General features: G+C 53.1%; 4 protein-coding genes and 3 non-coding genes across 7 annotated transcripts; 3 read left to right on the top strand and 4 right to left on the bottom strand.

Moving 5' to 3' along the window:
- The first annotated feature begins 3,925 nt into the window (after positions 1-3,925).
- Positions 3,926-22,397, top strand: LOC130034488 (acetyl-CoA acetyltransferase, cytosolic-like). Its single transcript, XM_056126047.1, has 9 exons — positions 3,926-4,017; positions 4,496-4,630; positions 12,664-12,845; positions 15,111-15,228; positions 15,553-15,696; positions 16,397-16,519; positions 20,258-20,412; positions 21,445-21,555; positions 21,940-22,397. The coding sequence occupies exons 1-9, from the start codon at positions 3,963-3,965 to the stop codon at positions 22,108-22,110; spliced, it is 1,194 nt and encodes a 397-aa protein (XP_055982022.1). The 5' UTR covers positions 3,926-3,962; the 3' UTR covers positions 22,111-22,397.
- A 3,940-nt stretch (positions 22,398-26,337) lies between these two features.
- Positions 26,338-36,130, top strand: ACAT2 (acetyl-CoA acetyltransferase 2). The gene is made up of 9 exons (XM_056126046.1): positions 26,338-26,504; positions 26,975-27,109; positions 28,529-28,710; positions 30,845-30,962; positions 33,012-33,155; positions 33,854-33,976; positions 34,453-34,607; positions 35,279-35,389; positions 35,783-36,130. The coding sequence occupies exons 1-9, from the start codon at positions 26,450-26,452 to the stop codon at positions 35,951-35,953; spliced, it is 1,194 nt and encodes a 397-aa protein (XP_055982021.1). The 5' UTR covers positions 26,338-26,449; the 3' UTR covers positions 35,954-36,130.
- Positions 36,038-46,617, bottom strand: TCP1 (t-complex 1). The gene is made up of 12 exons (XM_056126044.1): positions 46,476-46,617; positions 45,444-45,529; positions 45,069-45,197; positions 43,604-43,701; positions 42,772-42,882; positions 42,333-42,514; positions 41,370-41,496; positions 38,125-38,300; positions 37,606-37,729; positions 37,115-37,307; positions 36,849-37,012; positions 36,038-36,333 (listed from the first exon to the last, which is right to left on the bottom strand). The coding sequence occupies exons 1-12, from the start codon at positions 46,537-46,539 to the stop codon at positions 36,117-36,119; spliced, it is 1,671 nt and encodes a 556-aa protein (XP_055982019.1). The 5' UTR covers positions 46,540-46,617; the 3' UTR covers positions 36,038-36,116.
- LOC130034850 (small nucleolar RNA SNORA20) lies at positions 37,425-37,554 on the bottom strand. Its single transcript, XR_008794172.1, has one exon. It is a non-coding gene; the product is annotated as a small nucleolar RNA SNORA20 (small nucleolar RNA).
- LOC130034855 (small nucleolar RNA SNORA29) lies at positions 42,973-43,112 on the bottom strand. Its single transcript, XR_008794177.1, has one exon. It is a non-coding gene; the product is annotated as a small nucleolar RNA SNORA29 (small nucleolar RNA).
- On the bottom strand, positions 43,930-44,069 carry LOC130034854 (small nucleolar RNA SNORA29). The gene has a single exon (XR_008794176.1). It is a non-coding gene; the product is annotated as a small nucleolar RNA SNORA29 (small nucleolar RNA).
- Positions 46,618-47,394: 777 nt separating the features above from the next.
- Positions 47,395-50,130, top strand: MRPL18 (mitochondrial ribosomal protein L18). Its single transcript, XM_056126051.1, has 4 exons — positions 47,395-47,555; positions 47,771-47,957; positions 48,680-48,911; positions 49,799-50,130. The coding sequence occupies exons 1-4, from the start codon at positions 47,504-47,506 to the stop codon at positions 49,868-49,870; spliced, it is 543 nt and encodes a 180-aa protein (XP_055982026.1). The 5' UTR covers positions 47,395-47,503; the 3' UTR covers positions 49,871-50,130.
- Positions 50,131-52,813: the final 2,683 nt, after the last annotated feature.

Genomic DNA, 52,813 nt, shown 5'->3' with positions numbered 1-52,813 from the left:
CATTGTTCAGAGCACTGAAGCTGCAGCACTGAGGTTCTGCTGGCTTTTGCCCCTGCTGCCACCATCTGGGGACTGTCCACTCTCAGTCTTAAAATGGTAGTTCTTTCTGGGGCTGGAGTGATAGCACAGCGGGTAGGACATTTACCTTGCATGCGACCGACCCGGGTTTGATTCCCAGCATCCCATGTCCCCTGAACACCGCCAGGAGTAATTCCTGAGTGTAGAGCCAGGAGGAACCCCTGTGCGTCACTGGGTGTGACCCCAAAAAACAAAACAAAAAAGAAGGTAGTTTTTTCTTCATCCAGTCTTAAGAGCCAAACCATTTATTTCGGCACTTTACAGTCAAACCATTTCAGGAAATCAACAAATACTTGTTTTGTCCCTTACCTGGTTAAAGGCAGACAATCGTGTTTGTTCAGCTGGATCAACGCCTCTTGTATGGGGAGCAGAAACAATGTCTTCTAATAGAAGAATACATGAAACAAGATTATTTGGATTTTTATTTTTTTCCAAAACTGGTTTTCTCGGGACTTACTCCTGCCTCTGCACTGCGATATCACTCCTGGCCATGTGGGATGGGGAGACGGGAGCAACCCTGTGGGGTGCCAGGGATCAAACCTGAGTCAGCTGCCTCAAGGCAAGGACCCTTCCCACTGTGCTGTCTCGCCAGCCCCAAAGCGAGATAGTTTTTATTGAACCAAATTTACTCAGCGAGAGAGGCACCAAATATACTTAAATTGTGAGGGGAGAGAAAGAAAGGAGAGACTAAACAGACAGAGACACAGGCCTGGAAGAGCAAGTCAGACCGACCTTTTATATGTATTACACTGGCATTATGTGGTACCAGGCAGCAAACCTGATCTCACACCTGCCTTCCAGCCCTTTGAGAGATTTCCCAGGCCCCCTACAATGGTCAATGTTGTCCATGCGAGGTCGCCCAGGAAATGAGCTCCAACAGCTTCTCTAGAGCAATGGTTCTGGCCCCCAGACTGTTTCCTTCCTGTGGCCCCTCTGTCCCGCCTGCTGGCCCCCAGTCTCTTGCTGTGTCCCCTACCCACCCGGCTGATACTTGTTTTTTCACCTGTGGCATTTCCTGGGGCCCACGGCAGGATGTGGGGCCCTGGGATGAAGAAACCTGCTCTGAGGGTGCTGTCATTTGAGTTCCTTTCTGGGGGGGTCGAGAGGTCTGATTCCAAGAATTGGGGTTCAGCCCAGTGTACACAGCTGCCCCCCAGCCCCCCAGGAAGGAAGTATCCTGAGCTGCTGGGCCAATCATCATTACTCTCGGTGCCAACCGCCTGGCAATTGGAAGCAATCCAATCCAGTTTTATACTGCATGGAAAAGCAAATGAGGGTCGGAGCGATAGTACAGCGGGTAGGGTGTTTGCCTTGCACGCGGTCGACCCAAGTTCAATTCCCGGCATCCCATATGGTCCCCAGGAATAACTCCTGAGTGCAGAGCCAGCAGTAACCCCTGAGCATCTCTGGGTGTGACCCAAAAAGCAGGAAAAAAAAAGAAGAAAGAAAAGTAAAGGAAATGAGAAGGATTTTGTGGATATCATTTGACACTAAGATAAATAAGAGCATCGACAGTTACTCCCAGGAACAAAGCCAGGAGGAGGCGCTGAGCACCAGTGCATCTGGCCAACACCAGAAAAGAATCACTATCATTATCCCTATCACCCCGTTGTTCAACGATTTGCTCGAGTGGGCGCTAGTAATAATCTCCATTCATCCCTGTCACGTGCTAGTGTAGCCCAATGGTATATTGGGGGTTCTTTCAGGGTCAAGGGAATGAAGACCATCACTTACTGTTTTTGGCATATCGAGTACACCACGGGTAGCTTGCCAGGCTCTGCCATGTGGGCAGGATACTCTCAGGTAGCCTGCCGGGTTCTCCGAGAGCAAGAACTAGACAATAAGAGGTCTAGATAATAAGCTTCCGGGAACTTGGTTTTAAAGTCTCTGGATCTTGACCATTGATGGGGTTAAACAGCAGTTGTAGGGTGTAACTGTCTAGCTAGTGGAAGATGGGGTATCTGGGTGGAGGAAGCCCAGTCCTGATCCGAGCAGGCTTGGAAATCTCAGCCCTGGTCCCGCACACCTGGGTTCCTCTGCCGGTTCCTTCATGCGTGAGGCCCGTCCTAGCGTGTGGAGAGTGGTCTCAGCATGGCTGTGGCTGGGTCCTGGAGGTCTTCAGCTGCCGGGGCTCTGCTCAGGGCGGAGAGGGAAACTCAACCCGCCCCCATCCAAGGGGCCCTGGTGAGGACAGCCAGGCGTGGAGGCAGGAGACTCTGCATTGTTCTCCTCTGGGAGCTTGGTTTTATAGTCTCTGGATCTTGGCGTTGATGGGGTAATTCAATATAACGATTATCAGTTTGCATTATTTCAAGGTTCAGGATAGAGTATATACAATATATTCAAAGGCCAAGGAGAATTTTAGGCCAAGGGAGAGAGCAGCAGCCTGAGCCCATGCTGTGCACTCAGGGGGCCCGAGTGTCAACCTCAAGGAGCACCTTTTGACCCATGCTGGGTATGACCTGGAAAGGGAAAAAAGGAACCAGAGATTTCTAGACAAAAGAGAAAAAATTGGGGGCGGGTGGGTTGGGGGCTGGAGAGATGGAACAGTGAACAGGGTGCTTGCCTTGCGTGTGGCCAATCTGGCTTTGATCCCCAGTACCCAGTGCCAAAAGTAAGTCCTAAGTGCAGAGCCAGGAGTAACTCCTGGCATTTTCAGGTGTGGTCCCCAAACAAAAAGCAAACAAAAAAAATGGGGAGGCAGTGGTGGGAGCTCTTTGGAAGGAGAAAGAATGATGAGGTCTTGATCAGATGGTGGATTCAGGAAAAGTTCAACTTGATAGTCTTTTAAAACGAAGTCTTGGTATTGTTGGTTTATTGGAATATTGCTGATTATTTCCCTAATGTGGGACCTGGTGCAGCTCCCTATGTTTAATCCCAAGCACCAAAGGGAAAATAGTAATTTCTCTTTAGTTTTTTGGGGGGTGAGGTGTAGGGGGCTTGGGGTCACACCCTGCAGTATCAAGGATTACTCCTAGCTGTCATTCCTGGTAGTGCTCAGGACCACTTGGACTTTTTTCTTGACTCTGTACCCAAGCATCACTCTTTTTTTTTGGGGGGGGGGGTGTCACACCCGGCAATGCCCAGGGGTTACTCCCGGCTTTGCGCTCAGGAATTACCCCTGGCGGTGCTCAGGGGACCATATAGGATGCTGGGAATCGAACCCGGGTCAGCCGTGTGCAAGGCAAACTCCCTACCCGCTGTGCTATTACTCCAGCCCCCAAGCATCACTCTTGAAGAGGTTCAGAGACCAGATGTGGTGCCCGCGATCAGCCCGCGTGGGCTGTATGTAAGACAAGCACGTTACCCAGGCTACTGTGTCTTCAGTCCCTGGAGTTTCATTATTTTATTTTTTTCTATAATTTTTATTTTCATATTTTTTTTATTTTTGGAAATATCTGGCAGTGCTCAGAGCTTAACCCTGGAGCCACACTTGGTTTGCTCTGGGGTAACTCCTGGCTCTGTGCTCAGGAGTTACGCCTGGCAGTGCTCGGGGGACTATGTGGAATGCCGGGAATCGAACCGGGTCGGACGCTTGCAAGGCAACTGCGCTACCAGCTGTAGGATCGCGCCGACCCCCAATTCGGACGAGGGTCCCAGGTGCGTCCCCGCCAGCTGCCCGCGCCCCCACGCCCGTGCTCCTCGCGCCCGCGCCCCCGGACTCGCCCGCGCTCCTCCGCGCGCCTGCGCGCTGCGGTGTGGGCGGGGCGAGTGTCGGCCCCGCCCCACGCCCGTCAGAGTCCCCGCCCTCGCTCCTTGACGCGCCTGCGCGCCGCGGCTGTGGGCGGGGCGAGTAACCCCCCCCCCCCCCCCCGCCGCGGGGGCTGGTTTTTCTCGCCGACGGCGCGGGACCCGGCCAGTGCGGCAGCTGGACGTGCGGCAGCATGAGTGCAGGCGCGGACCCCGTGGTCATCGTGTCGGCGGCGCGCACCGCCATCGGTGAGTGGCCGCGGCCCCCGCGGGTTCCGAGCGCGGGTCCGGCCCGGCGGCGGCAGCGGAGGAACTCCCCGGCTCCCGTGCCACGCGCCCACCAGGGACCTTGGGCAGCCCGGGACCCTCCCGCGGTGGGGCCCCGCCCATTCGCGGCTGCGATTGGCCGGCCGGGTAGAGACATCGCGGCGCGCGGCTCTCCCATTGGCCGTCGCGCAGAGGCGGTGTCTCGCGAGGGCGCTGATTGGCCGGCCCGGGCAAGGTCAGCTCAGCACTGAGGCTGCAGCGGGCGGAGCGAGCGGGTGGGCCGAGGGGCCGCGCGGGGTGGGCGGCGGCCGGGGTCGGAGCGGCGCGGGCTCGGCGCGGCCCCTGGACCGAGGGTCGGCCGCCCGTGGGGCGCTCCCGGCCGGCCCGCGGCTCCGGAGGGGCGCGGGGCGATGGACGGGGCCCGCCACCCTCACCCGCCCGGCGCCCCCTTGTGCCCTAGGTTCATTCAATGGGGTCCTGGCCACGGTTCCTGTGCACGAACTGGGCGCCACCGTCATCAGGGAAGTCCTGAAGAGGGCCGCCGTGGCGCCCGAAGATGTGTCCGAGGTCATCTTTGGACACGTGCTGCCCGGAGGTACCTGCCCGACGCGCGCGGGTCGCGCCCCCCGATGCCCCCCGTCGGTGCCTGCCGCCCTCCCCCGGTGGCCCCAGCCCTGCTCTCACGCTTCCCACAGTGACCTAGAGCATCACCCAGCCCGTGGGCTTCATTCTTGGACACGCCGCCATGGCGAGGATGAGGATCCCAGGCTTGACCCTTTCGGGTGTCACCCAGTCCAGAACAGTGCACCCAGCGCGGTGCAGGTGCTGTAGACTCAGGCCCGGCTGCCCGGGCATTTTCCTGGGAGCCTGAGAGGGCATGGGTCTCGGCTACAGAGTGAGCCAGGACACGGCCCCAGGTGTGGGGCAATGTGCCCTGGAGTCCAGATACCAATACCAAAGTCCAATATCCGAACTGCAACTAGCGCAGGAGAGTTAGGACAGGAGAGTAAGGCATGCAGCTGGCCTGGGTCCAGTCCCATGCTCCATATATGTTCCGTGCAGGTGTGATCTCTCAGTAGAGCAGCAGGAATAGCCCTTGAGTTCCTCTGAGTATGGCCAACTACTCCTTCCCCCATCCTCCTCCCCACCCCCTCAGTAAAAAACAACACCTCATCAATTTCTTTTGCTTTTTCTTTTTTTTTTTTAATTTTTATTAGTGAAACACCATGAGGTACGGTTTTAGACTTACAAATTTTTGTGCTTGGGTTTCAGTTATACAGTGATCGAGTACCCATCCCTCCACCAGTGCCCATTCTCCACCACCAATGATCCCAGTATTCCTCCCACCCCCCATCCCCCCATCCCACCCTACCTCTGTGGCAGGGCATTCCCCTATGTTCTCTCTCTCCTTTTGAGTGCTGTGGTTTGCAAAAGAGACATTGAGTGGCAGTCATGTTCGGTCTATAGTCTGCTCTCATCACGCATCTCCCATTCTGGGAGGAACCTCCCAACACCCTTTGTTTGGTGCTCCCTTCTTTTTCTTTTTGTTCATTATTCCTGGCCCTGCGCTCAGTTACTCCTGGCAGCGCTCTGGCTATATGGACTGCCGGGGATCGAACCTGCCTGAGCTGTGCTGCAAGGCAAATGTCCCGGCCACCGCTGCACTGTCACTCCAGCATACTAATTTCATGGCTGGAAAGACAGCTCAAGACGCTGAGCACATGCTTTGAAACTGGAGGACCAGGTTGAATGTCAGACACTGTGGCACTGCCAGGTGTGACCACTGGGTATAGCCCCAAAACACATTCAAGAGCAACCGCAATACTTTTTCACAATTCTTGTCCCAGGAGTCAAATCCTAGGAATTGTAATCATTCCTAGGATATTCTCCTTACCTCCCTAAAACCTAGACTATTTTCTTTGTTTTTTTTTCTTTTTGTTTTTTCCCATTTGGGGGCACGCTCCTGGCTCTGCACTTAGGAATCACTGTTGGTGATACTCAGGGATTATGGGATGCCAGGGATCAAATCTGGGTCGGCCACATGCAAGGCAAACACCCTACCTGTTGTACTATCGCTCCAACCCCTCATTTTCCTTATTTTCACTCTGTTCTTCCTCATGCCTGTCACGTTCTCCACATGACATGAAGTCTCTTAAAGTTCAGTTATGCTTACCACTTTCATGATTCTCCAGAGCTCTGATATTGGGGCGGGTGGCTTAGTTCAGGCCATAATCTGTCTCCTGTCTTGGACCTTGACCGAAATCTGCTACGTTGACCTGAGGTATAAAGAAACTAGGGAGTCCTTTTATCGAAACTTTTCAGAGGAGTGATGAAACTCAAATGAGGCGAAGAAGTGATCGCAGGCACACTGGGATGCTGGCAGTTGTCCCCACATCTCTCCTTTCCGTAAGCCCAGGATCCCTCCACAAGCGTGCTGCAGGTGTTGACAGTGTGCCCACTGTGTACCCGGTGCTTTTGATAGCTACATGGCATGCAGATCCTTGTTCACTGTGCATAGCACCCTTTTTTTCCCCTAACCTGCAGATGGTGCATATGAGTCATCTAGAAATTACTTTCTGAAATGCCTCTGTGATTCACTATACTTGTAAAGCCAGGGCATTTTACTAATGTCCACTTAATTCAGTAGACCTTGCAGTGCTCAGGGTTTTACTCCAGGCTCTGTTCTCAGGATCATTCCCTGCAGTACTTTGAGAACCATATGTGGTGCTGGGGATAGAACATGGTAGGCCACTTATGAGGCAGACGGACACCTTATCCCTATACTATTCAGGCAAGTTAGAGGATTTTTTTGATTTTTATTTTTGAGCTACACCCAGCTGTGCTTTGGCCTTATTCCTAGCTCTTGGCTCATTCTCAGGGTTCACTCCTGGTGGGACTCAGGGGACCATGTGTAGTGCTAGGACTTGAACCCAGGTTGGCCTGCTGTTTGATACTGCCTCTCCAGCCCCTCAGAGAATGAGAAAACTTTTTTGTGTGTGCATTAATGAAGAGAAACAGTACAGCAGGCAAGACCTGTGTTTAATCCCCGGTACCCCATGTGGTTGCCTGAGCACTGCCAGATATGGCCTCCTAAACAAGAAAACAAAACATAAAGGTCTTTTGTGCCACATGCAGTGGTGTTCTGGAGGGTCACTTTGTCCTAGTGCTCTGGGTCATCTGGCAATGCTCAGGGAATTACCTGCAGTACCAAGGCTAAACCCAGACTCCTGCAAGCCAAGCAGAACTCTCTCCTGTTAATTATCTCTTCAGCTCACGATACCATCTTTGATTTTCAGCCATACCTGACAGTATTCCAAATTCTCTTTTTTTTTTTTTTAATTCCCCCGCCTTCCCATGGATTCACTCTTGATGGTGTTCAGGGGACCATATGTGGTGCTTGGGACTGAATTAGGGTCAGCCATAGTACATGGCAAATGCCTTAGTCTCGATTCCATTTCTCCGGCCCCTTTATACTATCTTTTAAATAATTTTTTCTATGGATATTTTTTGTCTCTGGTGACTTTTTTAATTAAGAAACTTTAAAACTTTTTTTTGTAAGCATTTGCTCAGGGCTAACTCCTGGCTCTGCACTCAGGGATCACTTATAGCTGTGCTTGCTTAGGGGACCATATGGGGTGTCAGGAATTGAACCTGGTTCCTTGTGCAAGGCAAATGCCCTACCTGCTTTACTCTTGCTCCAACCCCCAGTCTCAGGTAACTGTTTTGGTTTCCAGTAAAACCTCTGATTAATAGCACTATGATGAATATTCAATCGACAGTTTTGCCTGACCGGTGTCACTGTTGTCCCAAAATTCCAAACTAGATGGAACACTGTCTCCTTCGTGCAAAATTCTACTTCACAGAGTGGGGAGAAAGGGCTGCAAAGTTTAAGAAGAGAACTCCCCTATGCATTGATCCAGGCCATCAAGTCTGCCGGAGGGGAAAGGGTGTTGCCCCATTCGCCCTCTCCTCTCTGGAAAGAAAGATGGCGGCCACATGGGAGCCTTGTGGACAGCAGGTATGAGCCGGGAGTGTGGGGGCGACTAAAACCTCATGGGAAGGGGGGCGTTTCGCTCCGCCCTTCACGCCCTACCGAGGCCACCGGTTGCCCCCCGCGAGCGGCTCTCCAGCACGGCCAGGACTCCAGAACACAGAAACCAATTTCTTAACTATCTGACTTTCAGTAGAAATACTTCCAGGGTCAATAGGTAAAAGAGCAGAAATCCAAAACCAACATTTAGTTCTTGAACCCAGCCTTAGAAAGCAAATCACTTCACAATGCTTTTTCAGCATGTCTGATTTGGGGGGGGGGGTAAACTCTAAATAATAGTGGTGAATCTTTTATTGAAACAATGAATCTAATCAAAGCAGATAGAGTGTTAACTAGAATTCATCTGCCTCACAGGGACGGGGAGGGGTGGGGGTGGGGTTTTATTGGGGTTCTTCATGGTAAAAAATAAGTATTGGTAAAGGGAAATGTGTTTGATATTTGCATGACTGAGACATAAACCTGAAAGCTTTGTAACCTTTCCCACAGTGATTCAATAAATAAATAAAAAATAAATAAATAAATAAATAAATAAAAAAAAAAAAGAAGAGAACTCCCAGAACGACCACCAACTGGGAGCTCTTTGGCACTATTACGGCAACATGGGAAGATGCCGTCGTTGACAACACTGACGAACAATACGATCGACTGGTTCAGCACCTCCATGATTGTGCGAGGAATGCCCAGAGAGAGACAGCCACAAAAAGATGCCTGTGATGCCTGTCTTTGGAAACTCTTGAGCTCATTTGTCAAAGTGGCTTGGCGCAAGCCTCAGGCAACTGCAAGCGAACATCTGAGCTTGCAAAACAGTGCAGAGAAGCTATAAAAGAAGACCTCAAAGAAAGAAGAGCAACAGTGATGGCAGATGCAGCAGAAGCCAGGAAAAGCATTCGCAACGCCCGCCTGTCCTTCGCCAACTACAAGACTGAGGTGACTGCCGCCGAAGTGCTGATGGATCTATCACATCTTCCAGAAGGGCAATGGAGAAGAGTATCCATGACTTCTACTCGGATCTCTTCAATAGCTACGTCCACCTGCCCACATACCAAATTCCACAGGATAGATATGTCGTAGCCAAAGTTCTCCCTTCCGAAATCCAACACGCCATTTTGTCGGTAAAGAAGCAAACAGCACCCAGCCCGGACAAGGTCAGACCTGAACACCTGAAGAACCTGCCGTCAGTTCTCATCAATACACTGGCTCAGCTCTTCACACGCTAGCTGTCTGAATGCAAGGTTCTGTCCCAATGGAAAACCAGCAGGACTGTTCTGCTGTGCAAGAAGGGAGATATCCATGCATTGGCAAGTATCGCCTGATCTGCCTATTATCTGTCATCTACAAGCTGTTCACTCGAGTCATCCTGAATAGGATTAGCAGAACACTAGATGCAGGCCAACCATGCGAGCAAGCCAGGTTCCACAAAGGATTCAGCACAATCGACCATATCCACACAATAACCAAGCTCATTGAGGTTTCTCAGGAGTTCAAGATGCCGCTCTGTCTAACGTTCATTGATTTAAAGAAGGCCTTTGATTCTGTTGAGACGGAAACGGTCATTGAAGCCCTAGCCATTCAGGGCATTCAAACTCAATACATCAGGATCCTCCATGAGCTGTATTACGGATTCACTACCAGGATCTCACCATTCTACAAGGAAGTGATCATCCATGTCAAGAGAGGAGTTCAGCAGGGTGATACCATTTCACCGAAACTCTTCAGTGCCACCCTCGAGAACGTCATGCGACGACTGGAATGAAAAGGAATGCGAGTGAAGATAGACAGTCGGCAACTACACCACCTCTGCTTCGCTTATGACATCATTCTAATAACACCAAGCATCAGCCAAGCGGCACAAATACTGGCCAACGTCTATTGTGAGTGTAGAAAGGTCGGACTACAGCTGAATCTCATGAAGACAGCGTTTATGAGAAACCGTCTTGTTCCTGACGTTTCATTCACTCTCAATGGAACGACCATCTCCGAATACAACAGTTATGTGTACCTAGGTCGAGAAGTCAACATGACAAATGGCCTGGCACCTGAGCTGCGCAGGAGGAAGAGAGCGGCTTGGAACGCCTTCAAGAGCGTTGAAGAAATCGCTAAGAGGACAAAGAACTCTGGCTCTGGGCACATCGCTTCGATTCCACTGTTCTTCCTGCATTAACATACACCTCAGAGACCTGGGCTCTACGAAAACAGGATGAGAATGCTATCCAGGTCTCCCAAAGAGGAATTGAAAGAGCTATGCTTGCTGTTCTGCGTGTTCTTCACTCAGGTGAGAGAAGGAATCCGGAGTTCCAACCTCCGTCGACATTGAGAATCAGGGATACTATCTCGTTTGCCAAGGCGTCGAAAATTAGATGGGCTGGACACATAATGCGATTTGGAGACGACCACTGGACTAGAGCCATTATCGACTGGATTCCACGGGACGTCAAAAGATTGCGTGGCTGCCCACTTATGACATGGTCAGACTTCTTCATCAAGACCCTGAATGATCGGTTTGAGATTCTTCATGTTCCTGGAGTGAGCAGATGCCGTTGGGCTACACTAGCATGAGACAGGGACAATGGAGAAGTTACTGGTGCCCACTCAAGCAAATCGATGTGTAATTGTGTAATGGGATGTCAAATGATCAAGTGATGATGAATATACTCTCAAGTTTTTATCAGTGATCAGTTGTTTCTCCTAGTAACTGAATAAAGGAAGTTGATAGATCTGTTTGAACTTGCAATACAGTGACTACTGAATGAACATTGCTTCCCATAACACAGGAGTGACTGGGACTGTTAGAACCTCCCACACCTCCCCTTCTCTGTGGTTATGACATCAACTTCTGTTCTGAGAGAAGTCACCAATATTGAATTAAGAGAATTAAATTGAATTATTCGTCAGTTCTAATTTTGTACTTTTTTTTTTTTTTGGTGATGGAAGAGCTTCACTTTTTTTTTTGTTAGTTTTGGGGTCACACTTGGCAGTGCTCAGGGCTTACTCCTGACTCTGAGCTCAGGGATCACTCCTGGCTGGCTCAAGGGACTGTATGGGATACCAAGAATTGAACTTGGGTTCTTGTGCAAGGCAAGTGCCCTACCAACTTTACTGTCGCTCTGGCCCCCAACACAGAAAGTTTTTATCAAAAGTTATTTAAAAAGATATGAAGGGAGAGAAAGAGAGAAGTACGTGTTTAAGAGAGAACACAGGCTTCTATAGCAAAGAAATGTAGAGACAAACGAGATACCAGTTGAAGGGAGAACACAGGCCTGAAGAGCGAGCCATATTTTGTTTCATATCCCTGCATAAGAACCAGTAGTCAAGGAAAGGAAGGAGTGCTCATAGGAAGGTTTTCATCTTTTGTTTCCTGCATGGTGCTGGTCTCTTTGTGCATGTGACATGCGTGCTCTACCTGTGAGTCTTGTCTCTGCGCCTGAGTCTTTGAGATTCTCTTTTTAAGTCTTTCCTTCCGTGGTGTCTTTCCTTCCTTGACTGTTTTCTTAAGGCCTGTTCTTATAGCAAGAACTTAGAAAAATGGGGCCAGAGAGATAATTACTCTGAGTAAAGCACTTGCCTTGTGTGTCACCGACCCAGGTTTGATCCCCAGCACCCAGTGTCCCTCGAGCACTACCAGGAGTGACTGCTGAGTACAGAGCCAAAAGTCCTGAGAATTGCCGAATATGGCCCCCAAATCAAAAGAGTAAGAAAAATGAGTGACGTTCCAGTCCTGCTGTTTGCTTGTAAGAGAGTGTGTGCTTACTCAGACCCTAAGAGAAGGTTAAGAACAGGTCCCTTCTAAAACTTTTAGGGGCCAAAGCAATAGTACAGCAGGGAGGGTGTTTGCCTTGCATGCAGCTAACCCTGGTTCGATCCCTGGCATCCCATATGATCCTCTGAGTACCAGCACGAGTAACTCCTGAATGCAGAGTCAGGAGTAATCCCTGAGCATTGCAAGGTGTGATCCAAAAAGTGTCCCCCCCCAAAAAAAAATAAAATAGTCTTAGGGCCAGGGCTAGAGAGATAGTACAGGGGGTAGGACAGGGGGTAGGGTGCATGCCTTGCATGCAGCCAACCTGGGTTTGATCCCCAGCATCCCATATAATCCCTCAGAGTGATTTCTAAGTACAGAGCCAGGAATGACCCGTGAGCACCAGGTGTGGCCGAAAAAACAAAAGAGTTTAGGACTAGAGGGGTAAAATAGGGGGTAAAGCACTGTCTTGAATTTCATCCAACTTAGGTTGATCCCCAGCATCATACGCATTTAAGAATTTGTGATTTTTAGGCCACATGCAGCCGGTGCTAAGGATTGACGCCTGTTACTGTGCTCAGATTACTCCAGAGCATTCTTGGAACTACAGGAGTTCAAGAAATCAACCATGTGTCAACTGCATGCAAAGAAAGTGTCTTAGTAATACCTATCTGACTCCTTTATTTCTTGGGGGACAGTGGTTGAGACCATACCGGTGGTTTCTTAAGGATCACTTCTGGTAGACACAGGGACCATATGGAGACCCCAAACAGGCAGATTCCTCATCAGGCTGCCAGACACTCTCTCCTTCACAATGAACCTACTTCGCCGTTCCTTCCAGGCTGCGGGCAGAATCCCGTTCGACAGGCCAGCATAGGTGCCGGAATTCCCATCTCCGTTCCAGCCTGGAACTGCCAGATGATCTGCGGCTCTGGCCTCAAAGCCGTGTGCCTGGCACTGCAGTCAATACGAGTGGGAGACGCCCGCATCGTGGTTGCAGGGGGCATGGAGAACATGAGCAGGGTAAGGATGGCAGTGCAGCCGTGTCCTGCTACTGCGAACCCCCATTGGAGCGAAACCGCACACATGGCTGTGAGTCATGGCCAGAGGCCCCCGATCAAAACGGTGCTGTAAAACACAGTGCAAACATTTATAACACTGTAGCACTATCCTCCCGTTGTTCATCGATTTGCTTGAGCGGGCACCAGTAACGTCTCCATTGTGAGACTTGCTGTTACTGTGTTTGGCATGTTGAATATGCCATGAGGCGCTTGCCAGGCTCTGCCGTGCAGGCAGGATACTCTCTGTAGCTTTCGGGGCTCTCTGAGAGGGACGGAGGAATTGGACCCCTGGCCGGCCTCATGCGAGGCAAACGGCTTACCTGCTGTGCTATCGCTCCAGCTGGAAAAAAAAAAGTTCTTTCGAATGGGCAGCCCTCTTCCCCATCCCAAGAGGAAGCCCTCTCTTCAGGCTCTTCCATGTCTTGAGCCTTAAGTCTTGCAAACATATATATGTCACAGATGTGTATGGATTCTGCCTTGAGCCCTCCAGACTCTTCACTCTCCTCCACATTGGGTGGGAAATCTTCTGGAAGAAACCTATCGGCCAGAGTCTCTTATGTTCTCGAATGATTCCTGAAGCGTGGACCACTTCAGCTGGGATTTGGGACTTCTCTGTGTTTGTTGTTATTTTGTGAATCAGGATGAGCCCAGGCAACACACACGTTACCTGGGAGCTATATCCCTGGACTCAGAATTCTATCTCATTTCAGGGAAAAATAGACTCAGGCTGTGTCTGACCTGCCCGAGATGGCTGGCTCCTGGGAGTTTGTTCAGCCTCTGGGGTACTAGAAGGCGGGAAAGGACTGCAGGGACCCCACACTAGAGTTTTCCGGGTAGGTTTTGTTCCCCAGGTGGGTGTGGTTCCAGTCTCGGGTGCCCAGTGTTAAATGGACCATGGGGCCTCCCCTACGGTAGCTAGGACAAAAGATGGGGTCCCAGAAGGGCCAGGAGCTGCGCTGACACTGGCCACTCTCCTGTGGCCCAGAGCCGGGACTGTCATCGGAAATGATCCATGGGAGGTGTCAGCACCCTGCGCAGGGGAGCTGGGTCCCCGCCTTGACTCTGGCTAGGAAGCACATAGGGTGTGTGGGTGTCTGTTCGTGGTGCGAGTCTGGGAGAGCCGAGTTTTCTTTGCTCTCCCCTGAGGGAGCCTGAATTGGCTCTCGGAGGAGAGCGACTCCCTGCCCCCCGCGCCCCACTGACTCAGTTCAAAGGCTCCTCCAGCTGCCCAGCCCATCTGTGGCTGTGCCCTGCTCTGATGCTGTCCCAGGGCCTCCATGCCCTGGGCTCTGGTGTGTCCAGACCCCTTTGAGATTGTCCCACAGTCCCCAAACCAGGGCTGTGAGGTCCAGCACAAGCCCCGTGGGGAAGCCACTGCATCAGGCAGAGGTCACTGAGCTGCAGACTGCCTGGAGCTGCGTGCTGGCTCTCACAGTCACTGTGAGCAGTCATCGCGCTTCTTGTGGCCCCGGGCACATCCTGGAGGCCACGTTAGCTCACTATGGTCTGGATGGGCATCCTGCCCATCCCATCCCGGGTCCCTGCCATAGTCCTCGGTGGGTTCCAAGCCTCTCCCATTGAGTGTCCCGCGTTGCGGCCCCCTACTGCCACTGACAGTGCCAGGTGGTGCCTGTCTTCACCCAGAGTGTCCTTGCTGGCCTCACTGTGCCTCAGTGCCCCGTGTGCGTTTCCCAGGTGTCAGGAGAATGGACCAGGTGGTCCTGCTGAAGGCCTGGCTCCTGGGCCGAGATGGGGCTCTGTGTGCGCCCCGCCCCTCAGGGAGTTGCTGTGTTGAGGGCTGTCCCGTCTGGATTGCAGGGTAGATGAAGGCTGACCCCACCCCTCGGAGGGAGACACATGGGGAGTGCGGCTGAGTGTGTCAGGTGGGCCCTGAGCGGGGATGCCCCGGGATTCTGGGTGAGATGTTACGCAGGAGCAGGAGCGAGCACAGCTGTGCTTCTCCCCACCCTGTCCTTGGAAGCGGCCTGTCCCATCCACCCCCCTGCTAGGGTCAGCGGTGTCTGTGGGCACGTTGCTCCTCTTCCTCCATCTTCCCCTCCCCCTCCATCCGTTGCTCATTTTGTTCCTTGGTCCCTGCTCTGGACCCAGACCTCCGCCTTCATTGTGCCACTCCGGTGCCCCTGTGCCGACCCGGGGAGTTTGAGTGAGCCCCTTGGAGCGCTGTGAGGTGCCCCTGATTTCACTGGCCCTGTGCTTCTCCCTCCAGGCCCCGCACTTTGTCCACCTGCGGACGGGAGTGAAGCTCGGGGAAATGCCCCTGAGCGACAGCATCCTCTGTGATGGGCTCACTGATGCCTTCCTAAACTACCACATGGGCATCACAGGTGCGTGGAGAGAATGGGGGCTCAGCAGGGGACAGGGACTCAAGTACTTCCTGGTGAGTGTGAGACCATGAGGTCAAATCAGGGGCCACCAGTATGTAGTGATGTAAATGTGACAGCTGTCCTGGCCCACAGCACCCAAGAACTGAGGGGGGAATAATGGGTGCTCACATGTTATTGCAGTAGCTGCACATTCTGTGCTGGGGAGGCTCGTGGTCTCAGGGCAGCTCTGGTGGCCTGAGATCCTAGTGGCCCTGCAAAGGGTTTTTCTTAGTGGGACCCAAGCCCCTTCCCGTCGTGCTTACTCTATCACTTTTTCTTCCACAGCGGAAAATGTAGCCAAAAAATATCAAGTGAGTCGCGAAGAGCAGGACAAGCTGGCAGTCCTGTCCCAGAACCGCACGGAGAGCGCGCAGAAGGCTGGCCATTTTGACAAAGAGATTGTGCCCGTGTTCGTGCCATCGAAGAAAGGTGGGCACTGAGTCCACGTGGGCCACACCCAGACGGGGGTCCTGCTGCGCGTGTGAGGGCCATTGAGGGCAGGGGGTTTGGGGTGCCGAGCGAAGCGCCCTCTCAGTGCGTGTGAATCCGTGCTGGGCTGGGGGTCCGGGGAGGGGCCGGTGGCCATAAGCCACTCTGGGTCCTGATGTCCACGCTGCCGTGTGGACCCCGAGCTTTCCTGAGCAGCCGGAGCGTGGGGCCACAGCTGCGAGCGGACTGGTGCCCTCCAGGGGGACTCTCGGGAGTGTTGTTTCTGGGTCCCTCCCTGCTGCTCTGGGTGACCTGGCCAGGGCCGCACTGTGTCTCCGTCGGTTGCGTTACTGAAACATGTCTGTGCTCCTCAGTCGTTATCCGATTGGCTTCGACATCCCCGTGGCCGTCTGTTGAAACCCGCCACGTCCTGCACCCCACACCATGGTCACCTTTGCACAGGGAACAAGGATGCCTGTCACTGCTTTGCCGAGAAAGGGCTGTGGGCCTCAGGCCCTCGAGGCTCCCGAGACAGTGTGTGCAGGGGATAGGCCTACGCTTCTGGCTCTGTGCACTTCCTGCTGCTGCCATGGAACCTTCTTTGTGCAGATCGGAATCCTCGGGTCCCGGGACTGAGGGGCGTGCTGTCCCGAGCGCACGTCTCTAGACTAATGAGGGTCATTGATTTGCCTCCTTGCAGGTCTCACTGAAGTGAAAATGGATGAGTTTCCTCGACACGGTAGCAGCCTTGATGCCATAAGCCAGCTAAAGCCTCACTTCCTGAATGACGGGACAGGAACAGTGACCTCTGCAAATGCTACAGGTTGGGGTTTCTGATTGTGTTCTCGAATATTCTTTTTTTTGAAAGGAGAGTATTAGGAACCATTTATTAATAACATGCACCTGCTTTACATGGACATGACCTAGCCAAATGTGTCAGTTGTCGTCTATTTCTAGTGGCTTCTTTTAGGAAACTTATTTCTCCGCCCTTCTCGGAGAGCCCGGCAAGCTACCAAGAGTATCTCGCCCACACAGCAAAGCCTGGCAAGCTACCCATGATGTATTCAATATCCAAACACAGTAACAATAAGTCTCACAATGTTGATGTCACTGGGCCCACTCGAGCAAATCGATGAACAGCGGGAGCACAGTGACAGTGATAGTGAGAGCAGGGCTCATTGGAACCAGCAGAAAGCCGTTCAGGGAAGTAACTAGAAAAATAACTGTCACACAGGGGAAGTCACCTTTTAGTTACAGTCACATCAAGCCTTGCAGGGAGACATCCTTAAGGGGAGGCTGACAGGCAAAGTCTCATTTTCAAGTCAACCTCTGTATGTCCGTAGGGTCCCTCCCATGAAATCAGTCTGTGCAAAATTAGGCATCCTGTTTGATTTCTGTTTTGGGGCCATGCCCAACTCTGCTTAAGGGCTAACTCTTGAGTCTGTGCTCAGGGATCACTCCTGGCAATGCTCAGGGCTCCGTATGCAGTGTCAGATCAAACCAGTGTCAAGGTCAGCGCCTGTATTATCTCTCTGGCCAAGGCAGTGTTTTGGCGATAGGTTTGTACTTCCCTCTATTAGTCTCACTGGTTTTAGCTAGTTTCCCACTTTATTAATTCTGATGCCTGAATTTTTGTTCTTCTTTTGTTTTTGGGCTGGAGCAATAGCCAATATCACAATGGTGAGGTTGCTGGGCCCACTCGAGCTAATCAATGAACAATGGAGGACAGTGCTACAGTGCTTTTTTTTGGGAAACACCCAGTGAAGTCCAAGGGTTACTCCTGGCTTTGCCCTCAGGAATTACTCCTGGCACACATGGAATGCCGGAAATCAAACAGGTTGGCGGTGTGCAAGGCAAATGCCCCCGCTGTTGAACTCTCACTCGAGCCTCTGCTGTCTAAAGTTTCAAGTCACCTTCGAGTGATTTGCTTATCTGTGTCCTTCCTACTTCAGTGAAAGAAATTTCCTTCCCATGTCTGTTGCACTGGCTGGGATTGGCTGGAGGAACTGACCCAGTGTCACACTGGTGCCCGCAGCGAGGCTTGTTATCTTCACGTGTGTCACTGCCTGAGTGACCTATTGGCTGGCACAGGACACTGCACTCAGGCTGCCCTCAGGTCACTGCAGTGCAGATATGCTTCAGGGGACTTGCTTTCTATTGGGATGCGGGCATTAAACCCCATGCTCAGATTATTTGGGGGAAAAACAATTTAGCACAACCTTGGAGATTAACAGGTTTCCTCACTTTAGAATTTGTCATCTGGAAATGTCAGTGAACGCCATGCTTTTTTAAAACGTTTAGGCACCCTGCTTGACAATATGGTGGATGTTTCAGGAATACAGTGCTGCTAGATTACAGCCAGCACCACCTTCTCACGATCCTCTCTGGATTGGCAGACTCTCGACATCTATTCTCTTAGTCCACTGTTTACTCCCTGCCTGTGTGTATCAATTCTTTCAGGGGCGGCCGGGTGGAGGCCCAACAGCTCTCCCGTGGGCTCCGGGCCGCTCACCCAGCCGGGGCAGCCTGGGCCATGGGGCAGTGGAGGAAACGAGGGCCAAGCCGTTTGATTGATCAGATGCCGTTTATTCCATTCTCCCCATGCGCCTGCCCCAGTCTCCCTGAGCTAGCCAGATCAACATAAGAAAGCCCTTCCTGAGGGCCCACCAAGTTCAAAGGGAACACCACCTAAAATGTATTCCAAAGCCCTTCCTGACTGCCCAAGGGCAAAATACCTCCAAAGGTGTTTTTCTCCTCTCCTCAGTCCAATAACTCTATCAACATCTTAATACTGGTTATTTTTGTATGGACACAGCAAGAGATAATATTGAGGCTTGTAGGGCAGCTCTCCTGAGAACATCCTGCCACGGACTCAGACTACAGCAATCAGGTCAGATTAATCATTCCTAACCCTAGCAGGGTCCGAATCTAGTTATTACATTTTGGATCATGAAAGCATTTGTCCGTGACCAGCCTCTTAACTTATAGTTAAGCACTATGGCGCTTTGGCCAGGCCCATCTCGATGCCAGGATAGCACATAGCTTACCGCTTGCCCTGGTTCCATCCAGTCCCTCGTCGGGACCCTGCTTTTGGGGTTGCTGCTTTTGGGGGCGCTAGGAAGTAAGGGCGGCTGAGCCTTAGTTCGAGAGAACAGATGCCCAGGAGGAAAATATCACTGAGAGTCACGTTACAAATGCATAGCATATACATCTTGTGTCCATACAAAAAGGACATTGCTCTGAATAAACTATGCAAAGGACTTAGGGAGACGAGAAAAACAATATTTACGAGTCAACAGAGCACAAAGAAGTTACAAATAAACACAGAGGAATGGGAGCAACCCAATAAACCTAAACTATCTGAGGCAATGCAGGAAGGACAAAAACAGTATTATCCTACACCTGTGTTTCTTATAAGCCATGCCTGAGACATGAGTAGGAATTTCGCAGTCTTTTGCTCCACTTCACTCAGCATGGTACTCTCTATTTCCATCCAAGTGGAGTGTGAACTGCCACCTGTCTTATTCAGTAACTATTCATGTAGCACTGTAGCACTGTCCTCCCGTTCATCAATTTGCTCGAGCAGGCCCAGTAACGTCTCTATTGTGAGGCTTGTTGTTACTGTGTTTGGCATATCGAATACGTCACGGGGAGCTTGCCAGGCTTTGCTGTGCGGGCGAGATACTCTCAGTAGTTGTCGGGCTCTCCGAGAGGGGCGGAGCAATCGAACCCGGGCCGGCCGCGTGCAAGGCAAATGCCCTACCGCTGTTCTATCGCTCTAGCAACTATCATGATTTAATATAAAATCTTTAGTTGCTTAAGGGAAGTGTTATAGTTCCTCTATATTTGATCATTGCATTGATCCTCATTTTTGATTGATGTAAGCTGTATATACTGTGAGTTGTCTGATTTCCTGACATAAAGACGGAAAATTAAATATAGAACAATAACTTATCAACTGCATTTCCAAAACAGAAACTCACAGAAACTACTGTAAAAGAAGTACTCTCTGTTTCTCTCTCTTTTTCTCTCTTTCTCTCTTTGTTTCTTTTATTTTTGGGCTCCACACCTGGCAGTGCTCAGGGCTTACCTCTGGTTCTGTGTTCAGGGATCACTCTTGGCGGTCTTGGGGGACTCTTCTGGTGCTAGAGATCATGCAAGGCAAGTACCTTAATGGCTATAATGTTTCTCCAACCCACATCTCCTTTTCTCCTTATATATATATATATATATATATATATATATATATATATATGCTTTTTGGGTCACATCCAGCGATGGTCAGGGGTTTGTTCTGGCTCTGCACTCAGGAATGACTCCTGGCGGTGCTCGGGGGACCATATGGGATGCTGGGGATCGAACCTGGGTCAGCCACATGCAAGGCAAACGTCCTACCTGCTGTACAATAGCTCCAGCCCCTCCTTTAGTTAATTTTGTAGTCAGCCGTCGTATTGTGCTTTGCCGAGACATGCGAAGCACAGTTGTGGTCCTACCTCGTGGTCCACAGTATTATGGAGCTGGGTTAGTGAGCACTGGAGCATGAGTCCCGCCTGTCTTCCAGGAATGAATGATGGCGCCGCTGCTGTAGTTGTCATGCGGAAATCAGAAGCTGTGAATCGTGGGCTGACACCTTTAGCTCAGATTGTTTCCTGGGCACAAGAGGGTGTGGACCCTTCCATCATGGGACTAGGACCCATTCCAGCTATCAAGCAAGCTGTGAGTTTCTGTTCGTTTGTGTGTCCTTTGCTCTGGATGGAACGTGTCTGGGATGAGACCAGTAACTTGGAATGCCCTTCTGTGACCTTTGCTCCCATCTCCTTTCTACTCCCCAGCGCCAAAAAGGAGCAATGTGTTCATCCTTTGGCGCAGGTTAACTTTGCTCTCCCTTTCAGAGCACATACTTTGTCCTTGTTAGTTTTACCAGTTTGAATTAAGTGTTGATTTCACCATGTTTCCATTGTGAGTAGCCAGGATTTCAAAATGTATCTTGTGTGGGAGTCTCTGTTCTAGAATGTCTAGTACTTTGAGATAATTAATGTTGCTGGTTGAAAACTTTAGATACTTTAGAATTTCCTAGGGCTGTTTCATCCTTAACCTTTTGAAATGAGTCATCACGGGAAAAGGTGAGATTTATTAGGCCAGTGCAAAGTGGCAGTTTCCAGAGATCTGGTTTTCATTTTTGTTTTTTTTTGGACCACACACTACCTGTGCTCAGACTTATTCCTGACCCTGTGCTCAGGAATCATTTCTGGTGAGGGTTGGAGAACCATATGGTGAGCTGGCGGTCGAATCCGTATTGGCAGCATGCAAGACAGGTGGTCCATGGGGCTGGAGTGATAGCACAGCGGGGAGGGCGTTTGCCTTGCACGCAGCCGACCCGAGTTTGATCCCCAGCATCCCATAGGGTTCCCTGAGCCCTGCCAGGAGTAATTCCTGAGTTCAGAGCCAGGAGTGACCCCTGAGCATTGCTAGGTGTGACCAAAAAAGAAACAAAGACAAGACAAGTGGTCCACCCGCTGTGCTGTCTGTCCAGCCCCACTGTTTGTTTTGCTTCTGCAGTGCCAGGGGATTAAACTCAGGATTCCCCATGTACACGTAATCCCGTGCTGTACACCATTGGCTCACCTCCCCGGTACTTAGAGCTGCTTCTGACTCAGTACTCGGCAGTACATCCTGCTTCACACCTGCAGTGGGGAGGGAAAGTTCTGCCAAAGCTTTTAGACCTCAAACCTATTCACTTTCTTCCAGGTTGCAAAAGCGGGTTGGTCCCTGAGTGATGTGGATGCCTTTGAAATCAACGAAGCGTATGCTGTGCTCTCCGTGGCCATAACGAAGGAACTGGGATTAGACCCGGGGAAGGTAAGTGGGAATGAGCAGTTCCCAGAGCGAGAGCAGGGCGGCAGGAGGCAGAACCCAGGCACCGGCCGAGGTGGGGGTTAGACAGTGCTGGGCCTCTGGGGGCTGGGGGCGCCCCCTTCCTGCACCTCCTCCCTCTTATATTCCGTTCCTCATGGCCCTTGTACGGGAAGGAGCCCCGGGGGAGAGGTCAGTGCAGGTGATGGGATACACTGGTGTCCTCAGCAAGGACAGTGACAGGCGTGTGAAAGGGTCAGAGGTGAGCAGCATGGTTGGGGATGGGGGGGGCTCTGTCTGCCTCCCGTGTGAGGGGTGTGTGGGGAGACGGTGGTCGGGGCCAGATCCCTTCATGCAGGGCCAGAAGGATGTCGTGTGCTTCCCCCTCAGGTGAACATGCAAGGAGGGGCGATCGCCTTGGGCCACCCCCTGGGAGCATCTGGCTGTCGGATTCTCGTCACCCTGCTGCACACTCTGGAGCGCACGGGGGGCCGTCGCGGGGTCGCCGCCCTGTGCATCGGGGGCGGGATGGGAATAGCCATGTGTGTGCAGAGAGGCTGAGCGTCAGCGTGCACTTCTGCCCTGAAGCTGCCTCAGAACGGAGTGAGGATGGACGCCACCCCGCGAGTCAAGAACCCAGGCCTGTCAGCTTCTTGTTCTTTTAATGTGTAACACGCAAGGTACGGGACAGGGGTGTCTAACATGGTCATAAATAAAAGCGGGCTCAGTCATCAAGGGCGCCCGAGTGGACGGCATCTTCGTAACCTCCGTGCTTATCGTCTTTGCTTTCTGGGTTTAACTTAATCAGTTCATTGATGCAAAGAATAGTTATTACGATTTCAGTTGCACCCTTGTAACTTTTTTTCTTTTTGCAATGCCTAGGGGTTACTTCTGACTCTGCACTCAGGAATTACTCCTGGCATTGCTCAGGAAACCGTATGGGATGCTGGGCCTCGAACTTGGGTCAGCCACATGCAAGGCAGACGCCCTAACAGCTGTGCTGTCTCTCCAGCCCCACACTTGCAACTTTTTCAGTGGGAGGGCGCCACAGTGGGCTGTGCTCAGGGATTATTCTTGGCTTTGCACTCAGGGATCACTCAGGGAACCTTATGTGGTCCTGGAATGCAAACTGGGTCTAGCTGTGTGCAGAGTAGGCAGCATATCAAGCACTTACTTACTACATTATCCTGTCAGCTGCTGAACTTTAAACTTACAGCTTAAGGATAACATCTGGCTATACTCAGGGCTTATTCCATGCCCTGAGCTCAGGGATCACTGTTGATGGGACTTGGGGGACAATGAGAACCAATTCCTGCCTGCTGTAATATTTCTCTGGCCCCAAACTGCAAACTTGGTTTGGTTTTGGGGCCACACCCACTGATGCTCAGGGCTTACTCCTGAATAACTCTGTATTCAGGAGTTATTTCTGACCGAGCTTGGGGGCCCATATGGTAAACTGGGGATTGAATCCCTCAGCTGAGAGTGAGGCGATCACCCTACCTCTGTACTATCATTTCGCTCCGAAACTGCAAACTCTTTTTTTTTTTGCTTTTTGGGGTCACACCTGGTGATGCACAGGGGTTACTCCTGGCTCATGCACTCAGGAATTACTCCTGGCGGTGCTCGGGGGACCATATGGGATGCTGGGAATCGAACTCGGGTTGGCCGCATGCAAGGCAAACGCCCTACCCACTGTGCTATTGCTCCAGCCCCCAAACTGCAAACTCTTAATCTGAACTTTGGTTGGTCCAACATACCCGCTTGAGGCTGGAGTGACAGTACAGTGGGTAGGGTGTTTGCCTTGCCCCCTCAGGAGTAATTCTCAAGTGCACAGCCAGGAGTAACCCCTGAGCATCTCTGGGTATGACCCAATAAGCCCTTGCCCCCCAAAAAAGAAGAACAAACACCCTTGCATTGACCAAAACAAGACCAATCCTGAAGTCATGCTAGAACAAAATACCAACGGGTAGTTGTCCTCCCTCACACACTTCACTCTCATGTGTTTAGAGGATTTGGAATCTCATTCACTCCAGACTCCTATGCTGGGGGAATATTAGGACACCAAAGTGGTTGAGTAAGAATCAGTACTGAATCTGTTGTAAACAGTTAGAAAGTAATCTTCCCTTTTTTCTTCTTTTCTTCCCCTCCCCCATGGGTTTTTGGGTCATACCCAGCATTGCTCAGGATATACTCCTGGTTCTGTGCTCACAAGTCACTCAGTTTGGGGGACCATATGGGATGCTGGGTCAGCCACATGCAAGGCACACACCTTCCCCACTGTACTATTGCTCCAGTCCCAAAAATAATCTTTTTAAATATTATTTAATAACCTGTCATAAAGGGCTTGCATAAAAATGGGCCATTGACTGTTGCCTCATTGCATCCTAGATAGTGAGATGATCCCAGTCCCTCTTGGGCCAGTGAACACTGGGGCAGGCCGCCAGCTCAGGCCACATAAGTTCAGACCTGCCTGGTGAGATACAGACTGAGGAATCACTCCTGGCAGGGTTTGGGGCACCATATGGTTTGGCCGAGAGGGATTCTGTACGGGCTGTGAGCAAGACAAGTGCCCTACCTGCAGTACTATAACTCCAGCCCCAGGAACCTCTTATTATTATAACTTTGTTTTTGACCACACTTGGTGGTACTTAGGGGTAACTCCTGCCTCTGCACTCAGGAATCGCTCCAGGTGGGCTTGGGGGACCAGAAGGGATACTGGGGATAGAACCTGTGTCAGCTGCGTGCAAGGCAAAAGCCTCTCCAGCTTTACTATCTCCAGCCCGCCAGCCTCTTATTTTGGTCCTCTTAGGAGTGGAGTGTGTAAGGACCCAGTAGTGATGCTCGGCAGATACTCTCCACTCTGCCAGGGTTTCCCTTCTGGTGGTGCGCAGGGGCTGAATCCAGGTGGGACCCCTCCATTCTGAACATGTGCCCAGCCTGTTCAGCTATCTGAGCTGCCGTCTCTGGACCCATTTTCTCTGAGAGGGTGAGAGGGTGTGTGTTTCTGGGCGAGACCCAGCAATGCCAGGAGTCACTCCCGGCTGTCCTCAAGGGACCATATGCAGTGCCAGCAGTTAAGCCAGTTTTAGCAGTAAGACCTTAACTCCTGTAAAGTCTCTGCCCTCCCACCCCACTTATTTTGTTTGCGTTTTTTGGTCACATCAGCAGTGCTCAGGGTATATTCCTTCCTGGCTCTGTGCCAGAGAGCTCTCCTGGCAGGGTATGGGGCACCACATATGGTGCCAGGGATCGAACCCAGGTAAGTAATATGCAAGGCAACCATGCAAGTGCTATAACTTCTCTGCTACCTCTTAGGCCCCAAAGACCCCCACTTTTTAGTGCACCAGTGAATCCAGCTTTTTAGACAATGAGCACCTTAAAAGCTTAACTTTGGGGCTGGAGCAATAGCACAGCGGGTAGGGCGTTTGCCTTGCATGCGGCAAACCCGGGTTCGATTCCCAGCATCCCATATCGTCCCCTGAGCACCGCCAGGGGTGATTCCTGAGTGTAGAGCCAGGAGTAACCCCTGAGAATCGCCAGGTGTGACCCAAAAAAAAGAAAGAAATAAAAAAAGCTTAACTTTGCCCCAGGACTGTGGCCTGGTTTATGGGGCCGGTGAGAAGAACAGAACAGCTCACCTCAAGCAGCTTGAGTAAGAAGCATTAGGGCTGGAGCCGTCGTGCAGCTAATAGGGTGCTGACCCTGCACACTGCTGACCTGGGTTAAATCCAGGCACCCCGTGTAGTCCTCCAGGCCCACCAGGATTCAGCCCTGAGCACAGTCGGGCGTGCCCAAAACAAGAAGAAACAAAGTCAGAGGGCGGCCAAATGAATCCAGGGCTCTGAGGCATTAGGCTGAGCACCTGCTGGCTCAGAGTTCTGGCGGGCACACGCTTCCGTGCCCCACAACCTCCAAGTAAGTGACTGAGGCTCCTTTTCTCTAAACACTAAAAGGAAGCTAAGAGGAATTCGTGGAGCAGTTTGGAGGCTGGCGAGCGATTGCGAGATCTTCCTGGACTCATGAAAACACGCAAGGCCCATTCCTAACGGCCCTGCCATTCCAGTTACCCTGGCTGTCCGATGGTTACACTGTGCTCAGACACACCCGGCTGGTATTGACCGTGCCTTGCTCCTCTATTCTTCTCACAGGTGCCCTTTGTGCAGAGAGACTCTGTGATCTCTGGAGTCGCACAGCCCTGGGGGCCCGTGACATCTCTAGGAGGATTAACCTGCCAGTTCACTAACGTTTGAACTGGATCCAGTCCCCAATGAAGGAGTCTAGAGGTTTGAGAGCTCGGTGACGGAGCTGGCCTTAGCCACTTGCAGCCCTTGCACCCTCGGGTTCCCGAGGGCAGGTCCTCGGCTCTGCAGGAAGGCGCTGTCCCCTCCCCCCCTCCCTGGTAGGGCTTTGCAGGCTCCGTGCACGAGATGCAAAGGGCGCGCAGTGCTCCAACGAAGTCCTAAACAGGAGTCACCCCGGAAAGGAAAGCAGGATTATGGGCTAACAAAAAAACGTAGAGAAATTTTGTCAGCCACGTGCCTGCAGAACCGCCTTAAACCCACAGTGCCTCGCGGCGGTATCCCGGGCTCTGGCGTGGTCACGGTGACTCCGGGCGATCAAAACCCAATTCGGCCCCCGGCCCCCGGGAGCGACACCGTCCCAGAGGAGGCGAACGCGGGCAGCGAAGACAGGGGGGTCTCAGGCACGCCCCCGCGCCCGTGCTCCTCGCGCACGCGCACGCGCCTCCGCCCGCGCTCCTTCAGGCGCCTGCGCGCCGCGGCCGTGGGCGGGGCGAGTCCCGGCCCCGCCCCGCGCCCGTCAGCGGCCCGGCCCGCGGGGGCTGGTTTTTCTCGCCGACGGCGCGGGACCCGGCCAGTGCGGCAGCTGGACGTGCGGCAGCATGAGTGCAGGCGCGGACCCCGTGGTCATCGTGTCGGCGGCGCGCACCGCCATCGGTGAGTGGCCGCGGCCCCCGCGGGTTGCGAGCGCGGGTCCGGGGTCCGGCCCGGCGGCGGCGGCGGCGGCGGCGGAGCCCCCCGCCCCCGCGCCTCGCGCCTCCCGGGGGCCTCGGGCAGCCCCGCGCCCTCCCGTGGCGGAGCCCCGCCCACCCGCGGCTGCGATTGGCCGGCCGGGTAGAGCCATCGCCCCGCGCGGCGCTCCCATTGGCCGGCCGCGCAGAGGCGGTGTCTCGCGAGGGCGCTGATTGGCCGGCCCGGGCAGGGCCAGCTCAGCGCAGAGGCGGCGGCGGGCGGAGCGAGCGGGTGGGCCGAGGGGCCGCGCGGGGTGGGCGGCGGCCGGGGCCGGAGCGACGCGGGCTCGGCACAGCCCCTGGGCCGGGGGTCGGCCGGCCCGCGGCTCCGGAGGGGCGCGGGGCGATGGGCGGGGCCCGCCACCCTCACCCGCCCGGCGCCCCCTTGTGCCCTAGGTTCATTCAATGGGGTCCTGGCCACGGTTCCCGTGCACGAGCTGGGCGCCACCGTCATCAGGGAAGTCCTGAAGAGGGCCGCCGTGGCGCCCGAAGACGTGTCCGAGGTCATCTTTGGACACGTGCTGGCCGGAGGTACCTGCCCGACGCGCGCGGGTCGCGCCCCCCGATGCCCCCCGTCGGTGCCCGCCGCCCTCCCCCGGTGGCCCCAGCCCTGCTCTCACCCTTCCCACACTGACCTAGAGCAGAAACTTCAGAGACTTCTCTGCAGGAGAAATCCTTTCCCAGGAAATCCTTTTACAAAACCTGGGGCTAGGTTTATGATATTGTTTTAGATGGTGTCCAGTCAAACATTGAGATCTTAGGGAAGTGGTCTAGGGATCTGACATCCGTGTGCAAATCAAACATTGACAATAGATCCGTGAGTGTGGGGGAGGGGGCTTGTGCTTTGGGCCCCACCCATTAATGCTCAGGGAATATTCCTGGGTGGGTGCCAGGAATTCAAGCCAGGACTGTCTGTGCAAAGCAGTACCTTAACCTTGGTATGATCTCCTGGCTCCCTTATAAGATCTCTGAATTTTTTTAATTTAGGTAGTGATAGATCGCTGACCTCAGCCAGCGCAGAGAGAGAGCCAAGTAAAAGTGAAGGAAATAGGAGAAGCCTATTGGGGTACGTTCCTGGGCGGGACTCTATGAACATCTGATGAGGCTGGGGTAGAACACCCCTTAAGAGAGTATGCGCGGCTGGAGCGATAGCACAGCAGGTAGGGAGTTTGCCTTGCACACAGCTGACCCAGGTTCGATTCCCAGTATCCCATAGGGTCCCCAGAGCACCACCAGGACTAATTCCTGAGTGCAGAGCCAGGACTAAACCTTGTGCATCGCCGGGTATGACCCAAAAAGCAAAAAAAAAAAAAAAAGAGAGAAAAAGAGAATGAGTGGGATTTTTAAGTTGTTTTGGGCAGGAAAAGGGAACAAAAACTAGTGAAACCACTGCAGTTGCTTGATCTAGCCTCTGTTTGTAGTGGGTCGCTGTGAGGAAGCATGGATGCAGCCTGGTGGCTTCTTGTCACAAATGGCCCGTATGTCCTGTCTTCTGTGCTGAGGGCACGGTGATCTTTGATTCTGGGAATGACATTATTTTACCCATTGGTTGCCAACTGGTTCAGAACAAACTCTATAGGTAATTTGATTTGTGTGTTGGAAATTTAACCCTAGGAAAGTCCTCCAATACAGTTACTACTGGCCTCATTCAGTCTCTCCATCCTCCTGAAACCTCTTCTGTGGCCAGAGCCCCTGGGTTTGTTTCTCTTATACTTGGTCTAAGAAAAGTTCCTTCTTGGCGTTAATGATTTTTGTATGTGGAACCAGACTAGCACCCATGTAGTCTCTAAGGAGCTAAGTAAGGCATGGGGTAGCAGGTGTCCAGGGCAGGAGCTTAAAGCATTGTGCTTAGAGGGACGAACTTTCCAAAGAACCCAAACAGGCAGATTCCTCATCAGGCTGCCAGACACTCTCTCCTTCACAATGAACCTGCTTCGCCGTTCCTTCCAGGCTGCGGGCAGAATCCCGTTCGACAGGCCAGCATAGGTGCCGGAATTCCCATCTCCGTTCCAGCCTGGAGCTGCCAGATGGTCTGCGGCTCCGGCCTCAAAGCCGTGTGCCTGGCACTGCAGTCCATAGGAGTGGGAGACGCCCGCATCGTGGTTGCAGGGGGCATGGAGAACATGAGCAGGGTAAGGATGGCAGCGCAGCCGTGTCCTGCTACTGCGAAACCGCACACACGGCTGTGAGTCACGGCCAGAGGCCCCCAATCAAAACGGTACTGTAAAACGCAGTGCAAACATTTATAGCACTGTAGCACTGTCCTCCCATTGTTCATAGATTTGCTCAAGCAGACCCAGTAACGTCTCCATTGTGAGACTTGTTACTGTGTTTGGCATATCAAATACATCACGGGTAGCTTGCCAGGCTTTGACATGCGGGCGAGATACTCTCGGTAGCTTGCCGGGCTCTTCGAGAGGGGCGAAAGAAGTGCAAACATTTATTTAAAAAAAAAAAAGAAGCACATTTCTAAGAGGCAGATGGGTGGGTTCTGCCGTGAGCCCTCCAGACAATTCACTCTCCTCCAAATTGGATGGGAAATCTTCTGGAAGAAACCTGTCGGCCAGAGTCTCTTATGTTCCGAACGGTTCCTGAAGCGTGGATCCCTTTAGCTGGGATTTAGGACTTCTCTGTGTTGGTTGTTATTTTGTGGATCAGGATGGATCTAGGCAAAGCACACATATTACCTGGGAACTATATCCCTGGATTCAGAATTCTGCCACATTTTGGGGAAAAGTAGACTCAGTCTGTGTCTGACCTGCCAGCGATGGCTGGCTACCGGGAGTAAGATGTATGGCTTCAGGGGTACAAGAAGGCGGGAAAGGACTGCAGGGACCCCACTCTAGAGTTTTTCGGGTAGGTTTTGGTCCCCAGGTGGGTGTGGTTCCAGTCTCAGGGGCGCCCAGTGTTGAATGGACCATGGGGCCTCCCCTGCGGTAGGAAAGAGGAAAGATGGGATCCTGGAAGTGCCAGGAGCTGCGCTGACACTGGCCACTCTCCTGTTGCCCAAAGTGGGGACTGTCATCGGAAATGGCCCATGGGACACGTCAGCACCCAGTGCAGGGGAGCTGGGCACCCGCCTTGACTCTGGCTAGGAAGCATGCAGGGTGCATGTTTGTGTGTGGGTTTCATGGTGCAAATCTGGGAGAGCCGAGTTTTCTTTGCTCTCCCCTGAGGGAGCCTGGATCTGCTCTCGGAGGACGCCGACTCCCTGCCCCCCGCGCCCCACTGACTCGGTTCAGAGGCTCTTCCAGCTGCCCAGCCCATCTGTGGCTCTGCCCTGCTCTGATGCCGTCCCAGGGCCTCCATGCCCTGGGCTCTTGTATGTCCAGACCCCTTTGATATTGTCCCACAGTCCCCCGCCCAGGGCTGCGAGGTCCAGCACAAGCCCGGCGGGGAAGCCGCTGCATCAGGCAGAGGTCACTGAGCTGCAGACTGCCTGGAGCTGCGTGCTGGCTCTCACAGTCACTGCGAGAAGTCATCACGCTTCCTGTGGCCCCGGGCACATCCTGGAGGCCACGTTAGCTCACTATGGCCCCGATGGGCATCCTGCCCACCCCGCCCCGGGTCCCTGCAGCCTGCCTTGCCACAGTCCTCGGCGGGCTCTAGGCCGCTCCCGTTGGGTGACCCGCATTGCAGCCTCCCTGCTGCCACTGTCAGTTCCGGGTGGTGCCTCTCTTCACCCGGAGTGTCTTTGCTGGCCTCACTGTGCCTCAGTGCCCCGTGTGCGTTTCCCAGGTGTCAGGAGAATGGACCGGGTGGTCCTGCTGAAGGCCTGGCTCCTGGGCCGAGATGGGGCTCTGCGTGCGCCCCTCAGGGGGTTGCTGTGTTGAGGGCTGTCCCATCTGGATTGGCAGGGGACATGAAGGCTGACCCCAGCCCTCAGGGGGAGACACATGGGGAGCGCGGCTGCGTGTGTCAGGTGGGCCCCGAGTGGGGATGCCCCGGGATTCTGGGTGAGATGTTACACAGGAGCAGGAGCGAGCACAGCTGTGCTTCTCCCCACCCTGTCCTTGGAAGCGGCCTGTCCCATCCACCTCCCTGCTAGGGTCAGCGGTGTCTGTGGGCACGTTGCTCCTCTTCCTCCATCTTCCCCTCCCCCTCCATCCGTTGCTCATTTTGTTCCTTGGTCCCTGCTCTGGACCCAGACCTCCGCCTTCATTGTGCCACTCCGGTGCCCCTGTGCCGACCCGGGGAGTTTGAGTGAGCCCCTTGGAGCGCTGTGAGGTGCCCCTGATTTCACTGGCCCTGTGCTTCTCCCTCCAGGCCCCGCACTTTGTCCACCTGCGGACGGGAGTGAAGCTCGGGGAAATGCCCCTGAGCGACAGCATCCTCTGTGATGGGCTCATCGACGCCTTCCAGAACTACCACATGGGCATCACAGGTGCGCGGGTAGAATGGGGGCTCAGCAGGGGACAGGGACTCAAGTACTTCCTGGTGAGTGTGAGACCATGAGGTCAAATCGGGGGCCACCAGTATGTGGGGATGCAAATGTGACAGCTGTCCTGGCCCACAGCACCCAGGTCCAAGTGAGGGGGTAAGCTTGGTGCCTATTTCCCCAACGATTCTTTGTGTGACCCCTGTTTTACAGACAAACAAAGAGGTTGTGGGAGTCAGGTGCTTAGAGGTCAAATGTGCATCCTGGCCGGGATTGTCCCATCACTGTTTCCTACAGACTTGACATAGATCCTCGTTTCAGGTTTTTAGGAAGAGTGAGGAAGTGTCTCCTCTCTTCCTTTCACTGAGAAAGAGGTAGATGGTACCTCAGTGTTTCTCTGGGACTTCTCCATTTAAAGGTGCCCTTTTCTCGCCAAGAAAGTATCAAAAGTCAGAGTCAGATATGGGCCATTCCTCTGACACCCACTCTGTTCTTCCTCCACTTCCCCATCAGAGTCTCATGATCACCCTTGGAAGATTCCTGCAGGGTAGGGCCACGGCAGAGCAGATGCAGTCTCGGCCTCTGCCCCTTCGAGTGGTACCATCAAGCTGAAGACGCAGGGCCGTTGTATTATTCAAGGACACCCTGAGTGGCCAAGCGCCCTGCTCAGAGGGGTGTGGTTTGCCTCTGGTTCTAGGGAGCACACACCATGGAGGAGGTAGAACGAACGTAGGCAAGAAGCGGTGAAGACTAGAAGCCAACAGAGAATAGTGTCCAACCCTGGCGCGAGTCAAGACAGTGCTGAAAGCGGGTTTGTGGTTGTGAAGGTCGAGGCTGGCATGTGGCTCAGAGGGAGAGCTGCAGGTGTGCTGAGTGGCGCCGTGCACATGTGCTCCCACAAGCAACTAAGCCTCGGGACACTGAGGAGGCCTCGGCCTCCACCCTCAGGCCTCCTGCTGGGTGCATCCTAGGGGTGCCCCTTTGATTCCTGGCACTGCAACAGAGAGTAGCCCTGCGCACCCTCAGTCCGGGCGTGGCTACCCCACCTCTGCCCCTTCCACACACGCTCCCATGAGCACAGGCAAAGGTTGTGATCAGTCCAGTCACGCAGCAGTTCAACCGGTGCCTCTCCTGGGGATTACTTGGTCCAGGTCTGTTCGACCCCTCATTGCAACAACAAAAATACAGAAATGGAACGTTAGAGGAGAAAACGCGGTAAATTATACATTTTACACAACAAAACTCACTGTCATCAATACAGAAATAAAGCACAGCATAGATTAACCGATCAGTGTCTCAGAATGTATCTCACAAACTCGATGTTCAGTACAGGAAAAACTCTTGGGGGGCATGGAATTTCGGACCACAGCTGGTGACGTACAGAGTTACTCTGTACTCTGAACTGAAGAATTACTCTTGGTGGTGCTCAGGAGACCATATTGGATGTCAGGGATGGAATCGAGGTCGGCCCTGTCAAGGCAAACACCCTCCCCACGGTACTATCTCTCTAGCCTCTAAAGAACTCCTTTCATAATGCAAACTTGCCTGTTGGAGTGAGTGTGTCAGCACTTAATTTGAGGTTATGCAGTGAGATTTCATGTTGAGTAGCCACGAGGGGTCTCACGCACTCAAGGGCTAGTTCTTTCTGCTTTGTTGCTAAAAGGTCTACCTCAGTACGTAATTTGTTTTGAGGCCAAACTTAGCCTTGTGTTCAGTGCTCACTAGTACCCCTGGCTGTAAGCGGGACCATACGCAGTGTTGGGGAGCAAACCAGGGTTAGCAGCATGCAGAGCATCAGATCATCCTGTTTCCGTTATTACAAGCTGTAATAAGGAAGTGTTCAAAAGAATCAAACTGTATATAGGAAAGCAGAAAAAGGGGGGAATAATGGGTGCTCACATGTTATTGCAGTAGCTGCACATTCTGTGCTGGGGAGGCTCGTGGTCTCAGGGCAGCTCTGGTGGCCTGAGATCCTAGTGGCCCTGCAAAGGGTTTTTCTTAGTGGGACCCAAGCCCCTTCCCGATGTGCTTACTCTATCTCTTTTTCTTCCACAGCGGAAAATGTAGCCAAAAAATATCAAGTGAGTCGCGAAGAGCAGGACAAGCTGGCAGTCCTGTCCCAGAACCGCACGGAGAGCGCGCAGAAGGCTGGCCATTTTGACAAAGAGATTGTGCCCGTGTTCGTGCCATCGAAGAAAGGTGGGCACTGAGTCCACGTGGGCCACACCCAGATGGGGGTCCTGCCGCGCGTGTGAGGGCCATTGAGGGCAGGGGGGTTGGGGTGCCGAGCAAAACACCCTCTCAGTGCGTGTGAATCCGTGCTGGGCTGGGGGTCAGGGGAGGGGCCAGTGGCCATCAGCCACTCTGGGTCCCGATGTCCGCGCTGCCGTGTGGACCCCGAGCTTTCCCAGCAGCTGGAGCGTGGGGCCACAGCTGCGAGCGGACTGGTGCCCTCCAGGGGGACTCTCGGGAGTGTCGTTTCTGGGTCCCTCCCTGCTGCTCTGGGTGACCTGGCCAGGGCCTCACTGTGTCTCTGTCGGTTGCGTTACCGAAACATGTCTGTGCTCCTCAGCCGTTATCTGATTGGCTTCGACATCCCCGTGGCCGTCTGTTGAAACCCGCCACGTCCTGCACCCCACACCATGGTCACCTTTGCACAGGGAACAAGGATGCCTGTCACTGCTTTGCCGAGAAAGGGCTGTGGGCCTCAGGCCCTCGAGGCTCCCGAGACAGTGTGTGCAGGGGATAGGCCTGCGCTTCTGGCTCTGTGCACTTCCTGCTGCTGCCATGGAACCTTCTTTGTGCAGATCGGAATCCTCGGGTCCCGGGACTGAGGGGCGCGCTGTCCCGAGCGCACGTCTCTAGACTAATGAGGGTCATTGATTGCCTCCTTGCAGGTCTCACTGAAGTGAAAGCGGATGAGTTTCCTCGACACGGCAGCAGCCTTGATGCCATGAGTAAGCTTAAGCCGTACTTCCTGAAGGATGGGACAGGAACAGTGACCCCTGCAAATGCTTCAGGTGGGGCTTTCTGATGGCGAATGCCAGCATCTCTTGTCTACCACCTGCTTATTTTTAATGTGATTTATCCTAAAGCCTCAGTTGCTTTATGGGAAATGCAATTTCTCCATATTTGATCCTTCTCCATATCTGATTAACTTCAATTAGGCTGGAAGATGGTGTTTCATTACCCACTTTTTAACAGGGAATCTGAGCTGTTTCGTTACTGTGAGTGAAAAGGAAAACTTGCAGCATCTTCTGTGAGGGCTGTATTATTACTTTCATTTTTCTCCATCCCCAACTGCTGTCATTTTTCCTATTTCCTCCAAGAATGTTTGTTCTCAGCTGTCATACTGTGCTTCTGTCTTTCCCCCTAAATACGTGCCAAGTGCTTTGCCAAGACACGTGAAGCACAGCTGTGGTCCTACCTCGTGGTCCACAGTGGTTGTGGAGCTGGGTTGGTGAGCACTGGAGCATGAGCCCCACCTGTCTTCCAGGAATTAATGATGGCGCCGCTGCTGTGGTTCTCATGCGGAAATCAGAAGCTGTGAATCGTGGGCTGACACCTTTAGCTCAGGTTGTTTCCTGGGCACAAGAGGGTGTGGACCCTGCCATCATGGGAACAGGACCCATCCCAGCGATCAAGCAAGCCGTGAGTTTCTGTCACTTTGCTTGTTCTTTGCTTTGGATGGAACCTGCATGGAGCCGAATGGCTTTGCTCACTATTTTGTTATGGAATTTGCCTTTAATGTTTTCGGGAGACAAGTGGGCTTCCGGGACTATGCCCTCCTGTCCTATCGGACCTTGGGGATCCTATGCAATTGCCTGTGAACCTGTGTCTACCCCATTGTACTGTCTCTGGCCTGTCTTACTAGTCTTTTCACGTTCCCTACACTGTGACCATTCAGGATATTGGGGTATGTCTTCTTTGGGGTCTAAATATTCTAAAATTTTGGGGGCTGTAGCAATAGCACAGCAGGTAGGGCGTTTGCGCGGCGGACCTGGGTTCGATTCCCAGCATTCCATATGGTCACGAGCACTGCCAGGGGTAATTCCTGAGCGCAGAGCCAGGAGTAACCCCTGTGCGTCGCCTTTCAACTTTTCCGGTTGAGGCAGTCAAGTGTGAGACACGCTTGCCTAATGCAGGAACACAAAGTGGCGGTTTTCAGAGAGCCTTGCTTTGTGTTTGCAGTGCCAGGGACCAGTCAGGGTCCTCCATGGGCATGTGACCCAGTGCTGTACTTGGCAGTACATTCTGCTTCACACCCAAAGTGAGGAAATTTCTACCCAAGCTTTCAGACCTCAAATCTATTCTCCTTCCAGGTTGCAAAAGCAGGTTGGTCCCTGAGTGATGTGGATGCCTTTGAAATCAACGAAGCGTTTGCAGTGCTCTCTGTGGCCATAACGAAGGAACTGGGATTAGACCCAGAGAAGGTAAGTGGGAACGAGCAGTCCCCAGAGCTAGAGCAGGGTGGCAGGAGGCAGAACCCAGGCACTGGCCGAGGCGGGGGTAGACAGTGCTGGGCCTCTGGGGGCTGGGGGCGCCCCTTCCTGCACCTCCTCCCTCTTATATTCTGTCCCTCATGGCGCTTATATGGGAAGGAGCCCAAGGGAGGGGTCAGTGTGGTAATGGGAGACACTGGTGTCCTCAGCAAGGACAGTGACAGGTGTGTGAGAGGGTCAGAGGTGAGCAGCATGGTTGGGGATGGGGGGGGGGGGGCGGGGGGGCTCTGTCTGCCTCCCGTGGGAGGGGTGTGTGGGGAGACGGTGGTCGGGGCCGGATCCCTTCATGCAGGGCCAGAAGGATGTCGTGTGCTTCCCCCTCAGGTGAACATGCAAGGAGGGGCGATCGCCTTGGGCCACCCCCTGGGAGCATCTGGCTGTCGGATTCTCGTCACCCTGCTGCACACTCTGGAGCGCACGGGGGGCCGTCGTGGGGTCGCCGCCCTGTGCATCGGGGGCGGGATGGGAATAGCCATGTGTGTGCAGAGAGGCTGAGCGTCAGCGTGCACTTCTGCCCTGAAGCTGCCTCAGAACGGAGTGAGGATGGACGCCACCCCGCGAGTCAAGAACCCAGGCCTGTCAGCTTCTTGTTCTTTTAATGTGTAACACGCAAGGTACGGGACAGGGGTGTCTAACATGGTCATAAATAAAAGCGGGCTCAGTCATCAAGGGCGCCCGAGTGGACGGCATCTTCGTAACCTCCGTGCTTATCGTCTTTGCTTTCTGGGTGTAATTTAATCAGATCATCAATCCGAAGAATGGTAATCGCGGCTTCTGTTGCAAACTTCAAACTCTTTATCTTAACTATGGTTGGTTCAAACACCCCAGCTTGCTTGTTGTCACGAGGCTTGCCATTGACCAAATCTAGACCAATCCTGTATTTAGGGTAAACAAAACATCGGGTAAATAGCAATAAGCAAGCAACCCTTTCTTCGGCATGTCTTTCAAAACTCACTTGGGAAATGATGGGACAGATGATTAACTACTGAACTAGCTGTTTATGACAAAGTTGGTAGTGTAAATACTGTACAAAGGACTAGAAAATAACTTCTAAATATAACTGGACAATGGCAGCAACATGGTTGCTCGCCTTACTGCACCCCAGAAAACACGCAGCCAGTGAGACAGGTGCAGGGCGCTGGAAACAGGTCAATGTACCAGTTTCTGTCTGCAAAATCATACACACTCGCGCTCCACACCCACATCACAACAGAAAAACACCAACTGTATGTGGAAAACCAAGCCAAGGACATGGATCCCCGCAAGTCAATCTCCCTGGAACTGTCCTCAGATGAACAGCAGGGAGAGGAGAGAGATGCACTGGTCCCTCAGGCACGAAATGCAAGCTATGACACACTGGCTAGGAACATGCATGCAAGGACATGCTCACCATTTCAGGTTTTTGCGCTCCGGGTTGACCTGGGCCTCGTTATGGAAAGCTCTCAGCTTTGCAACTAGATCCGTAGAATCTTGAGCTGCATTGACCGCCAAAGTGTTTGGGATAACTAGAAGAGATCTCGCAAATTCTGCGATAGCTAGTTGTTCCCGAGATCCCTAAAACAAGACAGCGTTCTTAGGATGAGAAAAGCTGCGCCCCCACCCCCAAGGATGAGGCCCCCGAGCAGCGTGCGGAGTGCTGCCGGCCCCCGTCCCTACCATGCTGGTGGCGTAGTTCTCCAGGTAGATGGACAGGGCGGCTTCCACCGCGCCCCCACCAGGAACTACAGACTTGGACTCCAGAACTCTCTTCACCACACACAGCGCATCATGTAAGGAACGCTCCATCTCGTCACACATGAAATCGTTCGCCCCACGCAGGATAATGGACGCCGAGGAGCGAGCCTTAGTGCTGCAGAGAAGGGAAGGTTCTCCCGTTACTCCTCTCCCCCAACCACGATCACGACTGGAGGTCCCCCGGTGCCGGCCTAAACTAGCTGCCCCAAGACACTCGATAGGCTCCACTGAGCAATGTCGAGACCACGCACTGGGGATGGAAACGGATGCTGCACCCCCATTTACAAAGGTCCCGTCACTGTATCCCACGCGTATAACTGCTCAGATCACGGTCAGAGCAGAGCAGCAAAATCAATGGGAAGGCGCCATCGAGTTCCGCAGGAAGACGTGTAGCTTTGTGAAAGCAGCCTTACTTCTTGATCAAGATCAGCTCGTCATCACAGATTCTCTCCTGTACCACCTCTTCCGCTTGTCCCAACATGGAAGATTCAAAAGTTTCTTCACCTTCCAAATTGGCCAAGGTCGACAGAATCACCGCTAGTAACATAATGGAAAAACTTATAAGCATTTTCCTCCATCAACATGTTCATATCCTGCTCAGATCCAGAAATATCTGAGAGTTCAGTGTAAGGCCTGCAGAAAGAGCTGAGGCCTGGGACCCAGTCACTGCTGAATCCTGTACACCTCGTGTCAGGAAGCAGGAGGGGCACCATGTCAGCCACGCTGCAGAAGCGGAGATCGCGGGGGAAGGGGAGCGCCCACCTAGGACATGCAATTGCCATGAGAGGGTCTCGTTACAAAAAGGCAAAGAAAACGGGCCAAGACTGCTTAATGGGTTGGTGTCTGGGTTCATCCTGTTTCCCGTGTCCCAGGGCACTGCTGCACGTGCACCCGACAGCGTTCACGGTCACGGACACCAGGGGAATGCCTACCTCCAGATGCTTTAGCAATGCGCTTCAGGTCCCTTTTTAAGACTCTCCTGACTGCCATGGAGCCAGATTCCACAAAATACTTCAGACACATGTCATCAATGCCGCCGGTGGTAAGGATGACATTGGCCCCTGTTGCCAGGATCTTCTGGATTCGTTCCTTGGTAATATCTGATTCTCTGTGGAGAGAAAAGAATTTGAGAAACAACCTGAAGTTAGCCTGGATTTTTATACCACTCCTCTAAGCATTAACCCCCATATTAAAACCAAAAAAAAATTTTTTTTTGGGCTCTTTGAGTCATATCCGGCAATACACAGGAATTCCTCCTGGCAGTGTTTGGGGACATATGGAACGCTGGAGATCAATCCTGTTCGACTGCAAGGCAAATGCCCTTCCTACTGTACTACCGCTCTGACCCCAAAATAAGTGGTTAATAATCATGATTCTGTAAAACTGAGAACCTTGGGTAATTCAAAATTTCTAGCTCTTCCATCTTCCAATCTGAAGTAGGAGTCAGTACAGAAAGCAGTGAGGTTTTTTTTGGGGGGGGAGGTATGGGGGATGGCACACCCAGTGATGTTCAGGGGTTACTCCTGGCAACACTCAGAGGAAACATACCGGATGCTGGGGATCGAAACCTCGTCATCCCTGTGCAAGGCCCACGCCCTACCCGCATACTCCTGCTCTGGCCCAAGACAGGGCTTTTATATTCAAGGCAGTTGGCAGGGGTGTGTGGAGTGCCTCAAGTCTGGCATCCTTAGAGGGTCCAGAGGTCAAAGTGCAGGGTGAAACAGGAAACCAAGTTAGACTGGAACCAAGAAGTTTCCTCATTCACCCCTTTGTTTTTGGGTCAGACCCAGCACTGCTGGGGGATTAGGGGGCCACAAAGTGTTAGGGACCCATCAGGGCAGAATCATGTGATCCAGCTAGCTGGCATTCACTGTTCTTTTTAGGATGCCTCACCTCAGACCAGGGCTTCACAGTTGTGAGGGGACTGCTGAACCACTGTCATACAGTGCGTGGGCCACTCCTGGTAGGTGGCCTATCTTCAAATCTGCATGCAAGATCATGCCCCCGACCATTAAGAGATTCGAGCGAAAAGAACTGCTCATGATGCCAATGCAGAGATACTGGGAAGAAGAGAAGGAAGCAACGGCTGGAACTAGAATGTCTCCCGAGTGGCTGAGGATTAGGTTCAAACTGAAGATTTCGTTTGCTTCAAGTTAGCCTGTCCTCTGGTACAAAGAGCAGGCTACGGGAAGAGAAAGAAAACTTTCCAGTCCAACAAAATGACTCTGGGCCCTGTATCATGCTGAGGCTGCAGGAAGCAAACGTGCAGCTCATAAGGCATGAGAAGACACAGCCTTGGAAACAGCTGGATGGAGAACCAAGCCGTTTCCCTTTCCACTCAGACTTGTGCTAGACTGCTCAGGGAACATGTTTACAATAGTGCTAACGCTTATGGTTACTACACCCTGCCACAGGCCACGGTAGGACCCTAGCCAGCCTCTATCCTGTGTCCCAGACACAACCTGCTTGAGCATCTCCGGCTCGTCACTGTTCACTTTCCATGGCCCTTCCTTTCTCCCCAGACTACAGACGAGACCGGCCTTGGTCCTTCTCTCTGACCTACTTCGCTTCACTTGATCCCTCCCGTTTCATCCAGGCTGTCACAGCAACTAAGAACTTAATCTTTTTCTTAGTTGTGCTACATGCCACTGTTGTCCGTACCACAGCTCCTTGCCCCCTTCACCAGTCATTGACAGAGCCTTTTAAAGGGAAACGCTCATCTCAACCATCAGAGCCCATACTTTAGGGCCTGGGGAGAAAGTACAGCAGACAAGGCGCTTGCTTTGCACACAGCCAACTCGGGTTCGATTCCTGGCATCTCATATGGTCACCCAAGCCCACCAGAAGTAATTCCTGAGTGCCAAGTGTGGCCCCAAATCAAAAAAGGGCAATTAGGGGTGTTTTCTAGCCTGAGCTAAGAGAGGTATCCCACATCAATAAAACTGCAAGAGCAGATGGGTGAGTACTGTGAGATCAGTTTTTAGGCGTATGGGCTCTAAGATGCTTAAACTGCATTCCTTTCTACAAGTATGCGCCAAGTTCAAAAAACACATTTGGGAGTCTCTACCAGAGGGCGGTGTCTGAAGCCATGGAGAGAAGAGAGAACAAGAGGGTGGATGCCAACTTCAGAGACAGAGGCAGTGGTACCACAACAACACCCCCACCCGCTCCGAGGAGGGAGCAGTCAAAGGCCTGATCAAAGGCCCAGAAAAGGAAGATGGCAACAGGCTGGTCAATTTCGCCTTGACCATGCAGTCTCCCACTGCTAAGGGGAGGGAAAAGGGGGCAAAGGGGGCGGGAAACACAAGCACCAGAAACGGAGTCCTGTAAATCACGAGGGCGACCGAACTGTAGACAGTATGGTGGGTAAGGCCCTTGGCCTTGCATGCCAACCTGGGTTGATCCCCAGAACCACAAAGGGTCTCCTGAGCCCTGCTGGCTGGGGCTCCCCGATACACCCAGGAACAGGAGGGTCAGAGACAGTACACAGAATATGGCTCTTGCCGTCTGTGTCTGATCCAAGCTCGAATCCTTGGCACCACACCTGGTGCCCCGAGTACTGTTAGGAGTATATTCTAAACACAGCTGGGTGTGGCCCCCAAACAAAACACCTAGTAAGAGTGGGGCAAAAAGTTGACCTGGAGGGTCGACGAGATGCCGTGAAGGAGGCAGGCCCAGATTCAGTCCCTGGCAACCCCTGGGCACTGTGCTGGGCTAAACTGCCTCCCCAGCCCCAAAGTTTCTGCTTTACGGAGGAGCAAGCCTGAAGCTGAATGTGGAAAGAAACAAAGAGTAGGATTAATTAGCCACCCAAGACAGCTAAAACGCCACGGAGGAAAGCTGAGGGCAGGAGACAGCAGACAGACTGGGGAACTTAGCCAGAGAAAGTGGCCTTGGTGGGAGGAAATCACACACCCGGTGGCTGTTCTATGCCACGTGTCCTAAGGAGAAGCTGATTTACAAACAGCCCTTTCAACAGCCAGCGCAGGGCCAGAGAGAACAGTCTAGCAGGTAGGGTAGTTGCTTGCATATACTGCTCGGGCTCAACCCCTGCATTGCATAAGCTCCTGAGCCGCGCCAGGAGTGATCCTTGAGCAGAGCCAGCAGGAAGCCTGGAGCACCGCCAGGTGTGCCCAAAACACAGGCACCCCGAGTCCCAAAGCAACTGTCAACGTACCTCTGTCTAATCTGGTCCAATTTCTCAGGGTCTGAAATAACCACCTGCACTCCAAGCTTCATCTTTGTTTTCTGCAGACTGAAGTCAAGGCAAGCGATTTTTGCATTGACTATTCTCTTGGGCATGCCTAGAATAGACCGTCAGAGCCTTTTACAGCAACCAGAACAATGCAGAATCTCATAAAATGCTTACACCTATTATACATGTCAATCTCTACTACATAAAATAACTTAAAACGTTATGTCCCATGTAAACAGGCAAATGAAAATTTTTTGGGAGGCGGGGTGGTGTGGGCCACAGCTGGTAGTGCTTGGGCTGGGGGGGGGAGGGGTCACCCCCAGCAGAGCTCAGGGAAACTGTCCAGCACCAGGAACTGAAGTCAGTTGTACGCATGCCAAGCACCTTAATCCCTGTATTATTTCTCCAGCCCACAAATTTATTATCTTGACCATAAAAATTCAGTGCTGGGGAAGTAGTTTGCAGGCACATGACTCACGCTCAAGTGTCTGGGCCTTGATCTGCATCTTCCCTCTGGCCTCCAGGCCTGATGGGGCGCCAAATTCTCCTCCCTCCGCCCCACCTGAGGCTGCATCTTCCCTCCCCCGCACTGCTCTGCCACTGCCTCTTCCCTCCACCCCCCCCCACACCCCCGATTTGGGGCAGTGTTGCCAAGAGCAGCTGGGCTCTCTGAATACTACTCGGCTGTCCCAACCCTCCACAACCCACAAAGCAACACATTTGGGTTTGTTTTTTTTAACAGTCTTAAAATGCATGCGATTTGTTCTATTTTCCTTTTACAGAAACTGACCACAGCATGTAGATTTCCTTTCCTCAGGGCACTCTGCTCACCAGCAGCGAAGTGCATATTTGGGGTAATTAACATGAGAATGAACTATATGCAGGTCACAGAAGGCAAATTCCAATGCAAGTCCTTTGTTTCTTTTGGTGAATCTGGAGCCTTACCTTGGGACCCAACCACACAGTTGAGCGCGTAGCCATTGATGAGCAAACTCTCGCTCTGACTTCTTCCGTGGGCTTTGAGAATATTCACGGAATTTACGGGATAGCGAGGCTGGCCTCTTGTATCTGTGTATTTAACAGCAAGCACAGCATCTACCACCATGTTGGCAAAGAAATCACCATTTCTGGGTCAACGGTTAAGGAGAACAAGGTTTGGAATAAACAAAGGGCATGTAAGAGTTTTAGTCCGGCAGTTTGCGGAGTGCTGGGGGCTGGTTACCACCGTCTGTCTTTCATTAGAGTCATAGCCTGATGGCTCCTTTCCCACCAAAACGCAAGGGCAACAATTTGAAAAAAACCCCAGCACACCCCCTCACCACCCATAGTCAAGACTAAGCATTTTAACAAAGCCTAAGCTTCCCTGGAGTAAAACAAAGGATACATTCCAATGATTTTGGAAGACATTGAGGTCTTAGCTGCATTGATCAGGCAATCCCTTCCAAGCTCATCCGTGTTAATAATTAGGTTTTCATTGATGTAACGCACCGCTTCCCTGTTTCGAGCGTGGGAGAGAGCACACTTTAGGCGGCTGGCAGGCTCCCACATAATGCCCTTCCCATCCAGTTTACACACCACCGTCACCAGTTTTCTGTCCTGCCGTTTCATATAGAAGGAGGGCACGGAGATACCCTCCCCCTTCAGATCCCGGCAGTTTCACTCTCTCCCACAAGCATAGCCACGAAAATCCACCGGTAGGAGAAAATGTGGCAGTCAAATGGGAAATGCCGAAATGCCTGCCCAAATACAACTTGTTTGGGGGCCACACCTGACAACGCTCAGGGGTTACTCGGGGCTCTGCACCAAGGAATTACTCCTGGCAGTCAGTGCTCAGAGACCAAACCTGGGTCGACCGTGTTGGAGGAAACGTAGACCCTACTTGCTACGCCACTTCTCCAGCCCCCAAGTACAACTTTCCTCAAAATGAAATTTAGTCAATCCAAACACTTGGGGCTGGAGAAAGCAACTGGGTCACCCTCAGACCACAGGGCTCCCTGACACAGCGAGAGCAGGCCACAAACAACGCTGGGGCAGGGAGATAGTCCGGTGGTCCGGGCACAGGGACCCATCACCAGCACTACCCCTCCACGCCCAGCCCCTAACACCCCCCTCCAGCCTGCCTAGCCCAGCAGAGCATGGCTGGCGAGCACCCCGCCTCAAAAGAGAACATGGACGAGTATTCACATAGAATTCTCTTTTGAACAGAAAACTCTTACTTGCAAGCTAGTCGATAGCCACTAATAACCGACGTGGGATGGATTTTCTGTTTGACTAGTTCATCTGCATTTTTCAGAAGTTCTGCTGCAATGATGACCTGTTCAGAAACATTCATTATGGATACTTGCTTGACATTTCTGGGTATACAATGTAGAGGCAAAAAACCACCAATGGTTCAGGTTAAGATGTGGTACCCTTGGCCCAATAGTTTTCGTTGACGTAACGCACCGCTTCCCTGTTTCGAGCGTGGCGGAGAGCACACTTCAGAGGGCTGGCAGGCTCCCACGCAATGTCCTTGCCATCCAGTTTACCCACCACTGTCACCAGTTTTCTGTCCGGCCGTTTCATATAGAAGGAGGACACCGAGAAATCCTCCCCCTTCAGATCCCGGCAGTTTCACTCTCTCCCACAAGCATAGCCACGAAAATCCACCGGTAGGAGAAAATGTGGCAGTCAAATGGGAAATGCCGAAATGCCTGCCCAATACCAACTTGTTTGGGGACCACACCTGACAATGCTCAGGGGTTACTCAGGGCTCTGCACCAAGGAATTAGTCACCTAGGTTCTAAAAAAGAAAAAAAGAAAGAAAATTCCCTTTTAATGAACATCCAGAAATGCTTTGTAGGGGACTGAAGCAATAGCACAGCGGGTAGGGTGTTTGCCTTGCACGTGACCAACCCGGGTTCAAATCCCAGCATCTCATATGGTCCCCTGAGCACTGCCGGGAGTAATTCCTGTATGCAGAACAAGGAGTAACCCCTGTGCATCACTGGGTGTGACCCAAAAAGCAAAGAGAAAAAAAAATGCTTTGTAATTAAAATTATTTTTCTTTTGGGGCTGGAGAGATAGCACAGCGGGTAGGGCATTTGCCTTGCACACGGCCAACCCGGGTTCGATTTCCAGCATCCCACATGGTCCCCTGAGCATCGCCAGAAGTAACTCCTGAGTACAGAGCCAGGAGGAACCCCTGTGCATCGCCAGGTGTGACCCAAAAAGCAAAAAAAAATTCTTTGGAATAAGTGACAATAATTGTTATGAAAAAAAAAAATCACAAGATCATAATTTTCAGTATTTTTCAAGAGGTAAATCCTACTCTTTGTTTTAGCTCAGAAATACATACTTTCCCCCCACAAACCCATAACTGTCTCTTCACAGCCTCGGCGAGTGCACTGGCTGACCTCCTAGTCTACACCACGTTATCCCATTCACAAATTTTCTCCAAGCCAGGTAGGAGTACAAGACAGTGATGCCTGCACTAAAGTCAAAAAACACTTAAAAAATCGAATGTTTTTCTCCTGCAAACAGAAAGGACAGTTGTTGAATTTCCATAGTCTCAGACACCACATGGAGGACTGATGCTAATTCCGAAGGTCCTTGAACTGTACAAACTAGCCTTGACCATCCGTTTCAACACCTCTCCCCCAAGATGTAACTGATTTTACGAATCTCCGGGAACCCACGCACCACTGAGGTCGTTCCATCTCCCACTTCCTTGTCCTGCAGATCCGCCAGCTCACACAGGACCTTGGCTGCAGGATGCTCCACCTCCAGCAGCTTCAGAATGGTGGCCCCATCATTCGTGATGGTGACATCCTGCGCGGAGAAAACAGAGCACAGATCACCCCCAGACAAAAACATTTGTCTTCCCCAAATGCAGCACCTTCATCTTTAGTGGACCGCCCAATTCCCCCCACTCCGTTATTTACACACCGTGGCTTACAAAGTTGCTCGTGAGATTAAATATTCCAACACTGCCCAAATCTAATAAAAACCAAGCCGTCAAATACCAAATACTGAAGATCTCGCCTCTTATACCAACAAACATATTAGGATACTTACACCGATATCATCCACCAACATTTTATCCAAGCCAACTGGACCAAGGGAACTTTTGACAATATTGGCAATCGAGGCTGCTGCCATAACTGTAGATAAGGAAACAACAAAGTTAGGAAGACCAGGACCCCCAAGAAAGAGGATCTCGATTACTGAGGCAAAAATTGCGGATCGAACAATCTGCAAAGAGGCTGTGCAAAGTTCATTTCATTTCTGAGCAGTGCCTGCAAGCATGGCGTGTGGACCAAAAACATTTGAAACTGGCCTTTAAATTCATGATTCTTGGGGCTGGAGAGATAGCACAGAGGGTAGGTAGGGCGCTGGCCAACCCGGGTTCGATTCCCAGCATCCCATATGGTCCCCTGAGCACCGCCAGGGGTAATTTCTGAGTGCAGAGCCAGGAGTAACCCCTGTGCATCGCTGGGTGTGACCCCCCCCAAAAAAATTCACGATTCCCTCGACTCTCCCGCAATACGACAGGTGTTCCAGCCGGCCCAAGATTCCGGCCCTGGTGCCCCACACGGGTCCACTGCTACGAGTGACTTCTGAGCATCACCGGGTGTGACCCGCAAGCCCCAAATTCCGCCTCGTGCTAGCGCTCACCGGCCACATCCCACCAAAGCGCACGCCCGAGCCGGGGGATGGGGGAGCTCGGCCGTTACTGCAGGGTTGTGTGACAAGCGCCAGGCGCCAGTGGCCAGTCATCGACTGCAGTCACGGGGTCCCAATGGCGTTGCACCAGGGAAACTGAGGCCGCTCCCGGCGCGATGGGCACAAAAGCAAAGCGGCGGGGAGCACCGGGCGGGACTCGGGGCGGGGCCGGCACGTGCTGAGCGGCCGCTCCGGGCCTCCGGGCCTCCGGTCCCCAGGCCCACGCGACCTCCGCGGGGGTTGCGGGCGTCCCCAACCCCTCCAGCCCGGGGCCCCCGGGACCCCCGGCTGGGGGAACGAGGCCCGGCGCGCAACGACGGCGGGCGCGGCCCGGGCAGGCCGGCGCCGCCGCCCGGCAGCCCCCGGGCCTTCGCCCGCCCGTACCGTTCTGGGAGCGGATGGCCTCCCCAGTGCTGCGGTCCCCGAACACGGACAGGGGGCCCTCCATCTTCGCGGCGGGCAACGCGGCGAGGGTCGCGCGGTCTCCGGGCCGGGCGGCGGCGGCGGCGGCGGCGGCGGCGGCGGCGGCGGCGGCGGCGGCGGCGGCGGCGGCGGCGGCGGCGGCGGCGGCAGCGGCGTGGACTGGGCCCGAGCGAGGCCGCGGGTGCTGCCGGGAAACTCCCCTCGCGCCCGCCGCCCGCTGCAGGCCGCGGGGCAGGGCGGGAAGGAAGGGAGGGGTGGAGGGCGGGGCCGCGCGCCGGAAGCCGGGGGGCGGGCCTACTCGTTCCTCCACTCAAAGGGCGAGCGAGAAGGGCGCCAAGGTCGGAAAGCGGAAGTGAGTCTAGGCGCAGCGGAAGAGGCGGGGACGTTCCGCGGAGGCGGCGCGACTGGTGCGGCTGCGCCTGCGCGGAGGCATATTCTAGTGCCTTCTAGAAAAGGCGGCGGGTAGAACGGAAGTGGGAGTTGGGGGTGCGTGGTAGGCCTCGCACGGAGGAAAGGTGGCCAGGATGTCGATGCTGGGCTCGCTGTATGGGCCTAAGGGGGCTGAGTCAGGGCAAGACGGGCAACGTGGTCTGACCACTGCCGCTTCCGCCGCCCCCGTCCTTCCCCGTGCTCGACTAGGAGGTGGAGCGACAGTGACGGAAACTAGTAGCGGACCTGCGAGCCTTGGGGACGCTGGGCCGGCCCTAGTGCTAGACCCCGCCCTCAGCACCGTCTGTGTGAGGCGATTGGCTCGTTCCAGCGGCGGCCTGTACCCCGGGGTGCGCGATGATTGGAGGAGCGGCGGTGACAGACGGCCTGGTCGGCCACTCAGCGGCGAGACCCGCCGCTTCCGAGTCGAGGCTCCTCCCCCGAACGAGTCTAGGGCTCTCTCCGGAACTAATATGGCTGCGCCCAGCGAGCCGCGGCGCTGCTGGTGAGGGAAGTTGGACGAGGCTCCTCCGAGTCCTTGCCCTGCACCCGCCTCGGCGATGGCGCTCCGGGCGCGGCTCTGGGAGTTGCTGCCCGTTTGCAGGAGCCCCGGTAATTCGCCTCGCCCCGACGTTTTGTGTCGTGTCCCCCTTCGCGCGTCCCGAGCGCGGTGACAGCGGTCGCCCGGTGACGCCCCGGGCCCGTGCTGGTCCCCCCGCCGGGACCACCCCGAGCAGGTAGCGCGGCTCGGAGCGCAGAGCTCGGCGCGGGCGAGGCGGGGGACAGTGTCGGGCTGCGTCTCAGGTCCCCGTGTTTTCCGTCCCCAGGGCGCGGGGGCGCAGCGCTGGCGTCCAGCGCCAGGCCGGCGGCGAAACCGACGGTGGACCCTCAGGGAAACGACGCCGTGGCCCCCGAGTTCACCAACCGGAACCCCCGGAACCTGGAGCTCTTGGCGGTGGCCCGGAAAGAGCGGGGCTGGGGGACCGTGTGGCCGTCCCGCGAGTTCTGGCACAGGTACTGGCCCACGCCGCCGCCCAGGCCACCCCTGCAGGTGGGCTCAGCATCCGCTGGGCACCTGGGTCCGGCACCCCAGCTCTGCTGGACACCGCATGCAGGGAAGGTACCTGCACCCACCCCTGTGCTTCCTCGGATCTCCCAGCCTAGTCTCCTAAAAGGTTTTTTTTCAAACGTGTTTTATCATGCATGGTCTTGGGATTTGTTAGCAATAAGGGGTGCGTGTAGCTGTTGTATCCGGGGTCACGGAAAAGCTTCCAGAGCCAGAGTGGAAAAGGTCGAAGACAGGGACTAGTCGGAGGCGTCTGACCCTCCAGATTGTCCTTGTTGATTCGCCCAACCTCAGATGGTGCCGGGGCTTGGGGAGGAGAAGCCCTGAAGAGCCGAGGGGGATGGAGAGCAGAGGGTGCTAGTGGGTACTTCCCTCCGCTCGCTGTGTGCTCCAAAGGCCCCTTGACAGAGGGAGAGACCCCAGGCCATAGGCCAGTGAGACCAATCCTGGTGGAGGAGTCAGCTAGCATTCCGCGTAGATCACTTTGTGCTGAACCCAAATTTATCAACCATCTATACTGTTTTCACCGCAGCGAGCAGATTGAACGTTTGAGCCCCAAAGGGCTTGTTCATTTTGTTTCAGTTTGGAGCAGCGGAGAATTTTCCGTAGGAAACCCAGCCCTTCCTTTCCCTCTCCAGGCCGGGGGCTTGGATTGCGTTCTCTCCCGCAGGTTGCGCGTCATAAGGACTCAGCATCATATAGAAGCCCTTGTCGAGCATCGCAGTGGCCAGGTGGTGGTGTCGGCTTCCACCCGAGAGTGGGCCATCAAGAAGCACCTGTATAGCACCAGGAACGTGGTGGCTTGTGAGAGCGTGGGCCGCGTGCTGGCGGGGCGCTGCCTAGAGGCAGGCATCAACTTCATGGTCTACCAGCCGACGCCCTGGGAGAGAGAGTCACACTCGGTGAGTGTTTCCACGTGTCTGTTCACCCATCGTCTCTGTATTTCTTTTTTTCTTTTTCTTTGTTTTGCTTTTTGGATCACACCCAGCGATGCTCGGGGGTCGCTCCTGGCTCCGCACTCAGAAATTACTCCCGGCAGTGCATGGGGGGGACCATATAGGATGCCAGGGATCGAACCTGGGTCAGCCATGTGCAAGGCAAACGCCCTACCTGCTGTACGATTGCTCCGGCCCTCGTCTCTGTATTTCTTGATGTTAGGTACAGAAAGTAGTTGTGCTTGCTCCGTGCCTCCCAGGTGGAGGTCCTGTGAGGCGTACCTCAGGGTCAGCAGTAAGTGTTCTGGATCTTTCTGGATCTTCCATGACCGTAGGCTTGCCTGGAGCCAGTGTGGCAGGAGCACTGTTTCTAGAGACCTGACGACCTTTCTTTCCTATTCAGATTTTAACATCTTCAGCGCTGATCCTCTGCTTTGGTGTTTCTCCGGTCGTGGCCCCCTCCGGCCTGGTTTCCTTCCTGTGGCTCCACGTTCCTGCTGGTTTCTCGCCTGGTCGGGGGCCCATACGGCCTCTGGTTGAGAAATGCTGCACTCCTCCTATTTGTTCCCTTCTGTCATCATTAAGTTCACTTTCGGAGGGGCCAGGAGATGGCTCCGAGGGCTGGAGCGTGTGCTTTGCGGAGGCACCGAATGCCTCCCAGGTCCTGGGCCGGGAGGAACCCCTGAGCACCGCTGCGTGGGCCTGCGTGCGCTCCAGGTCCACTGCTTTCTGAAAAATCTCAGAAGTTAGCAGGCAGAACATCTTGTTTTTCCATTTCTTAGGGAGTACACATTGTTTATTATCTATTCATTTGTACTGACTCAATCCTTTCCTTTTCTGATCTTCTGAACCAGTTGAAACGACTCCAGGATGCCATGACAGAAGGCGGCGTGGTGCTGAAGGAGCCCCGGAGGGTCTATGAGTGAAACCTCACGTCCGTAGCACACAGCTGTGGCACCCCTCAGGCGAACATCTGTAACGCTAACCAGAGTCTAATTGTGGAATGTTATTTGTAATTAAGATCATTTTAATATCTGTGTGAGTGTGTGTGTGTGTGTGTTTTAATGATTTCAGTTCTTCCCTCTTGCACATGGTAAAATTATCCAAGGAAAAACTGTTGCAGTTTTAACTTCTGAAGGACAAATGGAATGTTCAAAATAAGAATAAAGGCTTATTATGAACTCTATTTTGGTTTCATGTGAGATTTTTCTCTGCCTTTAGGTTTATGTGAAAGCATGCTTGCTGTGACAAGGGCCATGCGGAACTGGGTTATTGAAAGTGTTGCTTTTCTAAGGCACAGGGTTGAGGGCCCGCTGGCAAGCATTGATCTACAATGTTACGGAAAGATGGAAGTCTTTGACTTGACTTACATTCTGCTGGCTGGCAGTTTTCCGCTTAACACTTTGCTTGTGGAAAGGCAATTTCCAGCCAAAGCAGTTTTTCCTACTTACCCTTCTTCAATATCTAGCTCAGCATTGGTTTCAACAAAAGGTAGCTCTGTTCTGGGTGTTTTAAATAGGAAATGTCACTCTATAAATTCTAACCATCCTAGTAATGTGGAGCCTGTAGGCAAAATCTGATTTGGTTCCTGAACCCCCCAAGCAGAATCAAATTGGAAGAGAGATCACTGGGAACAGGTGGGAACACACGGGCTGGGTGGGGGCACATCTGTGAGAGGGGATCAGGAAGGAGGTAAAGCCTCAAGTGCCCTCCCCTTCACCTTCAGCTAAAGCCTGGCAGTTGGAAGCATCATGGTTTGCTCACAGGAGTTGATTCCAGCAGCTTGGTGGGAATTTGTGGCTGTTCTAAGACAAACGTGAATCATTAAAACCTTAAGCAGTTAGGGTGTCTTCAAGGACGTCTCCCCTCGATCCTAGAGTAGCTCCCAATAATGAACACAATTGTATATGTAGAAGTGACGTGGCACTATAGACTTGAGTACTGAGGACACTGTACCGTTTGGTTTGGAGCCATGCCGCACTACTCAGGGTTCACTCGTGGCAGTGTTCAGGGGGCCATATGAGATGTTGGGATTGAACTGGGGTCAGGTGCGTACAAGGTAAGAGCCTTACCTGCCATGCAATCTGTGGTCCCAGAATGCTATTTTTCAAAGAAATGTGTAAGCACCAACATTTAAAACTATGATTAAAAACTTTCAGAATGCTATGGCTTAAATGTTCTCTTTTTTTTTTTTTTTTTTTGCTTTGCTTTTTGGGTCACACCTGGCGTTGCACAGGGGTTACTCCTGGCTCTGCACTCAGGAATTACTCGGACCATATGGGATGCTGGGAATCGAACCCGGGTTGGCCGCGTGCAAGGGAAACGCCCTACCCACTGTGCTATGGCTCCAGCCCCTTAAATGTTATCTTGATCAATGAGGACCTCAGTGAAAACATTTAAGAATGTGCATTATAGTTCTAAATTTTCATCCCTTATCTTAAAGATTATTTTAAAGATTAGGGGCTGGATCGATAGCACAGCGGTAGGGCGTTTGCCTTACAAGTGGCCAACATGGCTGACCCGAGTTCGATTCCTCCGCCCCTCTCGGAGAGCCCGGCAAGCTACCGAGAGTATCTCGCCCGCACGGCGGAGTCTGGCAAGCTCCCCGTGACGTATTCGATATGCCAGACACAGTAACAACAAAGTCTCCAATGGAGACGTTACTGGGCCCGCTCGAGCAAATCGACGATCAACGGGAGGGCCTTTACCTTACCTTTACCTATCTTAAAGATTGTTTGGAATATCTCACTTTGTTTTTGTTTTGGGACCACACCCGGAGGGGTCACTCCTACTGGGCTCACTGACCATGGGCACTGTTTTCCTGAAAGGCCCTGCTCCCCACCTCACCCCAACACTGGATTCTTGGGACTGAACCTGGGTCGGCCGTGTGCAAGGCAGCACCTTGCCTGCTGTGCTATCCCTCTGGCCCCTGTAATATGTCAATTTGTGGCCGGTTCCAGAGGGTGGCTCAAACCAGTGTGGAATTGAAGGGAGGATATAGGAAGCCCAGGGCTTGAATTGGTGGTTTCGTAACAACTGACAAAAATAGGATTCACCTGTCAGTGTTTGCGTCAGTGACAGAAAATGATGGTCCCGGAGCAGAGTTTTTCAAACCTTTCTTGAAATCACCTGATAGCTTTTCATGTTCTTTCTAAAATTCCTAATAACACAGTTGGTTGAAGACCAGCAGACCAAAGCCACGACAATTACATCAAAATACTTTCGAGTGGGGACCCAGACTTCAGTATCTTTAAACTGAGGTGAATCAGTGTCTTTTCTCTTTTTTTTTTGTTTAGGATTTTGGGGTGAGGTGGAGAGCCGGGCCTTTCAAGAATACAGCGCCCCTGGTCAGGGGCATGTTGACCTCACAGTCACCTGGGCTGCTTTTTAGCCTCTGTGGCTTCTAGCTCATTTCATTAGCCCTCAAAGCCTCACTTGCCGGAGATGCGCATTTTCTCATGGCCTGGGAACGTGAACGGGCTCCTTGTTCCGCCGCTCAGTGCAGATGGACATGAGGACTTGGTCAGTATGGACACTGGCCAGTGAGCCCTGGGATTTCCCAAAAGGCACCCACATACCTGTTCGGAGCCTAAGACTGGGAACAGCTTGAGGATTGTCCAAAATCCCTTGGCCTTTAGGGTCACCTCCAACAGCTAGCACAGTGGACCCCTGGGGGTGGGGCGGGAACATTTTTGCCTTAGGGTTGTAGATACCTTGCTGGTTTTTGTTTTGCCTCCTGGTTTGTTTTTTCCTGCCACACCCAGCAGCGCTCTGCTACTCCTGAGGTGCCAGCGATCCTACCTGGGCCTTCCTCTGCACACCAAGCACCCGGAGCCACTACCATTAGCTCCTCCCCGCTGAAAAGTGCA

This window comes from Sorex fumeus, unplaced genomic scaffold (genome assembly GCF_029834395.1).
Source record: "Sorex fumeus unplaced genomic scaffold, SorFum_2.1 ptg000061l, whole genome shotgun sequence".
Classification (NCBI taxonomy): domain Eukaryota; kingdom Metazoa; phylum Chordata; class Mammalia; order Eulipotyphla; family Soricidae; genus Sorex; species Sorex fumeus.
This window is presented reverse-complemented; position numbering and strand designations above follow the sequence as displayed.

Coding starts and splice junctions, on each gene's coding strand:
- MRPL18 (XM_056126051.1), top strand. CDS start 47,504: ATGGCGCTCCGGGCGCGGCTCTGGGAGTTGCTGCCCGTTTGCAGGAGC. Junction 47,556..47,770: donor GCCCGTTTGCAGGAGCCCCG/GTAATTCGCCTC, acceptor TTCCGTCCCCAG/GGCGCGGGGGCGCAGCGCTG. Junction 47,958..48,679: donor TCCCGCGAGTTCTGGCACAG/GTACTGGCCCAC, acceptor TCTCTCCCGCAG/GTTGCGCGTCATAAGGACTC.
- LOC130034488 (XM_056126047.1), top strand. CDS start 3,963: ATGAGTGCAGGCGCGGACCCCGTGGTCATCGTGTCGGCGGCGCGCACC. Junction 4,018..4,495: donor GGCGGCGCGCACCGCCATCG/GTGAGTGGCCGC, acceptor CTTGTGCCCTAG/GTTCATTCAATGGGGTCCTG. Junction 4,631..12,663: donor TGGACACGTGCTGCCCGGAG/GTACCTGCCCGA, acceptor CGTTCCTTCCAG/GCTGCGGGCAGAATCCCGTT.
- ACAT2 (XM_056126046.1), top strand. CDS start 26,450: ATGAGTGCAGGCGCGGACCCCGTGGTCATCGTGTCGGCGGCGCGCACC. Junction 28,711..30,844: donor GCATGGAGAACATGAGCAGG/GTAAGGATGGCA, acceptor TTCTCCCTCCAG/GCCCCGCACTTTGTCCACCT. Junction 33,977..34,452: donor GACCCCTGCAAATGCTTCAG/GTGGGGCTTTCT, acceptor CCTGTCTTCCAG/GAATTAATGATGGCGCCGCT.
- TCP1 (XM_056126044.1), bottom strand. CDS start 46,539: ATGGAGGGCCCCCTGTCCGTGTTCGGGGACCGCAGCACTGGGGAGGCC. Junction 43,702..45,068: donor GAGATGGAACGACCTCAGTG/GTGCGTGGGTTC, acceptor GTTTCTGAACAG/GTCATCATTGCAGCAGAACT. Junction 42,515..42,771: donor TCTTCCAAAATCATTGGAAT/GTATCCTTTGTT, acceptor CCGTTGACCCAG/AAATGGTGATTTCTTTGCCA.